At 38.5% G+C, this 70,608-nt stretch overlaps 8 protein-coding genes and 1 non-coding gene across 11 annotated transcripts; 2 read left to right on the forward strand and 7 right to left on the reverse strand.

The window, feature by feature from the left end:
- Positions 1-357: 357 nt before the first annotated feature.
- LOC131323484 (polyadenylate-binding protein-interacting protein 9-like) lies at positions 358-7,340 on the forward strand. Its single transcript, XM_058355302.1, has 10 exons — positions 358-1,169; positions 3,206-3,316; positions 3,419-3,466; positions 4,877-4,949; positions 5,045-5,157; positions 5,300-5,359; positions 5,601-5,648; positions 5,732-5,800; positions 6,885-6,946; positions 7,037-7,340. Exons 1-10 carry the CDS (start codon positions 855-857, stop codon positions 7,092-7,094), a joined length of 957 nt encoding a protein of 318 aa, XP_058211285.1. The 5' UTR covers positions 358-854; the 3' UTR covers positions 7,095-7,340.
- Positions 7,341-15,757: 8,417 nt separating this feature from the next.
- Positions 15,758-20,748, forward strand: LOC131323485 (interactor of constitutive active ROPs 4-like). Of its 3 annotated transcripts, XM_058355304.1 has the most exons (4): positions 16,139-16,287; positions 17,053-17,114; positions 18,652-18,729; positions 19,292-20,748. In XM_058355304.1, the coding sequence occupies exons 3-4, from the start codon at positions 18,716-18,718 to the stop codon at positions 20,406-20,408; spliced, it is 1,131 nt and encodes a 376-aa protein (XP_058211287.1). In that variant the 5' UTR covers positions 16,139-16,287; positions 17,053-17,114; positions 18,652-18,715; the 3' UTR covers positions 20,409-20,748. The 3 variants fall into 3 exon arrangements, with proteins under 3 accessions (XP_058211286.1, XP_058211287.1, XP_058211288.1); XM_058355303.1 differs by lacking the exon at positions 17,053-17,114 and having other exon boundaries at positions 15,758-16,287; XM_058355305.1 differs by lacking the exon at positions 16,139-16,287 and having other exon boundaries at positions 17,064-17,082.
- A 187-nt stretch (positions 20,749-20,935) lies between these two features.
- TRNAE-CUC (transfer RNA glutamic acid (anticodon CUC)) lies at positions 20,936-21,008 on the reverse strand. Its single transcript has one exon. It is a non-coding gene; the product is annotated as a tRNA-Glu (tRNA).
- A 1,842-nt stretch (positions 21,009-22,850) lies between these two features.
- Positions 22,851-26,116, reverse strand: LOC131323486 (gibberellin 2-beta-dioxygenase 1-like). Its single transcript, XM_058355306.1, has 3 exons — positions 25,565-26,116; positions 23,954-24,302; positions 22,851-23,286 (listed from the first exon to the last, which is right to left on the reverse strand). The coding sequence occupies exons 1-3, from the start codon at positions 25,963-25,965 to the stop codon at positions 23,038-23,040; spliced, it is 999 nt and encodes a 332-aa protein (XP_058211289.1). The 5' UTR covers positions 25,966-26,116; the 3' UTR covers positions 22,851-23,037.
- Positions 26,117-40,355: 14,239 nt separating this feature from the next.
- Positions 40,356-41,395, reverse strand: LOC131323487 (protein DMP3-like). Its single transcript, XM_058355307.1, has one exon. It carries the CDS (start codon positions 41,224-41,226, stop codon positions 40,588-40,590), a length of 639 nt encoding a protein of 212 aa, XP_058211290.1. The 5' UTR covers positions 41,227-41,395; the 3' UTR covers positions 40,356-40,587.
- A 5,071-nt stretch (positions 41,396-46,466) lies between these two features.
- On the reverse strand, positions 46,467-50,310 carry LOC131322821 (cationic amino acid transporter 8, vacuolar-like). Its single transcript, XM_058354325.1, has 2 exons — positions 49,701-50,310; positions 46,467-47,894 (listed from the first exon to the last, which is right to left on the reverse strand). The coding sequence occupies exons 1-2, from the start codon at positions 50,218-50,220 to the stop codon at positions 46,636-46,638; spliced, it is 1,779 nt and encodes a 592-aa protein (XP_058210308.1). The 5' UTR covers positions 50,221-50,310; the 3' UTR covers positions 46,467-46,635.
- Positions 50,311-51,853: 1,543 nt separating this feature from the next.
- Positions 51,854-54,358, reverse strand: LOC131322338 (2-oxoglutarate-dependent dioxygenase DAO-like). The gene is made up of 3 exons (XM_058353639.1): positions 53,893-54,358; positions 52,783-53,101; positions 51,854-52,241 (listed from the first exon to the last, which is right to left on the reverse strand). The coding sequence occupies exons 1-3, from the start codon at positions 54,225-54,227 to the stop codon at positions 51,990-51,992; spliced, it is 906 nt and encodes a 301-aa protein (XP_058209622.1). The 5' UTR covers positions 54,228-54,358; the 3' UTR covers positions 51,854-51,989.
- A 1,287-nt stretch (positions 54,359-55,645) lies between these two features.
- Positions 55,646-58,125, reverse strand: LOC131322652 (uncharacterized). The gene is made up of 2 exons (XM_058354049.1): positions 57,817-58,125; positions 55,646-56,698 (listed from the first exon to the last, which is right to left on the reverse strand). The coding sequence occupies exons 1-2, from the start codon at positions 58,047-58,049 to the stop codon at positions 56,266-56,268; spliced, it is 666 nt and encodes a 221-aa protein (XP_058210032.1). The 5' UTR covers positions 58,050-58,125; the 3' UTR covers positions 55,646-56,265.
- A 119-nt stretch (positions 58,126-58,244) lies between these two features.
- On the reverse strand, positions 58,245-62,057 carry LOC131322651 (pentatricopeptide repeat-containing protein At1g53600, mitochondrial). Its single transcript, XM_058354048.1, is given in 1 exon segment — positions 58,245-62,057. A coding segment is annotated over 1 exon segment (2,145 nt). The 5' UTR covers positions 61,948-62,057; the 3' UTR covers positions 58,245-59,802.
- Positions 62,058-70,608: the final 8,551 nt, after the last annotated feature.

The raw sequence follows: 70,608 nt of genomic DNA on the forward strand, positions 1-70,608 counted from the left end.
TTTAGCACATATTCAGAATATTTAAAATAATTCTGCGAGTTAATATAGTGTACATGAATAAACTTCTCCCGCTAAAGTCGCGATTGAGTCAATCAAAGCTATTCAGAATCCTGCTCGGGTGGTAAATAATTAAATACATAAATTTTTTTTTAAAACTCTGGATATATGTAATCCCATAACTACTCTATATATCAGTCCAAAGGGAAAGTAGGCTGGCCATTTCAGGATTTTCAGAGACAAGGCACATCAATGAAAATTTTACTAGAAATCAGTAAATGAGAGGATAAGGAGGAAATAAATAGGAAAAATATAAAGGGAAATAAATTTACAATCCCAACAAACCAACCCCAGCATAAGCAGTTATGAATGACATATCCTAATCCCCATTGTTACACAAAATACCAAAACCCATGCCAAAATCCTCTCTCTCTCTCTCCATACATTGACACAATCTTTCTCTCTCCAAAAATAAAACAAGAAGGGTAGTAGACAACGCCAAAGGCATAAGCCACCTGTTGTTCTCTCTCCATAAACCACCACCATCAGAAACCAAACAAGGATCAAAACTTTGAGCAAAAACCCTAATTCCCTTTCTCTTCCTCCGCATTTCTCACCTTTTTTCTCCAAATGGGTCTGTATCTATAGGCCTTAAATACACACATACACACACACAAAGAATCCCATCAGCACACATTCAAAGATTACCAAAATCTGATAAACCCCACCTCCTTTTTTCCCCTCTGTGCACAGCAAGCAAATTTGGTTTATAATCCCTTAAATCATTTCCAATTCTCTCTCTCTATATATTCATATATTTATATTTTACAGTTTTTTGTTGGGTGTGTTTTGATTCCATGGCTGCTGGTGTTGAGGGTTTGGGTGAGGCCGCAGTGGTTCAGTCACCGGAGACTGACACTGCTGCTAATGGTAATGCTGAATCGGTGGAAAATGTTGATGATAAGGAATCTGATTCGAAAAAATCAGAATTCAAAATGCAAGAAATCGCTGATATGTTATCTAAGCTGAAGCTGAATCCGATGGCGAAGGAATTCTTTCCTTCATCTTACTTGGTGATCAGTCCAAATCGCGATCAATTCGGGCCTGCTGATGGTTTCTCTCCGGTTAACAATCAGCTTTTTGGCGATGATGGGTACCCGAATAATCGCAGGGTATATGATTGAAATTACAGAATTTTACTTTTTAGATATAGGCTTTGATTAAACTTTGCATTTTGATTAATGGGTTTTCATTATCTTGTCCTTAGATGGCCTTTTGTGGGGAGTTTAGTGCTCATGGGTTTAATCTGTTGAATTCCCACTTCAGATTTTGAGTAAATTTTGGCTCTTATATGTTGGCTTTGGTTAAATTTTGCATTTTGATTAATGGGTTTTTGGTTATCTTTTCTTTTGGATGACATGTTGTGGGGAGTATAGTGCTCATGGCCATGGGTTTAATCTGTTAAATTCCCAATTAGGATTTTGAGCTAATTTAATCTGCTCGTGGATTTGATTGAATTCTGTGTTATGAATGATGTGTTTTCTGTATCTCACTATTTGAATGCAATTTTATGGATAGGTTAGTTGTTTTAATCTGTAAAATTCCAACTTCTACGTTTAGTTAATTTTTTGGTGGTTCTAATGGAAAAGTGGCTATACTGAATTATCGTGTATTCGTTGAGATTTCATGGGTAGTTTTATGTTTCAAAAACAACGTTTAATGTTTTCAACCCTGCGTATATTCATCTCTCCTAATCATTGTTAACTGATTTTCCGAATTGACATGTGTGAGTCTTAGAGAATAGATTTCAGATTTTGGTTTTCTGGAAATGTGTTTTTGATAAGTTTCTTTTGTCGGTTTTAAATGAATGCGATCTTTTTAACGGTTCAAGTTATCCGTAGTGGATGTAGTCACTCATCAATGTGATGCAAACAATGTTTCTGACGTGCCGCGTGTTCATAATCCATATCTGGATTTGTCATTTTCACATTTATCCAACTACCTTTTTTAGGGTCTATTTGATAGCCGTTACTTATTTGTTAATAACTGGCCCTGTACTTGTTAATAATTGCTCGGTTTTTAAAAGTTGGTTCCACAGAATAGGTTTTCTCTGTCTGGTTTTTTGTTCCAGTTTTATCCTTCCGGGCTTATTGCGCAATCTTGATCCACCTTAGTGAGTTAGTGTTATTTGCAATAAATTTCTTTTCTTTTCTTTTTTTGAATAGGGAAAAAAAAAAGGAAATCACTTTTCTTATGTCATGTTTTCCTAATGGTTTTTGAATAAATGCAGTTTATGGGATTTGGTTTGTCCTTGTGGGTCTTAACTTTGGGTTTAACCACTTTCCATCTACTAGTGCTCAACTTAGTTTCAAGAGGGGTCTGTGAATTTTGCTCATGTATTTTGTTGTAAATTGTTGGCTATTGTAGTTTCTTGATGTTTTCTTGAAAGCATAATCCGCCATTTGAGTATACGTATTTTTGCACTAATGGCTTGTTATGGTCAGTGCATGCTCTTTGAAACTGCTTTTCTCCGACTTGCTCTTTTTTGTTTTCTAGATGAATGGGTTTTATGACCTTCTCCGTTGTCATCTGGAAGATTTATGGTTGGACTTCATAATTTATTAGATTTTTCAGTCCTGTCTTGAATAGTTTGATATGTATTAGCTTTCATTACTCATGTTTGACTTATGAACGGACATGTCCTCTAATCTTCACCATTATATGTTCGTAGTGCTTTCTACATATATTCCCATTCATGTATACTGTTTTCTCACTAAGTTTTTAAACCATGAGGCTGCTGAATATAAGACGCACTGCTTTCTCTGTAATTTGACTTGTTGTATTGGATTTGGTTTTACTTTAATGGTGCGTTTGTTTGACTGGATGTGAGAGTGTGATGGGATTACACATCCAACGCGGATTTCATGTCTGGCGTTTGATTAAAATTTTTATGACCCGGTTTATACAATGGTTGGATATATATTTCCAAAAAGTATGAGTTTTTAATACCATGAGGAGTGTGGTATTAATAATCTCATCGCTATTAATCTGATGGGACTACATATCCCATTGGGTCATATACCCTTCACTTAATAGTCCCTTCAAACAAACAGGGCCTAAGAGAATTTAGTAAAGTTCTCATGACACCATTGACTTTTGTGAAAATGCTTAATGCTTACATTTTTGTGTGCGTCTTTGCATTTGGCAGAGAAGAAATAATTATAACCAGGGGAGGAGGAGGTTGAATGGTAGAGCTTTTAGGGCTCAAAGAGAAGAAAGTATCAGGCGAACGGTGTATGTTTCTGAACTTGATCATAACGTAAGTACCAGACAGAAATTAGTGTGCTTGTATCGTTAACATGCTGCTGATTCATTAATCTTTTATTTACAATAACAAAACTCTTGTACCATGTCCAACTAGGTCACCGAAGAACAGCTTGCTGACTTATTTAGTACTAAATGTGGACAAGTAAGTTTGCTCACTTCAATCACAGTGAATCCATTTGTAGAAACGTCTTGATAAATCATTACTTAATAAAAGGCCGTTAACAGTTAATGTTTTGGACAGGCGGTTTTAAAATTTTCATTAGACGTTATCGAAAGCAAAAGCCTAATCTAATCAAAGCACATTAATTATTTGCATACACCTCCTAGTTTCCATATGACACTTCATTGAATGCATTATCTTCCATAACCATCTTCATGCTCCCCCTCCATAGCAACACAGCTGGCAGATCCATAAATTTTCCCATCAGCACCACCACTGCTTTTTCCTTCTTGCCGATCCGTACCACCATCACCTTCCACCATGACAACCATTTCTGCCTTCTTTGGCAACTTGACCCAAATCACATTGCACCACAGTCACCGTCGCTGCCACGGTGCTGCCACCTCTTTTCTCTGTCAACTTGACCCGAATTACCCTGTCACCACTGCATCACCTCTTCCCTCCACCAACTCTTGCTTCGTAAGTTTTTTCTCAAAAAATATGAACCCATCACTCTATCTAATGTGTTTATGATTGAGAAAGACCCAAATCACATTCTCTTTTTAGCTTTGTAATTTTCATCAAATCTAAACCTATAAATGTAACTTCCTAGTTAGAAAACTTATTTAATTTGGTTTATGTGGATGAATCTTTTGTCACGTAGATGGCAATGGTTGCTAGCTGTGGTGTTTAATTTGTGAGTTTGAGTCTCTTTTGTTGCTTATTCATGGATTTGATCATTTCTTTTTGTGGCGAGCATCATGGCTGATGTTTTGTGGGCTGGGGTAAGTGTTAATGCTTCATATTAGAGCTTGTCCCACATTAAATTAGTTATTACCTCCCAAACTAGTGTATGAACCACGACAACCTATCTACCCATTACCAATTGGTTTTGAGTTGGATGCTTTAACATGGGTATCAGAGCTAGGCTTTGGAGGCTTTTGAATTAGACCCTCTTGATTGATTGTCTAGTTTTTTGTGCCTTAAGCACACCTTATTTCCAAATTATTGCCTCACAAACTAATGTATGAGCCTAGGCGGCCTCTCCACTTATTGCTTATTGGTTTTGAGTTGGATACTTTAGCACTTTATATTTTGATGATGATGAATGGACCTTAAATGTTGTGGCAGGGCAACTAGAGTGGTTTGTGGTGAATGGGTTGCCCAGATTGGGTTGATCAGTTTTTCTTTTGATTGTGATTTCAGTTATCCATTTGACTATGTAAATGATTTGGTTATTATATGCTTTCTTTTCATCTCCAAAACATTCTCCCTCCCTTTCTCCTTTTTCAAGAAAATGTATTTTGTAGACCTCAGCTGGAATAGGAGTTGGTTGATCCACTCAGGATGATCTTGTTTTAACTTTCTTTTTTGGGTATGTTTGCTTTGAAGGTTGTTGATTGCCGAATTTGTGGCGATCCACATTCACGTCTTCACTTTGCATTTGTCGAGTTTGCCGATGAGGGTAAGTTGGTTGTTTTTTTGCTGAAATGTACTCTTGGTAATATAGACGGTTTGATTTCCCACAGCTCACTGGTTATGTGGTATTGATGTGGACAGTAAGTGCAGGAGAAGCTCTTAACTTTGGTGGGACACTAATTGGTTTCTATCCAATTAAGGTCTTACCTTCAAAAACTGCTATCCTTCCTGTGAATCCAACATTTCTCCCCAGGGTATAAAAAACTCTAGCTATTTCTGCTGTCACTTTTCAGCACTTGCCCAACATGCTTTCTTCCAGCCGGGTTAAACTTCGTGTTTTTATATATATGCAAATGTTGATCCTTGTGATTTTGGATGATTTTCTGCTATATACAGTCTGAGGATGAACGGGAGATGTGTGCGAGGACGGTCTACTGTACAAACATTGATAAGGAGGTATAAACCCTTTCATCTTTCTCCAGTGATGGCTTTTGTGTTACCTGTTATGCTTTTCATGATTACATCTTCGGTTTTTTCAAATGACTTGTGTTGGTTGGGGCATGAAGGTCCTCTCGTCTTTAACGATTTTGATTAGGTAATCTCAAGGAGCTGACGCCCAAATTGGAAGTTGAAAATTGAATGAATTCATTTCCTATTTATAGAAATACATATTGTTATTTATTTGATTTTACTGCAGATCTCTCAAGCTGCTGTCAAGTTCTTTTTTGAATCATATTGTGGCGAGGTAGGATGGTGACCACTATTCAGAACTTTTCTTATTTTTCCAAAGTTCTCTTCTACAGTAGGTTAAGTTTTCCTCTCTTGTAGGTTTCTCGCCTGAGGCTTTTGGGGGATAATGTGCATTCGACTCGTATTGCTTTTGTTGAATTCACTATGGTGAGTTCAGTTTTCCGGTATCAAGTCGAGGGATAACTTATTGCCAAGATTCTGTTTCTTCAATTAATGCTTCATGGCAGAACAGTTATTCTAAATGGCATACTAAACATTTATATCAAATTCCAGAGTTTTTTGCTATGTTGTGTGCAAGCTGCATGTATGTACATATAAGACTTGCATGCATGTCCCAAGTGGATGAGCTTTCCTTTTTGCAGCCTATCAGAAAAGTTAAAAAGCTTCTATTTTGCTGCTTAGGTTTTTGGAATGTTTTAAATTTTTTTAGGTTCATATAAAAGGAAAATAGGGGGAGAAAATGGTTAATATGTATGGAATGTTGTGCTATCTTTCATAAGGGCACCCTTCTCTCATCTTCTTGTTCTCTTCAGCATAAAGTGTCTAATTATTAAACCATCCTTGTTGCATGGGTTTTATGTCGGCGACACTCGATGCGAGTGAGATTTTGGCTTTTAGGAATCAGTATTCCCATGCAATATGTCACTCTGGACAATGGATATCCCAGCATTCCTGTAGTATAAAACTGGGCTTGGATTTTTGTGTGGGGGCAAGCGTTTAGTGTGAAAAAAAGAGTGGATAAAACATGGAGGCTCAAAACACGTCCTGAACGGGCAACAAGATTGGCTAAGCATACCTACCAATGAACTAAAAAACATCTGATGACCCAAGCCCGAGAGGCTTAGGCCGAAGAAAGAAGCCATGAAATGATATTTTATTTTTCCTAATATGTAGGTCTTGTGACTCTTCTACTGCTGCAGTGAAGAATAAACATCGCTTCGGCCAAGTTTTGGGCTTTTGTACTCTTTGAGATTTGCATAATGCAGTTCTAAACCTAGGTACAATGCCACAAGTGATTCTAAGGGTGCAACCTAGAGTTTTCTTCTTATACTTTTTAGTTAATTTTCTGCACTTTAAGCCTCCGAACTCCTCCATTTCTTTCCTTCCTTAAGTACCCCATTGGTGAGCCATAACATTTCACTCTTCCACCATACAACAAAGGGTGTTTTAACATTGAATGCAGATCGAGTACCTTTCCTCTCCCAAATTGATTCATTTCCTTTATGTGCAGGCAGAGAGTGCCATTGCAGCACTGGATTGTAGCGGGAGGATATTGGGAACCCAACCTATCAGGTAAATCGTGGAACAGTAGTTGTATATGCCAATCTCTCGTCTCACTAAACCGAAAAACATTCTTCATGAAATATTTCATTTATTTTGTAGGGTGAGTCCTTCAAAGACCCCTGTGAGGCCGCGTGTTCCCCGCCCTGCACTTCCTTGACTAATTTCCGGAGCCTGAGACCCATCGGTGGAAGTCAGTGGATTCCCTGTTGAGAGAGAGAAAGAGAGTTGTGATGGATTGCCGAACCTTTCTTTCATTTCCAGCGTTTCTGTTGTTTCCATTTTCAACCGTAAGTTAAACAATATCGTGACTTGTTTCATTCAGGTTTTTTGGGGTATGGTCCTGTTAAACTGTTAAAACTTAATCTATCTTTTGCTTATGCCTGCAATCTATTAGCTTTAGACATGCATGGTATTCCCAGTTACTGTTTTGATGGATGGGCGAAAATTTTGGTTCCGTACTGTACTAATTCACACACCTTATAGAATGGTGTCACTCCTCCTCCTCCGGCTATTTTTGAATCTTGATTTGCTGGCAGGAATGACAATGAAGGGGGAAAGATTAGAAAGTATTTAGATAAACTGGCATAGCTTATCCCTTTAAGTTTTCTTTTCCCTCTATAAATCCAAGATCCAAACACAGCCTAGAAAGCAAGAACCATCTGTTGCCTGTTGACTTGCTATCTAGATTATTGCCTGTTCTTATTGTGAGATTCATATTTAGAGGTCCACCATATATACCTCTGGTAAATGATCGCCATGGGTTGCTCCGATGAGCAATGCTGCCTGACACAGATCTGCACACACGTTGGTGCACGTATCTGTGCCCGAACAACATTGGTGTCCATAGCCGTTTTCGCATTCTGATAAGGAAGTTTTATGTACGAGTCATATATTTGTGATTAATCTGATATTCCTATACAAGGAAGGTTTGACAAAAGGATATTCACTCAGAATCACTTTGTTGATTTCTTATCCCAAATTAACTTTGCTTGAACGAGTCATCTCCTATGGCTTGCCTAACCTTCCACCAATTTTTCCCCCAACAGTCTTGACCTATTCTGTTATTTATGCTTATATATATGAACGGTTTTGACTTTCTTTTTTTCCAACGTCAGGGATGTTTGAGTCAGCTTACACGCACTTCAACTAATTTCCTTCCCGGTCCAGTTTAAAACAGGCCGTCTCCGCAGGGACTAGAAAATTTATAAGAAATGAGTATTTTCTTGTAGTCTGGTCCCGAGAATCGAACCCTAGTAAATTATACGGGGAGCAAATTTACCAACCAACCAGGCTAGTTTTGACTTGGTTAAGCTTTTTTGTATTGAAGGATTCCCTTCATATGAGACTCTAGAATCATCACGATGGTCAGACTTCAGAATATAGGATTGGATTGTACTTTGGTCCAATATATCTATCCGCTAAATGAAGTACCGGCGCCGTACCGATTCTTCTTACAGTATTTTCTAATGTTTGACCTAACCCCATGGTGATGGTTTGGTTTGGAAAGAAAGTGAGAAAAAAAAAATATTCCCTCCGTCCCTAAATAAGTATTCGGCTGGCAAATTTAAGCCTTTAAAAAGATGCATTTGTTTCGTTAAAAAAATTAATTTTTTTTTTTGCAAATTAATAGATAATAATGAGTTCTATTTTAGATTGTAAAAAAAATTTGATTTTTTAACGGAAAACATGCATCTTTTGTAAAGACTAAATTTGCACGTCGGACACTTATTTAGGGACAGAGGAAGTAGCAAAATAATGTTTTGAGCACTGGCCGTCTCCGATGAGACTAGAAAATTTACAAAGAATTACTTTCTTGTAATTTGGTCGCAAGAATCGAATCCTAGTCAATTATATAGGGAGCAAATTCACTGATCGAGCTAGCTAGTTTTTATTATAATGTGGATTCTATAGCAATTTATGGTGAGGAGAGTCTCTAGAGCAATGCTCCAGGAGCGTTACATAATCTCGCGGATGAGAGGGATGGAGGAACATGGGAAAGGACTTTGCTTGACGTATCTGCATGTAAATTAAACCTAAAGCAGTCGCAGTTTTTCAAAAAAAAAAACATAAAAGAAACTGTTTTGATAGTTAAAAAGAAGAAAAAAAAAGGGTTAACCGAAAGGTTTTGAAATTAGTTTCTAAATTCTTAAATTTTTTTGACGGATTCATTTAGAAAATATCATAACAATATCTTCACACTTTCGAAAATCATTCAGATCAAATTTTTCCAAAACTTGGTCTTAAGTGAACTTGGTTTTTCACCACTATTGCTTTTTTGAACGTCAGAGAAAATTTTATTAATCTTTGAATAAGCATTATATAAAGACGTAAAACAAACAAAGATTTGCGACTTTTTGGAAAAAACATGATTATTATTTTACTACTACTCGTATTATTTATCAAAAGCCATGGAGAAATTGATTCCCAAACTTTTCGTGTCACGTGAAAATTCCAAGTCCCATTTCCGTACCTTCCCAGCACGTGCAATGCCACTTTTGGAAACGATTTTCTCAATTTGCGTGCTTTGACCCAATCAGAAACCCCTGTATTCTAGACTTCTGCCTTTTTCTATTAATTACAACGGTCAACTAATCATACCCGCCATTTCTTAACTCTCAACCCTACCGTACAAACCAACCCCTGTGGAAAAACTCCATCCACAAAAAAAAATTCTTGTCCTCCAAGCAAACAAAACCCACTATAAGAAGGCACCTCACAATCCCATTAAGCTCATCGCAAAATTCCTCAACAAGCCGAATCGAGTCGAACACAACTTAATTACTATAGAGTTCGATCCACGTCTCCGAGTCGACGCCACAGCCATCGCTTCGGAAAGGACTTGACAAGATCGATATTTCGATGTCTCGAAGGAATGCGGAGCCGGTGAAGATAACTTTCATAAACACCGAGTACGTGGAGACGGACGCCACCAGCTTCAAGTCCGTCGTCCAGAAGCTCACCGGAAAGGATTCGACGATAGCGGCCGAGCCGAAGCCGGGGAGGGTCGGGTCGAAGGTTGGGATGTCTCGTGGCGGTACGGGGGGAGTTGGCTCGGGTTTGTCGAGAGGGATGTCGTTCAAGGATTTTGACAGGTTGCTCACGGAGCTCCCGCCTCTGGACGAGCTCTATCGGCTTTGTTCGGAAGGAATTTAATCGTATACGTGTACATGTTTTTTTGCTTCTTATTGTTTGATTCCTTCCTTTTTTTGGATTCCTCTTGTATATATGAGAATTCCAGTACTACAGTTCATACCTATTTGAATATATACCATTCATACCATCTCTCTCTCTCTCTCTCTCTCTCTCTCTCTCTCTCTCTCTCTCTCTCTCTCTCTCTCTCTCTCTCTCTCTCTCTCTCTCTCTCTCTCTCTCTCTCTCTCTCTCTCTCTCCTAGTCTTTTGCAATAAAAGGCGTAGATTGCAAATTGCAATGCATGTTCTCTTAGGGGTGCAGACAACCTTCTGCAGTAGTGTAGCTCGGGGGTGTGGGGGCTCCAGACGGAGTCCACAGGCGAAAACGATATTTCAAAGATTTGTGGTGTAATTTCCACATAGGGCCCGACCTATTTTACGCTGCCGTTTGTATGTAATTAGGTTAACGTGTTTTTAAAGAAAAACAAAGAGAAGCGAGAGAAAACGCAAATATCAAAGAGATTGCGAGAAAACTTGTACTCTTGATTCGATTTCATAATAGTTGACTAGTAAGGCTCTCGTGGTTTTTCCTCATTTTAAGATTTTCCACGTATATCTTGTGTTCTTTCTTCTTTTTTCAATTACGCACTATTATATCTATTTGCTTGTGATTTCTATTATCATAATTTTCAAAATCTGTAGGGCGTTGTGAATTGAAGAAGGAGTTCAATTCCTAAAATATGTTCTTTAGATCTTAGGAAGATGGAACATAATGGGCTCGGCCCAGCGGAAGAGAGAATGGTTTTGGACTCTGGCCCGAAATAAAAACTAGAGACTAGATTGAAGCCCAAACATATTATCTCTATATCCTCTTTTGCTTTGTGAAAATAACAACTCCCATTCATTTCAAGATGAATAGCAATTAAATGGACTGCAATAAAATGTCTCATTCCTATTTTCATCAGAATAAATGGTCCCACAAAAATGGTGGAACCAAGAATTTTGTTTTCAACGTAAGGGATCACCATCCATCCAAACATATGTGGAACGGTCACCAAAAGAAATTACATTTTTACTGGGTTACCTAAAAGCTTGAGCTACAACTATTGTTATACAGCCGCCAGTTCGCCACCCACCTCCACAGCCACAACAACCATGTCGCATCTCCACAACCATGGCCACGTTGGCATTACCACTAGTACTATACTCCCACGTTACCATCCCCATGGAAGAGGAGATAGGCGGTGCGACAAGGCCCTGGCACTCCAAAACTTTTATTCTCCTTTTGTGTATATATAAGTCCATCATATATGTTTATTGGAAGGGAGGTAATAGTAAATTCATCTTACAAAATTGGAACAAATACGGTTCGGTTTTTGATCAATACGTATAGTTTATCCATCCTCCTTCTAGAAATATCTCTTTTTCATGACAGGTCGTCAAATAACGTACTAGTATAAATGGGTATTCTCTACTCCATTGTACTTTGCATTTTATTGACTCTCTCATTCTATTTGTCCAAACATGGCAACCCCATGAATTTGCTAGTACTACTAATTATTACTCCCTCCATCCCTCTTTAAACGTTCTGCTTTGTAACTCCAACTTATTAAAAAGACATTATTATTATACATTTCACATCAACTTTTTCCTCCACTTTCTCTATTTACCCATCATCATTACACTTTTACTCACTAATTTTTCAAAATGGAATCTACTTTTAGGGACAAAATAGACAATACACCAATTTTTACCCACTAACTTTACAAAATGGACACTTATTAAGGGACAATTCAAAATGGAATACTGGACTCTAAATATAGAACGGGGGAGTAACAAAGAATTCCTGACCTAATTCTTGGCGTTGTGAATTATTGCATATTATAACTGACTCATCCATCAATCCCCATCAAAACAAACATCCGGATTTGTTTTCTCACCAATCAGGGCATGTGAAGTAATAAAGGAAGGAAGGATGGTATGGAGGAAATTAAATAAAGGGGTGGTGATGTTGATATATAATTAAATCAGCTAGCTAGTTGGCTCGAGTAGTTGAATAGACATTAAAATCACATGCAATGTCTCTCCACATAAGAGAGAGAGAGAGAGCGCTCAGCTACTTCTTTGGATTCACATGTTCCCAATCTCCCATATAGCCGGAATGGGAGGCCAATGCTGCAGAGCATCTCCTTGTAAAGTGGGTGCAAAGCGATCAATCCGGCTATTTATTTCGGCCGTTCTTCCCAACAAACAATATAATGTTCATACAAAAACTTGTAATATATCCCATCTGGCAATGAGTGGGGAGGCCTCAAATGTTTGAGGTCTGTCACGTGTGGTCTATCATCGTATAGCTTTTTTACTGGTATGTCATCGTGGGACGTGGATTGTGAATTTTATAAAATGTGAGATGGAACGAGTCTCGCTCTGATACTATGTGGAAACCTTATAACCAACTCAAGGCCAATTGGCAATGAGTGAAGAGGTCCTATATGTTATAAGTGATCGCACATTCTACTCCCAAGTAATATGAGACTCTATTTCCTTAACGTAATGATGTTATTTTTTAGGACAAATCCTTTCCAATTTTAAGATGAGACTAGACGTTCATGTCGAGCCTTCGTTATGCTCGTTTTCGATCTAGCCCAATTTGACAACCTTAAATTTTTTTTTTTTCTCTAAAGAACCGGTTCACAACATAAACCACAATAATAATAAAGTTGATATCAATATCATTTCGGAACACATTTAGTTTGAAAAAAAGTAGATTAGAACACTGAATCGGAACTAATTTATCCATAAGTTATATGGGACCCCGCAAGTGAGCGGAGGGATTGGTTTTCCAGTGTTAATCAGTCGAGATGCACACGCGTAAGCTGGCCCGGACACCTAAATTATCAAAAAACGTGTTTTTCGTAAGATAAATGTGTTCTGAAATCATATTAATTTAGCTATTGCCGATCAAAATTAACACCACCACATGGGGTCAAGAACCTCAATATGGTCGCTCAGTTTCAAAAGGGACCGTAGGGGATGATTTTATTTTTATTTATTTTTTCTATATAGAGTTTTTTTCTTTTTGGCTCACTTTCTTCCTTGCTCGTTCAATTGAACTCAGTAACGGGGTCAGCCCGGTCTGCGGGAAATGATAAAGATAGATCTAGAAGGTCTATATTATGAGGGGGAAAATCTTGTTTACAGACCAGCTGTAAACAGATGTTTACGGAGTTCAATCTCAGTCATCCAAAAGTGTTTTAGACAGTCCGGATTATAAAAAAACTGTTCGAGCGAATAGTTTAACTATTCAAGCAAATAATTTTTTTAAAATCTGGACAATTGATTGCAGAAACAAACGGCTAAAAATGCACAACTCCATAAAATAGACTGTTTACAGCTGGTTCGAATATAAGTTTTTGTCATTAAGAGGGGCTTTCCCTCTTCTTTCTATATAGAGTTAGCTAGCTAATAATGAGTGAGTGGTTATGGATTTCAATTTCAATTTGGGGTAGGTTTGGACTTTGAATGGAACCATTCTTTATTTATGTTACTTGGGCATGATTGAATACCATCATTGTTTGTTTGTGTTCTTTGTGTATGATTGTATACTATTATTAATTTTGGAAAAATGAGAACATTGTAATCCAAAGTTGGTAGGTGGTCATTGCAGAAAGTCTACCCCATCGTTTCCTCCACCGTTCTCAATTTCACCGTCCAAAAGTGTTTGAATAGTTCAGATTTTAAAAGACAAGATTCTTAACTCTCCTAGGAAAATTTTTCTAAAATCTGAACCATTGGTTACCAAGACAGACGGGAAGATTGGGCGATGCGGTGAGAGAGCAATGAAACAAAACGGTGGGAGTAGCACTGCTGTTTTCATAACCATTGTGTGAGGGGATAATAATCCGATAATTATTGGCTCCGATATACTTAATTGCTTGGTGGGGTCTTTAGCATGATTGATTACTGCTAAAAAAAACTGTCAAAAAAAATTAGGATTTAAAATGATTGGTAAGCATGTGATTTGTGGCAGTATTAACATTACAAGCCAAAACTAAACTAGATAGAGAGAACAATTATGCAGAGTCAAAAGGTGCTGATAATTGTCATTTGTATTTCAGCAACACTATAATTGGAATAATTCGAACACCATTGTATTGACCCCTTTTTTGTTTTGTTTTGTTGTTTACCGGGTAGCTTGCCCGCACCTCGACTAGTTTTGGAGCCATTGAGTTAACGACTGGGCAAAGGTCTAGCGACCCCAAGGTTTGGAATGTTCGGCCTTCGTGGAATTCAAACTTGTGATGCAAATTCTTTAGCTGCTTGCTCGTGCTCACTTGGCCAAATCCGTTGGTTTCTACTGCTTGTGACCTTTAAGAAACCACTTGTCAATGTGCAATTGCGAAATGAGAGTGAGTTACGTCCGGATGAGCGCAAACCGTGAAGCTTCCGCCACCGCCATTTGTGGGCTCTATCGTGTATTTATTTAGATAATCTCAACCATTTATCTTGTCTAGAGCTCACTCTAGAGATCGCAAAATAGAGTATTCACACAAAAAATAAGCTTTATCGGACATTCATAGGTATATCAAAAATTGAATTTTGGTTTATAAAACGGACGGCTTGGATTCTGTCAATAGTTTTTAAGTTAAAATGTGCACGGCCTGGATTCTGTCAATAGTTTTTAAGTTAAAATGTGCACGACCATCCGTTTTATAAACCAAAATTCAATTTTTGATATACCTATGAATGTCCGATAAAGCTTATTTTTTGCGTGAATACTCTATTTTGCGAGCTCTACAAGATGAACAGTTCATATTACCGCAATGAACGTACGGTGAGGCCCACAATAAGAGGTGGAAAACCCATGGTTTCCGCCACTAACAGGAAATAATTTTTTCTCTTGTGGATGAGAGTGAAGTAAGAACTTCTCAGGGTTTAGATTCTCTCAATAATTGCTTGTATACTTACGTACCTACTTAAACTCAATCGCTTGAAATTGTAAGCCTTTCATTTTGGATCGCAATTCAATTTTTGCATTGCACGGCGCCGTTAGCGCTGTGCGACCTTGTTACGGGTCTCCACTCAATGATCGCAATTATTTACTTGTAGAGTCCGTCAAACTAATCGTTGGTGCCCATATTGAAGTTGATGGACAATTATAACGGCGATCAAATTACGTAGTATTTCATACAAAAGAAAAAATGCAACCGACAAAATCGAAATCATTGATCATGTCAATGAGGTGGCTACCGATGCTCGATCAACCCGCGTGTTCTGAAATGAATATTTTTCTTAAACAGACTCAACCAAAAGAATTTGAATCATCATGGCGAGACCGAACGGTGCAATCCAGTAGATAATTTTTTTTTTTTTCATTTTCTTGATCTGATTTCAGTAGATAGTCTAAAATCTGTTTCCTGGAAAAGAAAGAAAGAGATACCCTAGTGAAAGTGAGAATTCAATGAAGGCACGGGGCACCATTACCCTAGAGCAGAGAGAGATTGATAAAGCAGTGTTGGAAACAAGAAAGTGGTTTGAAAAGGTGCAGCAAAAAGACATTGGAAAATAAATAGCTGTAGAACAGGGTTGGTTGGGATATCCAATCAATCTGTATGTCTCTCCCTGTCTTTTTCGTGACCACCTCCAAATTACTTGCTTGTCCCCTTCCCTCTCAGATTCTCTCTCCCCAACATTTGCATTTACTTTTTTGTTTTTTTGCGACGGTCTGTTCAGGCCAACTTACGCGAGTCTCGACTAGTTTCCTCTATGGTTCAGTCAAAAGCAAACTATCTATGCTGAAATTAGAGAATTAACGAAAAATTGTTTTCTTGCGATTTGATCACAAGAATCGAATCCTAATCAATTTTGTGGAGAACTAATCCACCAATCAACCCAACTAACCTTAGGCTACATTTGCATATTCTCTCTCTGGGGACTTGGATTGCACTCTCTCCCACCACACAACGCCCTTTAATTCAAACTTAAAAACTTGAAAACACCATATCTCTCTCTCTCTCTCTCTCTCTCTCTCTCTCTCTCTCTCTCTCTCTCTCTCTCTTGTTGGAATTGCCTCGAATTGCCTCCAATTCTCTTGTCGCCAAGACCTGTCAATATATATAGACAGGTATAGGTACATGCATTCTGCTCTAGGATATTTCTCCATACATGGGAAAAAATTTCACATAGATCTTCTAGTTGAAGCTTATGCAGAATTTCACGGTGAGTTCCACTTCCTTGTTTGTTTGTTGCTTTACCCCCCTTCTTTTTTTTTTTTATGTTCTTTTCTTTTCAAGGTATGACATTATTATATATATTGATGTCTGCGAGAGCAATTGGTGTCAAAATGACTTTGACAACGCCATTTTTTGGATTGCTATAATGTCAAACTGCTTTTGTAGCATGTGGAGGTATTATGAAACAATCTTTGGATGAAACCCATCTCCTTTTTTTAAGCCAAATCAGTTGACCTGGATGATTTGGGAGAAAGCAATGCATGGACTTGGATTTTGCCAAAGAAATTATCTTTTGATGTTTCAACGTTCAGGGTGTCTGGGTTACCTTACGCGTAGCTCGACTATTCCCCTTCTCGGTTCGGTCAAAGCAGACCATCTACGCCGGGACTACAGAATTCACAAAGAGATTTCTCTCTAGTGGTCTGGCCCACAAGGTTGGTTCATTTTGGGTTTTAAAGGAGGTTTGAGTGGAGATAAATAGATAGAGAAAATGTATTGGGGACTGTGAGCAAGAATTTTAAAGCCCCAAACGAACAAGCTCACAGTGTTTGGGTTTACAGTTCATCCATGTTGCCAATCGGCAACCCCTTTGGGGTTCCCAAAAAAGTTGCTGAATTACGGCTTTGACACCTTAAAGGCAATCTTATGCTTCTATTGTTTTTTGTTGTCTGTTTGGTTGATGAGAAAAGAAAAGAGTAGTAGCTAAAGAAAATGGAATATTTCGTCTCTTGTGTTTTGCATGCCGATTCAGAGAGGAAGAGGTGCTTGGTTGTGCTGCGAAGTGAGATCTGATGTTTCTCCTCTGTCCACCAAGTATTTGTTGAAAGACTGGTTCAATTTGTTTGATTGTCTCTTTTAGTAGGGACTAGTAGAACTGGCTTTTTTTAGTCTTTTGTTTGTTTGCATTTTCTTTTATAAATCAGGTGTCCGGGCCAGAACTATTTATCCCGGGGACCCGGTTTGTTTGCATGCTTTGGGATCTTTCAGTTTCATGGTGCTTGTAGTTCTGCGTCTTCTGACCATTGATCCATCTTTTCCATGTGAATAGAAGTGACTCTCACTTGCCTAGTTTAACCTTTTTCTTTCACTTAGGTCTTTTGGGTTTGACCCCTCTTTGAAATCTAGTACTACAGTGAATGCTTTCGCATATGAGGGGTAGTACAATACATGAAACTCAAACCATGAAACCGTCCAGGAAAGGAAATGAATGGTCCAGATTCACAGTCACTAGCCTCACATCGGGATGAACATGTGGTCAAACAGTGTCACATCAGATGATAGTTAAACAAATGTAATGCACAAATGTGATCACCATAGTAGGATGTATAGTGAAGATATGCTTTTCTAATTTCAAATCCAATAACGACTTCTTTTTTCTGTTTTTCGAGGGATTTACAGTACAGATGTGCTTGCTGATGAAAGTGCTTTGTGACTTTTGATGGAAGCGCATGCACATAATGAGATTACAATATACGTAATGCATGTGGTTGCTAAAAAGTGGATTTGCAAATCTTTTTTGCAAGGACCAAGAAAGCATGCTCACCAGCATTAGGAAGTGCTTTCTTGGTCTTTTAAGCAGGGTGGTTACTGGATTATCCAAATATCATATACTCCTTTGACTAACCTCATTCCGAAAAAGTACTTTTTTGGCTGATCTATATACGATTATCTACTCGACGTGAGAACTCCGGGCATTGTGTTCCCTCTTGTATATATTATAGGCTCTATCTTTGAGTGCAAAATGGTAATGAGTAGCGTCTTTCTTGGTTTCTTTGATTGTCCTCGACTTGCTTGCTCAAACAAGAGAGATTCATTTCTACTGAATATATACTGTTAGTAACACTACTTCAATGGCATGTTTAGTATGGCTCTTTTGTTGAAGTTCTAGATTACCATTTTTGGACACCCCTAGAATTCAATGTGTTCCTCTGAACTTGATTGCGTCCTAGTGAATTCCTGTTTATTTTACAATTCTCTTTATTGTCTCAATTTTGTTCTGGATCCGGAAGCAACTCATGATCTTGTGCTAAGCAATAATGGATGCTAGAAATCTCATGCTCCATAAGCAGAGACAATTTGTGTATATCAGTTCTAATTGTATCGAATAATCAAAGTTTGGGTTGGGCTAGCATCTTTGCAATGTTTCTCTACCTTAGTAGTTAGTGGAGAGGCGTGCGTGGAAAAGTCAGTCGATGAACTTGACAGACCTAGTGATTCTAGATTGTTTATATCAATATCTGTGAATTTGGGTTGGCATACCACATGTTTTATTCCTATCAAGTTGTGTTCTGATAGTCTTTAATGTGATCGGTATTGTACGTCTCCCTCAATGACTTCTTTGGTTGTGCAGATCTCAGGCTTTGAGTAATTAGCCCTGTTTTTACCTCTTCAATTCATCACCTTAAGTTGATCAAATGCCAAGATCAAGGTTAGGGGTTTTTATCTGTCATACAATTGCAGCTCCTTTGTAAATTCCTTTTTTGTTTCATTGCTGTCGAGTCATATTGTTTTAGTGTTTCTCTGTTGCATCCCCACACAATAGTCTTGATGCTATATTGTTCTCTTGCTTTTTCACATTACCGAACCCTAAAGTATATAAAATTTTGCACTCGTATGTTTATATGTGAGGCTGGATCTTGTGCGTAATTACTTGAGGTGGTAATAATACCTTGAAGGAAAAGATCATTTCGGATCTTGCACATTTTGATCATTTAAAAGATGGTATGATGCATTATCGAAGCATTGTTTTTCATTTGGTGGCATTGTGAATGGCTAATGCCTCCCAAGAGTAATTTTGTGTACTTCGTCGGTCCTTGGGATGGAGTAGCCATATAAATTACCATATAGGTTCCAACTAAAATGGATAGATACATGCACGATAATTAGTTAAATGCACTTTGCATGTAATGGTTTTGTTTCAGAAGTTATAAATCATTCTTTCAATCAGTGCAACGATTTTTGGTGAAGATTTTATCTTTTATGTGGAATAGGGGTTCAGAAATGCCTCAAAAAGTGTCCCCCAGAGCCCCACTGCAACTCAAGACATCAAGCTCTCATTCTGATCCGCTGCATCATCGATCACCCACCGATAGGAGTCCCAAAGTAGGAGACCGTCGATCACCAAGAGGGGCTCAATCTGATCCCTTGAACCAAAAGAAACTGGGGACCCGCATCGCAGATCTAGAATCTCAACTTGGGCAAGCACAAGATGAGCTCAAGATTCTGAAGGATCAGTTAGCCTCTGCAGAGGCCGCAAAGAAAGAAGCTCAAGAACAACTGGAAAATAAATCCAACACACAAAATGCTCCAAAGCCAGACCAAGTGGAAGCTCAAGATAAACAATCCCCAAATGAGGTCAAAAAGTCCAACAAAAATTACAATGTTATCCAAAATGAGATTTCCGATGAAAATGAGCGCGAAACTGATGTTTTTGAAGTTCCAATGGAAAAGGCAAATGTGGAATTGAAGGTTGAGTTCAGCCCAACAATTGATGAAGAAAACCATGGAACAAAACCAACTAGTGTATCAACTGAATATGACGACTTGGCCATGAAGAATGATGAGATAAATTTAATGAAGGCAAATTTTGAAGAGAAAGCAAAGGAACTAGAGGTCTTTCGCCAAGAAAACGAGAGCCTAAAGGGTCAGCTCAAGGAAGCAGCTTTAGAGATATCAACCGGTCGAGCCAAGGAAGAGGAAATGAGTTCAAAGTTGAGCCAACTGAAGCAACAGCTAGAAGCAAGTAAGAGTATTGAAGTCTCTTTGAAGGAGAAGCTGGAAGCAGTGGAAGTAGCAAAAGAGGCATTGGAAAGTGAAATGAAGAAACTGAGAGTGCAAACCGAGCAGTGGAGGAAAGCAGCCGATGCTGCAGCCGCAGTGCTTTCTGGTGGTGTGGACATGAGCGGGATGAGAATGCCCGAGAGGTGTGGGTCCATGGATATTAAGCACTTCGGAAGTGTTTTTCAACCGTCGGGTGGTGGGTATGCCGGTTTCGTCGGTTCACCCAGTATGGGTGAGGATTCGGACGATGGGTTCGGAAGTGGAAAGAGGAAAGGGTCTGGAATTAGGATGTTTGGGGACCTATGGAAAAAGAAGGGCAATAAGTAAGGGAAAGAACCTGTGGTGGTGTTAATCTGGAAAATCTCTTTCATTGCTGTATTATCTTTTGTGCTGCCATTTTCTTGGCATTGTGTTTGTGTTTAATGTTCTACTACCATTTTGGCGGCTATTAAGCCAAGCAGGAGAACAATTAATTGTGCTGAATGCTCTCCAAAACTTAGGTATGATCTTCCTTTGTACCCAAGTCCGAGGTCTTGTGGGGTTATCCCGGGGCTGGCTCTGTGTGTAGCTTCATAGTGAGGTTTTGGAAACCACTTTGTATGATATATGCATCAGCATTAAGCAGTTCCTTGTTTTAGAACCGAATGTACTGGTTCTCGTTTTATCACATGGATCTTCTTGAAACCTCATTTTTTTTGCTTTTGCCGGAGAATCGATGGCGTTTTGATGGTGCCAGACTTGTGTCCTGGAATGGGTATTCTGATGAATTTGTAGTTCTATGTCCTGTTTTGCTTTCAAGAACTGGCTCTAAAACTGTTTCTGCAGAAGTAATAATCGGAGAAAAGTGCAAAAAGTTCCGTTGCCGGGACTTGAACCCGGGTCTCTCGGGTGAGAGCCGAGTATCCTAACCAACTAGACTACAACGGATTTTATGTCCAGCTTGTTCGTCTTTTCACTAAAATATAACAGAAACGAAAACGATAATGTCAAGAAGGTGCATTTGTTGCTCATTAATCTCCAATCGCCTCAATTGAGGAAACCCGTTGTTCATGTTTCTTGATACTTAAGGTCTGGGTTAACTTACGTGCACGTCGACTACTTCTGTTGGACAACCAATCTCATCATCCGCTAGCGGAAGGTCCAATTAAGTTCAGGTTTAAACCTTAAGCATACGAAACGAAATTAATTGAATTCTCTACCAACCTAATATGAGTAGATGAAAAAAGTTAATCAAAAAGAAAGATTTTGTTCGCAAACTTATTTGGTGGTGGCAGTCCAATGAAGAATCAGATCGATTGGCTTAGCAGCCTCACTTGCTTAGGGTGTTGGGTTTTTCTATCCGTGTGAGTTTACTTTTATGCATAGGACTGCAATTGAGGTGGTTCTTCTTTAGCTGGGAGATACATATTTCAGACTTTTTTCGGGCTGGTCCTATGTAGGTAGATAAAGTCCCAATAGGTCCTAGCAATCTAATCCAAGAAAAGTTCATACCCAATAGGTCCTATACGTAAATTTGGTTAAAAATATCCTTTGACCCATTAATTCCTCATCACACACGCGGGATTATTTTCCCTTTCAGCCGCATGTCAGGCGCGCACAGTCGTACATCACTTTATTCTCTCTCTATATATATATATTCAGTTTCTCTCTCTCCCTTTCCCTCTCCCTCTCCCTCTCACTTCTCTCTCTCCATTTTTATTTTTTTATCTAAAAATGTTTACTCCAAATCTCCAATAACTTTTGTGATACATATTCCATTTTTATAAAAATTTAGAGTATTTCAAATCTAGATCTATGTAAGAAGATTAATATTGAATACAACATTATTTAAAATTAAAATTATTTAAAATTAAAATTTTAATTTTTCAATGTGAATTTTTATTGTTGTGATTGAATTTGATTCTGATTTTTTTTCATGTTTCAACTATTAATTAGCTATGTACAAATGTTAATTGTCTATTCTAAGTATTGTTAATTTTTATTGATATGTTAAAATATTATTAATTAACTGTTAATTAACTTTTAATTAGCATTAAAACTGTTAATTAACGAAGTTATATATTTGTTAACAATATTTTAACAAAGAATTTATCTATTTGTTAATTAACATTGTATAATTAAAGTTATAGCATTTTAAAATTATAGTGCAAAAATAAAAAAATAGGAGCCTACACCAAAACAATTACTATTTTTTTTCATACATAATATCACATTCAATATTGCACTTGTTTAATAGATCTTGTTGAAGAGATTTCAAAAAATATATTTTTTCACATAAATTGAATATATAAAATAAAAGTTATACTGGTAAGAATTTTAGAAGTGAAAAACAAAAAAGGAAAGTGAGAGGAGGAGAGAGAGTGACGAGAAGAAGCACATGAGCAGGAAGGAGAGAGAGAGAGAGAGAGAAGTGAAAGGTAGAAAAGGACAGCACAATTGGAAAAGAGAGAGAATGGACAGTAATGTACTTGGAAAGGTTACACTTCTTTGCGGCTTTCTCGTCATTTGATTAAAGATGGATTTTACCGCTTGATGATTATCTTATGTATTTGTGTTTTCTATCAATGAAGCTCTTATCATTTTGATTTAAAAAAAAGAAAAGAAGAACAAATAGCACTAGCTGGGCACTAACCGGTTTGCCAATTTTCACTAACTAAAATAAGTACTTATTTTTTGAATTAAAGGTGATGTCTTGTGAGAGAATGACTTGTCTTGTAAAGCGATAAATAAATACTTAAAAAATAAAAACCTTAGTGGAACGGGGCCAACTGACAACAAGAACAACAATTACATTAATTGTGAAACAACCAAGAGACAAAACAAGAGAAAGAGGATACAAAATTTCCCAGCATTTGCGAGATTTGATCAACAATTTTGCAAACCGATGTTTGAAACTTGACAAACCATTTTTCCCAACAATGTGGTGACCCATTTTTTTTTTTTAAATTTAAATTTTTTATGAGGCTGAAATTCTCTCAAAAAGGCCTAGCCTATTATCAGCAAGCCTTGACTTATATGCAGATTTTTTGTACTCAAACCATGTGAACTCTTTGTACAAGCTCTCTTCTCCTTCCACTAGTGAAGGCAATGGAGCTATCTTCTCACTCAAGGGAGGCCCTCCAAAGTATATCATGGAAACCCTAGATTTCATGCTGTTTGCCACCACTCTGTGCCTCACACTCTTGAATCTCCCATTGGTCATTACCTGTAAAAACACCAACACAAGGTCTGAATTAGTACAACATTTGAGAATTGAGAAAGGTAACCAACTCCCATAGAATTGTTTGTAAAAAAAAAAAGGGACCATATTTGCTTGTTTTTTTTCGTAACTCTATTGATTCCAATGGACCGGCTAATCCGGTCATCCACTAGCAAGAGGCCAAATGAAAGCTGGAGCGAAACCTCGTATAAAGGGACCCAATACAAGAATTGATCGCACGTAGATTAGTCGATGAGCGTTGAACCATATTATTTCGAAATAGTTTGAGAATAGGTTTTCTTCTGGTGAATTTTTTTCAATTGCCAATACAATCTTCAAATAAAAAAAGAAAAAAGAAAAGCTAAAACCATGTAAGAGGGTGATTAAACAAAAAGAAATGTTAGGCAATGTTGTTCATGCAAATAGTGAAACTTGGACTAAACTACTGATAAGTGTTAACTATGGCTAACATGGAATCCTCTTCATTGGAGAATGGGTAGAGTTGAAACATTAGAAAAATCTACACACATATGCAGTATATCCCTGAGCTAAGGCAGAAAAACGGCGGACTTAAACCCCATAGGCGCCTCTCCTTTTTTTTCCCATGAGAATATTTTTTTAGGCCCCGAGAATTTCAGAGCCGGCACTAACTATATATATAAACATGTTTTACCTGCAAAGAATCACCAACATTGATGAAGAAGGAATTCTGGTCAGGTGGGACAGAAATCCACTTCCCATCTCTCAGTGAGATTTGAAGCCCTGAAGTGTTGTTAGACGTCATCACAGAAATGATCTGAGGGTCAGTGTGTTCTCCAAATCCAATCAAATCCCTGCCGTTCATTTCTTGGAGTTTAGGACATGGAGGGTAATGATTGAGCCTAAAAACAGAGTCACTTTGTTTATCCATCACGAGCTTACTAAACACATCCCTTGGTTTAATCTTCAACCCATCAGCCAATAACTCAAGAATTTCACAGGCCATCTTCTTCACAGCTGAGACATAATCATTCACAGCACAACTGCAGAAACAAAATCTTCAATGAAAATACAATCAATATAAGTGAGCAGCAACCTTGGTATCAGTTTTCTCGGGGGTTTTTTTTTTTTTCACCACATGTTTTCAGACTTTGAGCCGGAAACCGAATGGTCACGTACCACCAGTTAAGTATTCGGGAGATTCATGATTCGATCTGATGAACTAGCATCGACACCTGTTATAGTAATCTAACTCGTTAACAACGAACGCTACTTATGGCAAAGAGAAAAATCAATTTTGTATTTGTTTTCCAAAAAGACTAAAATAACCCACTCTGTTTCCAAATTGATTTCGATATGGATAGTACTTTCTACTAATTAACAGAATAGGAAAAAAAAAAAAAATCATTGCCACAATGATTTTACGACATTAATGACAGGTGATATAACCATCCAACTATAAGCTAGAGACTATATAGCCATAGATAACCCCACAATGTGAATGTGGCAGTCTGGCAGATTGGTTTTTAATAGCAAAAGAATCCATGTTTTCTTATGGAGTTACACGTTTTTTTTTTTTTTTGGTAAGGCAGGGTGGCACGGACCAACTTACGCGCACCTCGTACTAATCCATATAGCTTCTCCCAGGCAGAGGTAAATGGGGGGTGGGGGTGGCACATGCCACCACTGTTTTCTGAAAATCGAAGATTTTTTTTACTAATGGAAGTCGATTTGGTACTTATAGATACTCGAACAACTTGGATTTTTATGCAAACAATCAAAGAATAGCAATTGATATAATAAAGTATTTGAATCATGGTATTAATATCTCACTGGCTTTTTAATGGCCACGAGATAGTTGAACCAAAGTCTTTGTTCTTTAAAAATAAAAAATAGAATTCGAGGAAAGCCTGATTTTATGGTATACTTTTTTTTTTGTATTTTTACAAAAAATATGCAATGATTTTTAGTGAAGTTCCATCGAAAAATGTCTCACCCTTTGCCAAATCCTGACCTTACGCTTAAGTGAGGTGGTCCCAGAATTTATGACAAAGAAAATCAAACCTCAGACATTAGGTAGTAGGAACCAACTCCGGAGTCCTCCGGTCAAGATCACCGGGCCAACCTTTCACCTTATTATTGTTGATTTGTATTTCTAACTAAGGTAGTTTAAAAAACTCAAAAAAAGTTATGATAGTTCTGTGAAAACTCGGTTGTTTCGAAGCAAATTTCCTCTCCAGACGGGAAAAGAAAAGAAAAACACGATCCGATAGGGTACACTCTGTTTCGAATTTCGATTACTTACAGGAACATTTCCGGGTTTTTTCCAAACATTGATGAAAATCTCTGAGAATTGAATTCCTTGTTGATTGTCAACAGCAGAAATTCAACCCAACCCACATCGCCATTTGGTCCGATTCTCTTGTTTCCATAGCCAAGTGGGTCAGGAGGCCCTGTTTTCTCTTTCTCAAAAGAAGGCAAGGAGAAGAACTTGATTGCTTCTGATTCCAGTTCGGTGATGAACTCCGTCGGAACGCCGTGATTGATCACCTTGAAGAAACCAAACTCCTCGCAGGCCGCAACGAGGCGGGCTTTCGGGTCGGGTTTCGACAGGTCTATTATGGGAATTTCGGAGGAGAATGTGGTGGGTTTGGAGTTCTTGATGAGAGAGACGTGTTCGATTGCTGGCTGGGACAAAACCACCATTGTTGGTGGAAAAGTGAAGGGTTTTTTGGGTTTTTGCAGAAGAATGGGAATTGCAGAGATGGGCTTTTTTTGGTAATTGATTGGAATGAATGGAAAAAGATTGATGTTTGCGTTTGGGAATGTATTAATTTGAGGAGGATGGAAAAGGGCATGCTTGGCTATTTATAGGAGAATGGGAGGAGGGTTTCAAAAAGTGCTCTGAGCCCATCCCCACTGATAGGGTGCAAACCAGCCGAATGGAGCGTTATAGTGTTCGTCATTTGCACGCACAAACTGAGCGTTGTAGTGTTCGAGCTCGGCTCATTTTTAAAAAAAGTCCAAAACTCCAATTCAAGCTCAACTCGTTTGCAAACGAGCCTATCTGAGCTTGGTTAGTTTACTTAAAGAGCCTGTGTATTTAAGCTGAGTTTTAGAGTGTTGAGATTGACTCGTTTACACGAGCCTAAAACTTTGAGCTCAAGTTCGGCTAGATTGCTAAACGAGTTGACTTGAGCTGAGCCTCGAGTTGCTCGCGAGTAATCTGGGTCACTTGCAACCCTACCTATGGACCTACCTCACATTGCTACCAAATGGAAAATGATTTGAAATGTTGTGTTTAATTTGGTATTTGAAAAGTTTTTTGAAAAATAGTAGGGGTAATAAGCAGGGAGAGATAAAGAGAGAAATGTTAGAAGTATGGAAAATTTAAGGGGAATTTTTTGAAAAATACTTTTTGAAAAGGGAAGAGAACACAGCATTGGACACAAATATTTGAATATCTGATTGCATAGTAGATTTTATACCTACATGTTTGCGTATTGTTCAATAGAAAAAATAGGAAATTTATCAGTAAGTCTACTTGTACAGAAAAATCGTACAGATTTGTTGTGGGGTCCACTACGGGTCCCAAACAAATGATCCGAGCCATTCATTAAATGTAAAACAGTTTTCCAAAGGCCCTTGCGAAAAATCAGTTCAATCCGATACTTATAAATGCTCAATCCAATCATATAATGTTTCATTATCCAGGGATCTAAATCAAAAGTTTGAATATCTGATTGTATGGTAGATTTTATTTAATGAACGACTCGAATCATTTGTGTGGGACCCATAGTGAGCCTCACAACAAATCTGTACGATTTTGTTGTACTAATAGACTTAGCAATAATTTAGGAACGCAAGTACTTATTCAGTGCCCACACTCTTTCTTCACCTCATATTTACGCAGCCCCCACCACAAAAACACACAGAAACACAATTTCGTCATAATTTTTTTGCAAAATAAAACATTTTAAGTATGATTTTAAAAATAGATTTGTAGTTTATTTAGAAGTAACGGGATTATTTTGGTCAGATCAATCTGATTTATTTTGTGAATACACATAACACACTTGCCGTAGATGAATGAGTCAACTCATTAAAATGGAGCCCATAGTGATCCCCCATTGGAAAGTGTTCACGTTCGTTTAAATTAGTTAATCGGCACAAAAATATAAATATAAATATAAGTATAAAGGAGAAAGAATCATTCTGTTCAAAAAAGGAGAAAGAATCATGAATATTTAATTTGTTTATTTTCTAGTACCAAATATTAGTGTCTAAATGCACTTGATCACAAAATAAATAACTTCTAAGTACTAAGTAACCATCATGCCCTACATTGAAAATTTGACAATTTCTTACCAATTAAAGGGACTCCATACAAAAAATCATCTTTCAAATTAAGTTTAATTTTTTTCTAGGCACTAAATGAAATTAAACTTACTTTTAATTTCACGTGGTTCTAAAAAAGGGGGAAAAAAAGTCTTTCATACAGTTCATCCCGTTTTAGTGGAAATTAAATTTGGAGGGGGAAGGAGAAGGGGAGCAATCTCTGTCACTTATTTCAAAGCACATACAAAAAAAAAGGAGCAATTTGTCACATCCACTTTAGCAATTCGATTTTAACACATAAGAAAAACATATATCTTGCATTGAATTTTGCTTATTCGTACAAATTTAATTAAATAAAATCGTGATAGGGATTTAGGAGAGAGAAATAATTGAAGGTCAACTTTGACTTTGCATATTATATAAGAAAATGTAGTGACGATGTATTCTATAATCCCATTAAATTTATGGTTTTCAAAGAATCCCTAGGTAGCCCCTTGATCGTACGAACACATAAATTAAACACACATATCACTATTGTTATATATCTTGATGCAACGCTAAACGTTTAGTCAAATGCAATTAATAGAATGACATTTTTTGTTATCTTAGTGTTCACTCTGTGCACAGGACGGCAAAATCCCGGCAAAATTTATTTTCAAGGAGGCAAGAGAATGATCGTGGTCGGAGTGTAGGCGTCAGTTGTTGAGGTCATGGGAGTAGTGCTAATTTCGTTTTTTTCGCCGCTATTCGCAGCCCTCTATTTTCTCCTATAACTCGTTAAAAATTTTCAATTATACTCGACAGTTAGTTACCGAAATTGAAATATATTTTCAGCATCCAATTACCGAAATATAATATTTTTTTCAACAGCTATTTACCGAAAATGCATGTTCGGCAGTTGTTTACTGAAAGTTGAACATATTTTCGACATGTAGTTACCGAAATATAATCTTGTTTTCAACAGTAATTTACCGAAATGTCATTTATGATTTTCAACAACCATTTACCGAAATGTAGTGGGTTATGAGAGAAAATAAAGGGTTGCGAATACCGGCACCCTTTTTTTTTCTTCTACTTTTTAATCTCTATAATTGATTAAATTATATCTCAATCGTGGACAAATATAACACCCTGTTCTTAATCTCAACCCTTCAACTTATATATATTCTCAGATACCGTCCTATTTTATTATTAGTCTTTGTCAAGGTTTTTGTGCCCCAAGTTTATGAAGAAGGCTTCAGTTTAATTACAAGGTTTTCATGTGAATATTAGTATAGACTCCAAGGTAAATAATTTTCCAAAATAAGATAAAAACAAATCTGATTTGAGGGAGTAGATCGATGCGGTCAGGTCACATTTTGGGTGTAAATGAGTCGACCCGAGTTTTATAATTCTTGAGCTCGGCGCTTGGCTTGTAAACTCGTTTAAAATCGAGCCAAGCCCTGAACAAACCGAATTGCATTCTATTTAGAGTGTTGAAACTTGACTTGTTTGCTACACGAGTCTAAATCCGAGCTCGAACTCGAAAACGACCTGAGCCTCAAACTGCTCCAAACAAGTAGCAACTCGATTGCCCTCACCGAGTCACCCTATAGGTTTCATGTAAGTAGTAATACTTCTGATCCAGAGAGAGAGAGAGAGAGAGAGAGTACGTTCCATGTAATAATAGTCTTGTGAAGTAGTAATGCTTGAGAGAGAGAGAGAGAGAGAGAGAGAGTAATGACACTATTATATCATCAAGTGACAACCTGCTTATTTCAAAATACAAACCGTAGAAGGATGTGATTTTGACATTTCACTTTTAGCCTGTGGCACTCTACTTTTTGTTTTGCAATCTCACGTGATCAAGACACAAAATGGAGTGCCAGTAGCTAAAATTGGAGTGTCAAAATCAATTTCCATCACATGTCGTATGAAATTAAATGAACTGCTAACGATATTGGTTCTTTACCTATCTATCTAATAAAACACAAAGGTGTTTAAGAATATTCCTTCTCAACGGTTCAGATTTCTTTCTGATACAAATTTTATCTAATCATGCAAACAAATCTAACGGTTCAGATTTCTTCACCTTTCACATACAAACCAATGGCAGTTTAGTAAATAAATGGGATTTGAGGGCTAAGATTGAAACAAATCCAAGGTCAACATTGATTTGGGTTCAAAATTTGAAATAGAGAATTAATTTTGAGCTCCCATCCCCACACCCCACACGTTTCTCTCCTCCTCTTTCTCTCTCCAGATTATCTCTCTCCCCCCATTTGCTCTCTCTCTACCAACCCAGTCTCCGATGACCTTCAACGAAGCAACCCAGTCATTGTCTTCAACAACCCTCCGAGTAAATTTGACTCTACACATCACAACCCAGTCACCCAAATCACCCCTCCTATTTGTGCAAGGCCTTTTAAAGCCGTGAGGGCGGGTCAAAGTGCATAGAAACTTCACAGTTAAGCGTGCTCATCCTGTGGTAGTCCAGGGATGAGTGACCTATTGGGAAGTCTATGGGCTTTGGGCGTCCAAAGTGGACAATATTGTACAAAGATGGAGCGGGTCGTTATTACAAATGGTATCAGAGCCCCTGCCCTAGGCAAAGTTGTGGGTAGAATGCGCTCTGCTGCCACAGACCCCAGGGGAGGTTGCTGGGCCTGTGCAACGCGGACGTTGCATCCCTAATAGGGGGGTAGATTGTGACACCCCGCTTTCTGATAATTCTCTTTCGTGCCACTAAGAAGAGGATCACATACTATACACTAATGAATCGATTTAGTATTTGAACCACTAGCTAGCAAGTGTCGTAAGCCAATTTCAATCGGAGTGCGTAGTGCTGTAGACACGGACAAACACTAGTTATATAAGAGACAAAGAGTAGCGGTGGAAATGCGGCGTTATTCACGTAAACATGCATTTATTATTCCCAACAGTCTGTTTTCAAGAATACTAGTTTTATATTTTGGTTTGTTGATACATATATACATCATGAATTTTAACATAACCAATCAATATGAGCCGATACTTTTATCTTGATGAATATTAAAAGGACGATCTAAGACATGATTTTCGCTATAATTAATCTTATCGATGAGTTCTAAAATATGAACGATTTCGATTATTAAAATGAGCCTATTACGGGCCCTAAAATGCACCTACGGTACGGTGCAGTCTTAAGTGGACTGCGGAAAAGCCATTTCCAAAATATGACGTTTATATTGATCTTACCTTGAACATCCAGCACAATAATATAGTATATGACTAGATCGAAATATGATTTTGACACTATTAAAATTAGTTTTTGTCAAACAAACGCTAAAATAAAATGGTACTTACTATATATTGTGAGGCAAAGAATAAATTTGACAATGTAAATCAATTTGGCTCTAACCCTTATAGGCTATACCAACAACTGATGGCCACCCTTTCAATTTTTTAACAACTCCCTTTCCACTTTGAAAAACAATTGTAATACACATATATACACCCACGGGACGGCTTTTGGCATAGGTAGAGGGGTTCAACCGAACTCTCTAGGTCCAAGAGATGCACTAACATTTTATATTTATTCACAAGTAGCTCTGTGTATGGGTTGAAAACGAGTCAAGTTTTGAAGTGTTTGAGCTTTGACTCATTCAAAAGTAGTCTAGCTTCAGCTTTGCTCGAGCCCAAATTATCTAGCTCTAGCTCGGCTCGTTTAGCAGCGAGATGACCAAGCTTGATTTGTTTGCTTCAGAGTACTTCTACAATAAAAACTAGCCGAGTAACAATTATTTCAATCTCGCGCTTCGAACCGCTCGCAAACAAGTCGGCTCATTTGCTGGCCTAATATCTGTAGCGGTAGGACATGCAATATAGGAGTGCAATTTTGTTCACACTCCTTAAAAGATGGTAAACATTACACTCCCTCTGATTGGTTGAAATAATGTAGGTCACACCCAAGCAATACATTTTTTGGTAAACATGACATTACTTCATGGTAGAATCCACACCATTTCAACTAATAGGAAGAAAGATAATGTTCACCCTCTTAAGTGGAGAGTGCATACCATATAGGAGTGCCAATCAGTTGTATGTTTGTGTGTTCATAGCACTTTTCTTTTAGATTGTGTATATCTTCTTCTTTTTCTGATGATCGGTGTGTCTCAGTCAGCTTATATGCATCTCATTTAGTCCCTTCTTCGGTCCAATCAAACACAGGCTATACACGCTGGGACTAGGGAATCCTCAAGAATTTATTTTTTTTGCGATCTAACCCAAAAAATCGAACGAGGTCAACTATGTGGAGAGTAAATCCACCAACCATATGGAGTAACCTTTGGGCTTCTAAATTATGTATTTCAGGGACCAGGGGGAGTGTTTTACGTGTGGTGCACAGTGTAGTGCACCATTCAAGCCATCCGTTCGGCGATCCAATGGTCCAGATTTCATCTCAACAATAAACGACTCGGTTGCTACACGGTGCTGAGATAAGATCTGGGCCGTTAGATCGCCGAACGGACAACTCGAATGATGCACATCACTATTTGCACAACACCATCCCCCGATTAGCAGTCAAACTATTACTCCATCCGTCCGAATTTAATATTCCCTTTTGAGAGTTTGTGTCACTTTTCAATTGATTATATCTTGTAATTTATAATATCTTATATGATTTTAAAAATATTGTATTATAGAATTAATCAAAACTTATTAAACAAGATTCATATTGGATATAAAATTTATTACTACCAATTTAAATATGTAACATTTTTTTTAATCCAGTTAGAATAAAACGATAGATTATTACTCACTCCGTCCCATTTTGTTGCGCCTATTTTGACTTTCACATAATTTAAGGAAAGATCATAATTACATTGATTTTGTGTTAATTTTACAATTTTACCCCTTATAACTTATGACTTTTTGTTAACTTTCTTGTCATGTCATTAATTTGCTCCACTTTTCTTTCAAATCAAGTTCAAAGTTTGAATTTGGAAGGAAGAAATGAGGGGTAAATTGGTAATATGGACATCCAAAACTGAATTTTTTTAAAATAAACACATCATTTTGGAACATACCGAAAAGGAATATGTAAATTGAAACAGAGGGAATAGTAGGTGTGACATTAGGACTGGGGGAAAGTGTTGCGCAGCCTCGTGCTACCAAAACGACGACGCTCCGGTCTCGTTTTGACGATCGAAAATGTTCATTTCGTAGAGCTCGTTGAGTAGAATAGGTGTACCAAAAATCAGCTCGATTGGATATCATTAAATGCCTCATCCCGAACATGATTATCTTAAAATTTTTAAGTGTTTCCAAAAAATAGTGAATTTTATCTACTGTTTTGGATCCATTCGTTTCAAAATAATAATGTTCGGATGATGCATTTAATGATATCCAATCGAGCTGAGTTTCGGTACACTTGTTCTACTCGACGAGCTCTATGAAATAAACAATTTCGAATATCAAAGCGAAATCGGGGCAGCAGTGATTTGCCATGCACAGCGTGCTGCGCAGTACCATCTCTCAATCCGTGACATTGATACGGTGGAGAGGGAGAGGGAGAGGGAGAGATACTACTACCAAAATTGTTGGGTTTAAAGATTCCCTATACTCGGGGACACTGTACAACAGTACAGTACAATGATGGCGATATCGATGACGACGGGGAATCCTTGGGTTTCTCGAGAAGAGCAACTGAACACGTGTTGAAAGGCGGCCCTCCCGCCCCAATAGTCCCATGTCGACGCGTCCACCGTTAACAGAAACGAGGTTCGTTATCATCCGCCACGTGCCCTCATGCAATTCGCAGCTGTTTTTTTTTATAATACTATTTGTTTACTCCCTTCATCGGTCAACGTAACAAACTCCCCACGGGCCACATTATTGCTGGCGTGGGCGGTACAACAGCGGTTACGGGTCCCGCCTCCCCTCGATTGGTAGAGAATATCTCACGAGAGCCAGGTTGGCGCGTCCCTTTCCCGTCAGTCAGTCGCATAATTTGCGTTGCGACTGACCGACGGAAAAGGGCGCGTCCCTTTCCCGTCAGTCGCATAATTTGCGTTGCGTTGCGTTCGCACAGGTGAGAACGTAAATGGGAAGGTGTCTTTAAATGCGTTTTCAATCGTTCGGATTAAAAACAGATCACACGATAAGTCGTTGATCTGGATAGACAAAAGAAAAAAAACAAAGAAAGACAGTCGGTAGTATCATGGTTTTTCCCTCCTACCGCTGCACAAGGGTGTGGAATCCACGGGAGGATTGAAATGGAGAAGACGAGTTGTGATGGCTAGGATTAAGAAAAAGAGGGATGAGAGCATGTACTGTGTAAGATTAATAAGGCTTATTTAACCAAGGCAACGAACAACTCTTTAGACCAATGGATGTTGATTAGAGTGAAAGTTTAATTAAGAACAAAAAAAACTAGATTAGATTTCAAAAGTTTTGTGGATGTGTGTGCGTGGTATTTTTCAATACAAGTACAGCATGTATGTAGCGGGAATTGGGCTGACCCGAGGAGACTTGACATAGTGGTCAATTCAACCTGGCAGTGATACATCCTCCCCAACAACAGGTGTCATGCATTGTGGGTCGGCTCGGGTTGGGTCGATTTTTCGAATCTTTCACACACATCCCAAGAAGCAAAAACTTGTGCCTTGTTTGTTTCCCTTTTCGGAAAAAAAAAAATTTCCAGCTCAAAAAATACACTCAAACTTTCAATTACTATTTTTCCCTCATTCTCCCTGTCTCCAAAGACTCCTTTCATTATTTTCATTTCTTTCTTCACTCATTAACTCTACTTTCAATCATTACTCTCATAAAAAAATTTCTCAAAAATTTATCCAAACACAGCATTGATGAGTCAAACAAACGAGCGGTTCGAATCACTCTTTGAATCCCAGATGCAAAAATGTTATTTGCACAACCGTTGTGTTGGTTGTGTGCGTAATTCTGACCGTCCAGATGTATTTGGACGGTCTAGATTTTATAAAAACTCTTCTAGGGAAAAGTTTAACTTTTATGGGAAAGAGTTTGAGCGAATCATTACTATTTATTACAGCAATGGATGATTAGAGATTGATTGTGTGTTGTATTTTATACTACCGTTGTGTTTGTAGCATTAGCAGGTCACGTTATGCCCCAATCACAAAAACCCACAATCGATCCCTACAAGACATTTTTGTTTTTAATTTTTAGTGGATAGGATAGTAAGGTTGCGTTCTTATGAACTTAATTTAAATTTGAGAATTTTGTCTTTATTTAAATTTTTTTTGAATTTGTTAGTTTTGTGCCAAATTTTTGTGGATTATTGATTCGTATTTATTTCTCAAAATACTTGGGTAAAAGTAAAAAAATACTTTTTCGATTCATCTCGTCGAGACGAATCAATAATCCACAAACAAAACTAACAAATGCAAAAAAAATCAAATAAAGACAAAATTTTTAGATTTAAGTTAAGTTCAGAAGAGCATCCACATCTCTATCAACAAATTAACTTTTGGCCTAAAGTAGAGAGCTAAACCCATCAAAATGGACGTGGGGCTTTGCTGTGCCTCATGGCACAGTACCCTCTACCCACACCCAAAAACGGTACCGTTTTAGAGGAAAAAAAATTTTAACCTTCCTATTTGCAATCCTACGGAATAGAAACGTGATTATAAGAGTCTTAGAGATAAAATTTAATTATGTCTCTTTAGAATAATATGATCAGAATAATAAGATCTTCACACTGGTTCAAACGAATTGAAAATTGGAGCAGATAATTTTTTTAACTATATTTTTAATATATAAACAACCTACAAAAATTAAGTGCTCTAATTTTTAATCCGTTTGAACAAGTGCGAATATCTTATTATTCTGAACATATTATTCTAAAAAAACATAATTAACTTTTATTTTTAAGGCTCTAATAATCATGTTTCTGCTCCACAAAATCATAAATAAAGAACAGATACTTAATTATAAGAGTTTTAGAGACAAAAGTTAATTATGATCCTTTAGAATAATATGTTTAGAATAATAAGACATTCTCATTTGTTCAAACGGATTAAAAATTGGAGTACTTAATTTTTGTAGACTGTTTATATATTAAAAATATAGTTAAAAATTATCTGCTCCAATTTTCAATCCGTTTGAATCAGTGTAAAGATCTTATTATTCTGATCATATTATTCTAAAGAGACATAATTAAATTTTATCTTTAAAGCTTTTATAATCACATTTTTGTTCTATAAGATTGCAAATAGGAAAGCTAATTTTTTTTTTCTCCAAAACGGTACCATTTTTTGATGTGGGTAGGGAGTGCTATGCCAGGAGGCACAGCAGAGCCCCCGCATCCCACCATAACCCCCTTTATCAGCCTCTCCTTTGCTTGCCATCAAAGTAACATCGCTACAATTGCTCTTTTTCTTCCACGATGAACTATTCACGAGTCAAACATTTATTTAATGTTTTCATTTTAAACTTTGAGCTGCCACACCTCCAAAGATAGGGCCGGCTTGGTACCGGCAAGAAAAGCTTAAATTTTTTTTTATTGTTGCCGGGCCCATTGCGGGATCCTACAAAGATGATTTAAACTGCAAATCATTTTTTAAATATTTTTCTATGAATTCCTGAAAAAAATTTAGGTCAAACAGATATTGGTAAGGATTGTTTTAGCATTTGTAGGGCACCCTACGAATTCTAAAGTAACCTTTACCATTATAGGATTGAACTTTTTTTTTCTTTCTAGAACTCATAAAATAGCATTTTAAGAATGACTTGCAGTTTAAATAATCTTTGTTGGACCCATAATGGATCCCGCAAAAATCATCAATTTGTTGCTCATTTGCTGTGCCCCAAACAAGGCTCTTAGCAAAAAAAATAATAATATTTAAGAAAATAGTGAGAGTAAGTAATATTTTTAATGAAAAAGTTTTAATATAGAGAGTCTGATGCAATAAATATTTTAAAAATAAATAGCTAAAGTAATAAAATAAATTTTTGAAGTACTTCTTGATATAAAATTTAAAGAACTTGATGCGGACGTTCTAAGAACGCAACCTAAGGACTAAGGAGTTGGCGAGTTCGAAGGTAAAAGTGTTTGACTGATATGATATTTTGAACGTGATACTGCATCCCACCAAAACTTACAGGAATGAGAACAATATTCGAATCACACAAAAATGAGTATGGTCAGTAGTCCCATCGAAATGTCTCCCAGTCTGAAACCATTAGCACTTTACTTTAGTACTCCTATCTTCAAGGGATAGACTTGTCTTATCCAACTCACAACGAAGTGCAATGTGTGACTATTTTTCTTTTTAAGGCGTCCCCGCCACGGCGCCACGCGTCAAGTTATGGACTACTTCTTGTAGTCTATAAACGTCAAGTTGTTTTCGCTAAATTATAAATAGAAGAAAATGTGTTAGATGTTTTAGTTTAAAATGAACAATTTCACAAGTGCTAATAAGTTATAGTGCAAATTTTTTAGCGAAAACGGGGAGTGAGCTTGTAATGGGACTACACCCTCCTGTTGTGGTAATTTTCGGGTAAAAAAAAAATTATCGTAGTTGTTCGCAATATAAATCTCATCAAGACAATGAATCATATGAAAAATAGTATCGATTGGGAACTCGGTAAATATAATTTTGTCATGCATTTATCTCATAAAACCATATGTTGACACACCAGATTGAAAACTTTTTTTATCTCAGGAAAGTACATGCCGAAATCATATCTACCCAACTCCGATCACTGTGAAATTTTGATATTTTTTCTGAATGGTGATTTTTATTTATTTATTAATCCTTGAAAAATATTACAAAGATTAAAAGGATAATGGATGATGACAACTTCTTTTTTTAAAGTAAAGCTAGAACTATCTTATGCCTACCCTAGACCCAAAACCCTAGGTTAGCAAGAAACCAACCCATGAAAACACCCATTGGGGCAAAACCCCATAACACCCATTCTATGAATTTTCAATATGACCAATGTTGTCGACAAGATATAAGAATAAACGACTCTGATCATTTTTTTTTAGACTCGGGAAGAACCTACAAATAGTCCAACCTGAGGCGCAGTACCCTGAGGACTATCTTGTGCTAGAATGATAAGTTTTTCTTTTTTTGATAAGCCTAGAATGATAAGTTCAGTATCTCCTTTTCGCAGTTGTCTATTTCTTTTGGAATGGAATCATCAAATGATTTAAAATGGATAGATAAAAATAAAAAAATAAAATCTTTTTTTCTTATGTGATGGATAAAAAACACTAGTCATATCCCATTGCTCTCTTTCCACCTTGTCCTGAGTTCTGCTAAAAGATTTTTCCCAGTAGAAGATAAGAACTCTGTCCCATCGTCCCACCCATTAAAGTCATTTTAAGCTATCGAAGTGATTCTCTTTTGGGATCCTCATGCTATTTGAGTGACTGTTGTTTGAGGAATTTCTTGACCCTACTACTATCAATCAATGTTAAAAGTTATGTTATCCAGAGATCAATCAAAATCTTGTGACAACTGATGAACCGATTTCTGGTGTGCCCGGTCAAGACTTGGGAGAGAAAACTAAGACACCGACACCCCTCCGATGTAGACCCTTGTACGTTTAGGGGTCTCAAAGTTTTTGGGCACGATTTTCAATAAATTTTCTCTTTCTATTTCGCTCCAATGATTACTCTCAAAACCCAAAAGGAACAGGGTGTCAATTGATTTGTAATGAAAAGTAAAATAAAGCTCAAGCGATTAGGGTACAAGAGTTTGCGTACCTATCGCCATCGTTTGGGAGTGATTATAAATAATCCCATTAGGAGTGGATCCTTAGATCCAAGGATGCTGATAGAGATGGCACCCGTGGGTTCCAATAGCAACTTTCCTAGAATAGACCACAAGGTAGTCCAGTCCGAAAGGACAGGAAAGAATGTGAATCCCTCTTGCAACCCAACCCAAATTGTGGTTATTGACTTGGGGGCAGGATATTGAGTTGGGTCAGTGAAACAGTTCAAAACTTCAAATCATTTCTGAAAAATTACCAATATCACATTCCCTGAGTGCGCATTCATGCTTTGTAAAATTTATAGTTACGGATCAAACACAAAAATATGGCTTTTGCTAGATTTGTGTAACACCCGATGCTCTAATAAACGCGTTCAATTTTCAAACAAGCCCTTATACAGTTGCCATTGGCAGATTACCAATCGTATCAGTTTCTAGTTCCGGTTTCTTATCGGTTTTTGGTTGATTACACAGTACCTTTGCAAAGTTGAATCCGAACAAAACTGTAGCTCTAGATCGGCCACGCTAGAAATGAAAAAACAGTGAAATGCGATAGTATGCCCCAATGGATGGATATTAGATTCATCTTACATTTCGAAGGATTCGAGCCGCCAAACATTGAGACACACAAAACCTTTCATAACCAACAAAACTGAGGAAACTCTCAAAAACTCAATCAGATCAAATATCTTTCCTTTTGACACTCCATGGTTCATTCTTATCTCTGAGCACAAAACCAATGGTTTAGAGATGATAATCCTTGGAAAAATCGACAGCAATAACAATCAGATAGGATATTCAGAGTTTGCCAAGTGAACTATGAAGCACATGGATGAACTATAATGATAGCATATTTAAATTAACAAGATTGTTCAAATCTTAGCAAGCTACTGGTTTCGAGGGATTTAAGAATAAAAAAAGCAGTCATATGCAGATTTAGGTAGGGGTGTACGTTTGGGCTGGGCTCGGTTCTTTTCGATTGGGCTTAGCCCATTTATTGAGCTGGCTTTTCTGATTTGGACTTCTAGTCCTGTTGTTTTGGGAAAATGACGGCCCAGGATGTGTTTTGATAATTAATACCCGCCAAGGACATGTTGAGAACATTTGTTAATACTGAAAATGTCCTTGGAGGGTATTAATTATCAAACACGTCCTTGGCCGTCATTTTCCCTGTTGTTTTTCATGCGCTGATTTTGTACTGATCTGGATATTTTAGACTCATATAGGGTGTTTGGGCTTCGGCCTTTTTTGATGGTCTTTGTCCCAATGGGTGTTCTTTGATTGGCTTCTTGCCAGTCATAGGTTTGGGTCTCGGATTGGACAGAATTGTTCTTTAAATATGAAGTTGTTTTTTTTTACTCCTATTAATCTTGTAACAATTTCTAGATTAATGAAATTTTTTTTGTCGTTCAAAAAAAGTTAAATAGGTGTGGAAATAGTGGGTCAGTATAACTTACCCAAGAGCAAGAACTAATGTATCCAACATATGACCATGACCAAAAAGCCCAAAAGTTCAGGTGTAAACTATCTATGAATTCGGCCCAACCCAAGGCATAGAGAAATTATATCAACAAAACAACATACCCTGAAAACATCATTCAAGCTTATTTATATAACCTTTATCTAGAATCTTGATCGAGTTTTAATCTCCCGAAACCCATTGGTCAAGAAAAAAACAGTAACCTTCTTTTCTGCTGCGAGATGGTACAGGACGCGGAACGACCGGTATTAGGCCGGAAACGAACGGAATCACCGGAAATGCCCAATACCGGTTTTTCAATGCATGGATATCATGGTTTTCGTCAATACCGTGTAATTTCTTTGATGCATGGATACTGTGTTTTTCGCCCTTCAATTTTTTATTATTGAACTTTGTATCCCAATATATTTTTCATTTTATCTCCTAAAGTTTTGCTCTATTTTCCTTATTAAGAAATTAACAAAAAAAAATGTTGCTAGATGATATACATTAGCAGGGAGAACAATCCACCTGCGCTAGCACGGAAATTCAAGAAATTATTGTGCTTCAAGAAATTAACAATTGAGACGCTCTTATTTGTGCTTCATTATTTTTCATCTTCCGAGAATCTAACAAGTATTGGAATCACAATTACAGTATCATAATTACTAATTCTCTTTAAAGAATTCCATGTTAGAAGGCAAAAAAAAAAAAAACCAGCATTTCTTTTACATTATTTACTCCCGAGGAATCAAAAAAATCCACATACAAATTAAAAAATAAAAATAAAAATCCAACCAAGGCCTTTTATGTGGTGCTTGTAACAGGGTAACCAATCCCATGCCTCCTCGTCGGAAAAACCATGAACAAGAAGCTGCTAATCAACCCGACGGCCAACGGCGCTGCATTCAAAACCTCCTGAACCTCCCGACTCGGCGTCGGGTAGAAGCAACTCAGCACGCTCTTATCCCTCATCGCCACCGCCGCAAACACCAGCACGGACGCCGCCCCGTGTACCCAGTCGATCAACGTCGCCCTGTACTTTTTCAAATCCGAATCCGGACCCGGCTCGGCCCGGGAATCGAACAGCCACAGCCCGTTGAAGGTGGCGAAGCCGTAGTAGACCTGGCCGTCGGTTGGGGAGCGGAAGCTGTCGGTAAAGGAGGCGAGGAAGCAGGAGAGGGCGAGGAGGCAGAGGAGGGCGGCGGTCATGGGGCGGGTGGCGGAGTCGCACGCGCCGCCGCTGGTGAAGGTCGGGGTGAGGAGTTGGAGGGCGAGGAGGGTGCCTGTCGGGAGGAGGTTGGCCAGGTTGGCGGTGCCGGTGAGGGTTTGGGTGAGTGTTCGTTGGGATAGGGACGGCGGAGGTTGGTGGGGCGTGGGGGATTCCGGTGGGTTGGCAGGGATTGATGTTTGCTTTGTGATGGTTGGCCTTGATCTGAGAGACATTTTAATTTTGTTGGGGTTTCGAGAAATGTATTGACCGGAAAGATTAAAAGGGGGGAAACGGCAGTGGCGCCGGGCGGAGCTATGCCGTGCGCAGAGGAGATGGTGGTGAAATTGTGAATTGGTTTGGGTTTTGATTTGATGGTGGTGGTGATGGAGGAGGGGGAGTATTTAAAGGAGTTAAAATGTGAGGATTTTGGGAAGGAGAAAGTAGAAATTGGGGTTTGTCGTCTCCAAGGGTAGTTTGAATTTTCATGGGGTGTTTCTCTGTAAAAACGTGTGCTCTTGGGTTTGTTTGACTGGTTCTATTCCAGGTTTGTGTGCTGGAGCTGGATATCTCTCTTCCGAGAGAGAAACTTATTTACAGAGGCGCAGCACAATCTCATTTCTCTATCTCGACGATTAACGGATGAGACATGTTTTTAAATTTTGACCGGTAAAAATTGATTTTCAATTCGAATCGTTCAAAACACTTTTAAACACATAACATTGGGCGAAATCTCTGTACAAAAACGTTTTTCACTTTTTTTCATCTCATCCACTTGTAGATAATAAATTCTTTCCACGTGAGGTAGAAAATCCGCCTTTTCCACCACCGTCATTTGTGGATCCCACCGTGCGTTCATTGTAGTAATCTAAACCGTTTACTATCTTGTAAAACTCACAGAGTAACATATCTTTGACATAAATTGGTTTTTGTCAGACATAGATATGTATATCAAAACTTAAATTTTGGTTTTTGAAATGGACTGTCATGGACAGTTTAACTTTACAGAATCAGACTGTCCATTTTACAAACTAAAATTTAATTTTTGACATATCTATTGATGTCCGATGTAGCTAATTTTTGGAGTGATTATACTATTTGACGGGTCCTACAAAATGAACGATTTAGATTGCTTCAATGAACGCGCGGTGAAACCCACAAATGGCAGTGGTGGAAAAAGTGGATATTGATCTTATTTCGTGTATTGGTTTTAGGATATGATCGCCATTCACCGTCAACGTTTTTGGTTGGAAAACACATATCTTTTCTTGGTCCACAAGCCGATTGATGTTTGAGTTGATCCTAAAAGAGGAAAAATGCAAAAGAGTAGGTAACTTATAACATCTTCCCAGACTTTCGCGTTCAATTTAGGGAAATTTAGGGACAATCATGATTCGTGTCGCATCATTTTGAGATCGGGTAAAAACACGTTTCAATTTGAATGTCTCATGTATCTTGATACTTACTAGAGCCACAGAAATTGAGCCGTGCTCGTGCTGTTTGGTTCTTTTAGCAACCCTACTTAGACGGCACATCTCTGTTAAATTTAGGTAATTAATTTCATCGTCCACTAACAAAGTCTTTGTACTTTCAAAGAAGTTGTTACAAAGTCTTGTACTTTCAAAGAAGTTGTTAGCTCCTGAAAGATATTCAAATTTTCAAGTTGTTAACACCCATTGGGCCAGACCCAGACACCTATGGATCTCAAACCCAAATATAAACATAAGATGTTGCTAAATTTGATTATTATAATATGAACACTTTATTTTTTTTTTTGCCACAACGATAACAGATAGTATTATAAAAACCAATAATGAACGTTAAGCGGAAGACCCGTCCCAACAAAGAGGATCGAGTAACCACAACGGCGGGGATGCAGTCCAAAGACAAGACCCCGAACCATTCACACCTTTTCCAGCCAACACATGAGCAACCTTGTTACTAACCCTACATTACTAACGTTAGCAATCTTTTGGTTTTGATTATTACATTGTGGATGCTCTAAGTCCGTTGTGGTGCAGAAATGAGTTCTATCTGGAATTAAAAAGTAATACTACTATAATCGAATATTTTGTTTGACTTTAGAGCAACAACATTAGCATAGGTAAAGAGAAGATTTTGGTAAAATAGCTATGCAAACCTTGAAAAACCATGCTACACCAGAGTAGCAAAACCCCAAGGTAAAATACATTTGGTGTTTTTGTTCGGCAAAAATACCGAACAACTGTAGCTATGTATAAATAAATAAATATTATTCTTCCTCTCTCTTCTCCCTACCACTCCCTCATTCTCTCTCTACCCTCTTTCTGTCTCTCTTTTATTATATTTTACAAGGATAAAGACGTATAATAGAAAGGATTGACGTGGAATTGAAAGAGATTTCAGTAGTTAAAATAAAAAAAGTGAATTATTGGATAGATAAAATAAATTTTACTGATGTACATGCTCGTATTGAGTAGGTCATATATGGAAAAGATCACATCGATTAAACATCGATCGGTACTTAAACAGATAGAACACCTTTTTTGTCTCGAGACAATATAAGAGACTACTGCAAGAAAAATGTGTTTCGCTCATGGCTCCATCTCTATATCTAATCAGTGGGTTTATGCAGAAAGTCTAAGGGTACAGAAAAAATGGTACAGATTTTGTACATAGATTTTTTGTGGGGTTCACTACGGGTCTCACACAAATAATCCGAGTCGTTCATTAAATGTAAAACATTTTTTCAATGGTTTCTGTAAAAAATCAGCTCAATCCAATATCTATAGGTGCTTGATCTAATTATCTAACTTTTCATTACCCGGAAATCTGAATGACAATTTAGATGATTGGATCGAGCACTTATATATATTAGATTGAGCTAATTTTCTATGGGGACGCTTAAAAAAATATTTTACATTTAATGAACGGCTCGGATCATTTGTGTGGAACCCGTAGTGGGCCCCACCATAAAATCTGTGCACACATTTCTGTACCAGTAGCAGGGCTCGGGTTTATGGCACATGCATTTAAGGATGTGCGCGGGTCGGTTTCAGAGGAATTTTTTTATAAATACAACAGTGATACAACGTCATCCTGTTGGTGTAGTGCAACGAACCAATCATTTTTCGACCATGAATGATTCGGGTCCGCGCAGCGGTGATGTGGTGGTTAGTGGGATCCATGTAACTACCCACCACATGTGCATAGTGGTGTCAACATAAACACGTAGTGTTCTGTTATTGGGTTGTGATACCACATCAGCACGATGACTTGGTATCACTGTTGTAACCAAAATTTACTCGCTTCAGAGGGTTGGGGAAAATTTTGGGCAAAGTCCAGTTTATCCATTGTGATTTGGGTCATGTGTGGATATACCCCATATGGTTTAGAAGTGTGCATATAACGCATGTGGTTTGTGAAATGTGCTGACACACCTCCTGTTTAGGGCTGCTCAAAAAATCCGGTGAACCGTGAAACCGGTCCGGATCGAATCGATCCGTACCTTTGGATTTTGTCCGTGGATTAATGGTCCGGACACGGATTGAAAAATTAGAAAACCGTGATTCGCGGTTTGGTCCACGAATTTTCATTACAAAACCGTTGATTAACCGAACCGGACCGTGAGATATTTATTTTATATAAATAATATATATATATATATATATATATGTGTATTTATATAATAAATTGTTAGTAATGTTAACACTTTTTTCCACTAATTTTAGTATTTTATCTTAATAATGAGATATAGTGTAGATGTACATAAAATATAGGGAGTAAATCGTAGTTTTTTCTTATAAATTACGGGTAACCCTATTTGAGTTTCAGTAGTTCGTTTCCTTTCTGTCGTTTCTTTTCCGGTTCTTTTATGTTATGTAATGTACTATAATGATACAATCCTACTAGTGTTTTAGATTCTTTTGAATTTGATTTCTAAAGTAAGCCTTTGATAGTTTACTTTATGTAACAAATACTTTCTGGTGGTGTTAAACTTAATTCTGAATGTAACCGTCTTCCCTTTTATTGTGGCATATATACTTGAGCTTTATTTTTGCTAAATCCGTGGACAAAATCGTAACCGATCCGCGAGTCACGGATCGGATTAGAATTGGACCGTAGGACTTTTAGTCCAAATACGGATTTCATTTTGTAAAAACTGTGACTAGCGGTTTGGTCTTCGGATTTCTAGAAATCCGAACTGAACCGGACCACGAGCAGCCCTACTCCTGTTGTAATGTTTTCCATCTATATTAACATATATAGCATTAAAAGTCCGATATGCCCTCATCTTCTCCCCTGATTCTTCTTATTCCTTGAATCTAACCAATCCATCCCATGTACTAAAAATTGGATCTGAACCGTTGATATTGTAGAGTTTGACACCTGCAACCATCCCGCACAGCTTCAAAACCAACGGATCGGTGTTAAGTTTTTCAGCGAATTAGACCCATGGAATAAGGTGGGTTGGGCAAGTAGTAAATTCTAAAAGAAGAGAGAGAATTTAAGATAAGATAACAAGAAAATGAGAGCATATATACTACTATAAGATTAACAAGGCTCATTTAACCAAGGCAACGAACAACTCTTTAGACCATTGGATGTTAGAGAGAGAGTTTAAGAACAAAAACTAGATTAAGATTTCAAAAGTTTACTGGATGGGTGCGTGGTATTTTTCACTACAAGTATGTAGTGGGTTGGGTGGACCTGGGGAGACTTAACCAGTGGTCAATTCAACCCGGCACCGATACATTCTCCCCAACCACTGGTGTCATGCATTGTGGGTCGGCTCGGGTTGGGACGATTTTGCGAATCTTTCACACACCCCCCAAGATGCAAAAACTTGACAAGTCAAACAAATTAACGGTTCGAATCACTCTTTGAATCTAAGATGTGATCATTGTGTTTCATAGCAGGTCATGTTGTGCCTCAATCACACAAACCCACAATCCCCGCAAGACACTTCTTTTTTTTTTTTTTAGCGGATAGAATAGTAAGGAGTTTGGCGAGTTCGAAGATAAAGGTGTTGACTGGTATGATCTTAAAGATAATCTATGAATTCGGCCAACCCAAGGCATAGAGAAGTTATATCACCCGGGGATGCTGCCAAGCACCTCCGGTGCCGACTGTGGAGCGGTCTGCAATCGATGGCTCGGATCTTTTTCCACTCGGATTAGATCCAAGCCGTCCATGTCGAGATGAGCAGTTCGGCACCGCTGCCAAGCACAGGGCGCTTGGCAGCATCTCCCATTTACCCTTCTCTAGCGAGAGTCTGAAGAAGTTCATGCACAATAAGAGCATTAATCCTCAAAATGGCAGAAATGAATGCACATATTGGAGTGGTCCATCTTTGCTTCTGAAGAAGAGGCCTTGAACGCTGAACTCTAAAACAGGAGTTTAAGCTATGAATGACATTGCACAAACTTAAGCTGTCTAAACTGAGAAACAAGAATTGGATATTTACTACCCAGACTTCTTAGTGAAGCAATACACAATCAGAAAATTGATGTACATTGTATTAATTACGAGATGGCAAAAATCGGATAGGAACAGGGTAGGAATATACATTTTCTTTTGAATGCACAGTAAATCTAGTAGTATGTTGGTTGTTTTTCGTCTCCATCACATGCAATGTCAACTACAATCGAAGAATGAGAGTAATACTAGGATGCTGTCACTTGATTGTCATTTCCTTTTCCATCTCCAAGTTTCGATTCTTGTCGATCCTGATAAGCAAGATCATAAGTAGCATGGAGACCAACAAACAGATAGTAAAGAAGCATCACGGCACTGCATATGAAGAACCTGAAAAATGCCACCCGACCCAGTGATCCGATAAGAAACAGATTCATCCCAATGGACAAAGACGGCAACCACGGAACAAGCGGAACCCCCCATACCTTTGGAACTCTCTGCTTAGGAAGCAGCATCATGCCCAAAGTACCCACAAACCAAAACAGACCCGCGACCGTGTACCCAATCCATCCTCTACTATTTGAATTCCAAAGAGCTGTTACTCCAATTGACGAGCCAATAATAACAAACAAACACGCGATAAATTTCCCCAGTTCATTCTTTGGAGTGACATCCTTCACATAATATCGCCTCACAAGCAATGCAACAGCCATAAGCATGAAAATGAAGAGCGTACTAAACGAAAGAACGCTCGACAACACATCCAAGCTAGAGAAAAAGGCAACAACACAACTAATTAACGTTACCAACAGAGTCGCATTGATGGGGGTCCCCGTTTTGGGATGAACGAGAGCGAACCAGGGCGGAATCATATGAGCCCTTGCGATTTGAGTTGTGTATCGTGCTTGTCCCATTGACCCAACTAGCAAACTTGTAGTCATTCCCTTCAGAGCACAAATGCTCACCACATACTTAGCCCAGTTCATACCAATTCTATCAAATGCAACCGAATAGGCTGCATTTACATCTATCTCCGTATATTTCACCATCATGGTTAGTGCCAATGCCATCAAGAAATACACCACAGTTATCACAGACATTGAACCCACTAACCCAATTGGTATATCTCTAGATGGGTTCTTGGTTTCTTCTGCCATGGTTGCAACCATGTCGAAACCGGTGTAAGACCAGTACACAACTGCTGCAGCTTCAAAAACCCCTTCAGCCCCATATGGGAAAAATGGGGTCAAATTTGAGCTCTTTGAATGAACAAATCCCATTACTATTATAAAAACTATAACCGATGCACTTATTATAGAGCTAATCCAATTCAAACACGATGTTCTCTTTGTACCAGTCATAGCTATGGTATTAGTGATCACTAAAATTCCAACAGCCGTAGGGTCTAAGAGATTGAAACCTGGAGCAAATTTATTGATTCGAATCCGAAGAAAGTCGGTGTTGTCGGGTTTGATTATACTGGCGAAGTATGACGACCAAGACCGACCTGTTGGAAATATTCTTTAGAATTTCTGTAAACTTAAATAATCGGAGACAACAACACAACACAACACGACTAATATGCAACCAGACTTGAATTAAAAACTAAGAGTGCAGGAGAAAACTCATGGATCGAGATACTCGTAAAGCGTTCTACCTAGAGAAGAAACGTCCCCTCTTGCACTGAGTTGAATGATGCTCCATTCCCAAGATACGACGATCCTTCGAAAAGTTTGTGTGCAGCAAAAGAATTCCCATAAACCAAGAACTGCCCGTATGCTCAAAATAATACTCAAAGAAATTTCTCAAACAAACTCAAAGCATATGAACAAAACATCAGATGGCAATTTCACCCGAAACCAACAGGTACCCAAACAGATCCAACCCGATCGGGTTGATTATTTAAAAAATTTGCCACCCATGGGGTGGTTTTGGTTTTATAATCATAATACCCTACTAGTTTCGGTTTTGGTTTGGTATAAGCAAGTATCTGGACCGAACCCGAACAAAAACCAAACCCGAAACTGATACCGATACCTATCCATATAAATATTACTAACAGGACACACATACATACAAACATAAACATATAACTTTCACTTTTAAGTTTTTTAGTGACTCTTCATTTCCTCTCCTCTCATTCCTCTCAAACTCCTCAAAAATTTCAAGAGTCTTCCATAGAAACTTGAAAATCATTTATTGATTGCTAGCCTGTACACATACACCACAGAAGCATGCACCATGGTCTCCTTAAAGTCTCAAACCCCAAAAAGTTAGATGATTAACGGTAAAATCTCGTGACATTTAAAATTTTAAATTCAGCATATACTTTTTTTTCTTTCATTAATGGTTCGACGGTTTCATGTGGTTTGGGTAAAAACTGAACTCCGTAAGGTTTGGTTATGGGGCACTAAAAACCATACCCGTCGGGTATCGGTTTGGAGTTGGGTATGAGATAAGTACTTTGAGTTTGGGCATGGTAACCACAAAACCCAGGCCAAACTGACCCGCCGCCATTCCTAATCCTCCCCCGAAACACATGTATACAACAATATACTCCCTATATAACAATTAAATGCATTTAAATCAACAATGGAGCATGATTTAATTGGGTGCAGGAGTTCCAAATGAATTTGTAACTCTGCCAGCATCATCATGTTCATGATTGATTTCCATCGGTCAATCAGTCAATGTGACTACACCGCAAAAGTATACCATGACAATTCGTAAATATAAATGCGATAAAATCAACTAAGTAAGAGCACCGCTTAATTAACTCATAACCAAATTCTGAGTAAAAGTCCTCTAAACTTACTATAGTCTTTGACTCAAATTCAAACCAGATAAAGTTTTACTTAAATTTATAACCTTTACTCATTTTACCCTTCATAATTCACAACTATGCAAGTACTTCAACTTTTTCTTAGATTAGAGTTTGTCCAATTTAGTTATTCATACCAAATGATACTTTTACTTAAACCCAACATTGGCTTGGTGGTCAAGGCATGTGACATAGGGATTTGCTCCCTCCAGAGATTTCAGGTTTGAAACCTCAAAAGTGCTATCAACTCCTTTGGAGCCGATCCAAATGGAGCAATTGCTCCGACTTTAATTGGACTCTTTACAAGTGGGCGGTGGGATTGGTCCCAAGATTAGTCCATAGTCGATGTCAGCGTAAGTTGACCTCGACACTTTGAGTTAGAAAAAAAATGATATTTTTACTAAAATTTGAGTGAGGGCCGGAGATGGAGATCCTCTAAATGCGGTGAAATCAAATAAACAATGAAATTCAAATCACAAAACATCCACCAACCCAGTCCGGCGGCGCCGACGACGGCCTCGAGGAGGATATTCCCGGCGGCGACAAAAGCGAGGAAGTCGCCGAGCTCGACGCGGAGGTAGGAGAAGGACCCGCCGGCGGCGGGGATCTCGACGGCGAATTCGGCGTAGCAGAAGACGGAGAGGAGAGCGGAGAGGCCGGAGACGGCGTAGGAGAGGGAGACGGCGGGGCCGGCGTGGTCGTGGGCTTCCTGGCCGGTGATGACGAAGATGCCGGAGCCGACGACGGAGCCGAAGGCGAGCCAGATGAGGTCCCACCAGGTGAGGCAGCGGTGCATGGGGTTCTCGCTGTGGGCTTTGAGGGTGGTGAGCTCGGTGGAGTCGGTGGAGCGGGCGGCGAGGCGGTTGCGAAGGCGGGGGAGGGTCTGGGAGAGGGCGAGTTTGTAGGAGGAGAGGGTTTGGAAGGATTGGGAAGGGAAGAAGTCTTGTTTTGTGAATCTGTTGAAGTAGGATCGGGATGCTGGTGGGATTGGGAGGTAGGGCGGTTCTTCCATGGCGGCGGCGGCGGAGCGGGCTGGTGAGAGGAAGAAAAAATTTTCGATCCGACGATGACTAAAAATTGTGTTTCTTGTTGGACGAGTCCATATGCATTTTATGTCTGGATTGATACACATTTATTTGTGTTTGTAATTTTGAATAGATTTTTTATGCAAAATAGAAGAAAATGGAAAAATCGTGGGTAAATTTGGACTTTCTTACATTTAAAATATTTTTTTAATTTTTTACACTATAAAACACGAAATATCAAAAAAAATATTTTACGTCTAAACAAACATAGCTTAAGTGTGATGCAACAAAAAAAATTTCCTTTTACATAAAGATTTTCTTGGCACTCATCATCATACTTTGACTGTGATCTTTATTGAGATGATCAAATCAATGCAAAAAAAAAAAAAACATATGAAAACATTGTTTAAGGTTGTACACGATATAGATTCGCTTTCATTTGGGTACCCTTAAAATAATCTAATGACAGCCCATTGACTCATGAGAAGAACTCATTGATCTGTCAAAACTGTGTCACACCAAATTATTATAAAACTGATGTAACACATCACCATTCATTATTGATTTCCCCTCCGGACCTGAGATAATTTTAGTGTATGTTTTTTTAAAATGTCAAACTTTCAAGATGTCAGCAATTATTGAAAGATATTTTACGTATCTACAAGACAATAGGAAGAGATATATTGTAGACATGTAGACAGGCCTGAGCACAGGTGGGACAAGATGGCCCCGCCTTTGCCCTCCAAATTGAGAACCTACTAAAGATGGTAGTATTTTTGGTTAAAACGACAGTATTTTGTTTGGTTCTATGAGAAGTTCAGGGACAGCCCTTTGGGTTGTGGAGTAAGGTGTGGGTCTTGGGGTTTTCCTCCAAAATTCCTAGTTTTCATCTGGAGGGTGGTGCATGGAATTTTGGCAGTGAAAGATGTGCTGCCGCGAAGAGCTATTGACTTCAAGTTAGAATGCCCGCTGTGTGGAAATGCTCCGGAGACAGTAGAACATACAGTATGTTTTTTCGTTAATCTTTCAGAGAAAGATTATGGAGAGCATCTTGTTTAGGTTAGGGTTTTGAGGTTGGCTGGCCCGTGATGGTAGGGGAGTGGTTAGCAGGATGGTTGAAGGCGGCACCTAGTAAGACCCATACCGATGGTGGGAAAGAATGTAGTATTGATGATGCTTTGGCTGAGATTCACTTGCTCAAGGCTGAGCTTTAACCCAGAAAAGAAGAGAACCGAGCTTGCTGAAGTTTCTTTGTTAGCGGGTCGGAGTAAGCAGGCAGCAAGTGAATTGTCCCCTCAGTTTCAAAAGCTAGGAGTGGAAGACAGAATGTTAAATCATTGTATTTTTGTATCAGATGGAGCGTGGGATGCTGAATCCTTTCTTGCTGCTGCTGCTGCTTGGGCTAAGGTGGATGAGCAAGGGAGAAGTGAAGTGCAACAGGCGGTGTCTTTGTCGGCAACTTCGGCAGCCATGGTGGAAGTGAGGGCAAGATTGCTCATTCTCAAGTGGGCTATTGCTAATGGTGTAGCAGAAATCTGCATCAAGACAGATAGCGTTGTGTTTGTTCGGGGCATAAAGAATCCGACTAGGGCGGATGTTCTTCTCCAACACTAGTACTTATGATATACAACTGTGTCAATTTTCCCTTGGTGGAAGATTGATGAGTTAAAAACTAAACCAATGACAATTTGGAAGCACATTCCTGCAAATTTACAACCAATGATCAACAAGAGGCCTTTCACCAAGTCAATTACATTTAGTGTTTGGAAGGGCTTAACAGGGAAAGAGCTTCTCCAGCTCTCATACCAGTGGAAAGCCTAAGCTTTCTGTATTCTTCAAAAACGACAGGATCATAAAGCCTGGGGTGTTCGGTGTCCACCAGCTTCGGCGGGGCTTCCACCGCTGCCTCCTTTGGCCCTAACATGAATAAAGCAATGGACAGCCGTGTCGTTGCTTCTTTGCACTGTACTCTGTGCTTCACATTGTAAAATCTTCCATTGCTCCATACCTTCAATACATCACAATTAACAATGGCTATGCTAAACACTGGGAAATGGACCAAGTACAAAGAAAGCTAAATTAGAAACTGAATTTCCTACATATTTTTTACACTTATACAACTATTTATGTGCTTCTCATGTTGTTTAATAGGCATTCGACATGAAAAATAGAAGTTATCCACTGCTCATTGGGTTCTTGGCACTACACAATCGAAAGTTGAAAATGTGTGGAAAAGGTCACGCCACCAAGATTTGTACATAACTTTTGTGTAGAGTGACATTGTACTCAGAAGTTAACCTGAAAAAAATGCCTAAAAAAGTGAGATGAATGGTGTAGATTCGTAGTTGTTATGACTTGGATCGCACCCTGAGTGAATCCGGTCTATGGATTCCACTTTGAGTATTTTCCAAGTTAGAAATTCAGGGAATGCAGCAGTGCTTCCCATTTTCTAGACGCGTAGAATTTTAAATTAAAGCACACATCATTACGGCTAGTAATTCAAAAAAAACCACAGATTAGTGAGAAGGGAAGAGAAAATTGAAACCAACCGTAGCAATGTCTCCAAGATTGACGAGCAGGGCGCCCGGCATGGGATCAACCGATACAAACTCACCGGACTTCTTGTCCATCACTTCAAGACCACCCACGTTCTCATCGTCTTGCAATATGGTAAGAAATCCAGAATCTGTGTGGATTTGGACCCCGGATGACCCAACAGATGCGGGAGTGAAACTGTATTTGTTTATCCTAAATTGGCAGGTCCACCCCTTGAACAGATCCTTGCCCAAGCCCATGCTTTCAGCTATTTTGCTCCCAAGCTCCATAGCTAGGTCATGTACAGCTTGAGAATACCTCAATATCGTGTCCCTATATGCGTAACATGATAATCAATAATAAAGCGATGAACTTTATCACAGGATGTATTTCACCATTTTTTGCTTTACCTTCTGTGTTTCCATACAACAAATGTGGAATGTACATGTAGGACCTACCAAGTTTTCAAAAAAAAAAAAACTAGGAATTGCCCGTGCCAAAAGATCCTTCGTTCTAAAACTTTCTCGTCTCTCTGTCTCAATAAACTCTCAGTCGACGGCGTCCCTAGCAAGGGACTAGTGGCTGCAATCGGTTCTGCAACTTTTCGAGAGGTTATCTGGAATCACCCTACGGATACGTATGAAAAATGCTACCTTGTCCTACGGGTTTAATTTTTTCTTCTCAATTTACTTCTCCCTACTGATTTATTTGCACTTTTACCTCGCATGTACATATTGTCGTTCTTTCTCCTCTCTCAGATTTTTCTATCTTCGTGATTTCATTGTTCAGTCCTTAATTGGTCATCTCCAGTATTCATCAGCTCTTATATCTCTCTATCCGCTTTCTCCTACGGGTTTATGGTTACATCGGAAATCTTACTCCCTTGAACCTTTTGGATATCGTCGTTAAACCCTCTTTTGCGCGCCATCATTCATAAGACTATATCTGTACTACCTTGAATCGTAGAGATGGGGGTAATGTTACCACCCCCCTTGAACCTTCTTAAATTTGTTCGTTAAACCCTCTTTTACTGCCATCATCCATAAGACTATATCAATACGAGAGAGAGAGAGAGAGAGAGAGAGAGAGAGAGAGAGAGAGAGAGAGAGAGAGAGAGAGAAGACCTTTCCGGAGGAGAGGCATCGAGCTGAGAACAAAATTCAAGAACAGCTTCAGTGGAGCCGACGTCATAAAGCCCCAATCCCTCGTACAGAGGATTAATCTTGGTGGGCGCCACGTACCCGCTGCCGGCGATGACATCGGTGTTCCGCCGCTTGATCTCCGGCGGGAGGTCGAGGAGGGACCTCACGACGGTCTTCATCTCCGACATCAGGGTCGCGGGAATCGGGTGATTGATGATGCGAAAACAACCCCATTGCTCACACGCAAGAATCAGTTCGTCTGATTGCGATGGGATATTCTGTAGATCGATTACTGGTGTGCAACTGGTACTTCCCATTTTCTCTCTCTGTTTTTAACCTTTCTTGGCTAGGAGGAGTTTTCCTGTGACTGATAGTCTTCTGTGTGGAATTGGGGTCCCGCCTTTTTCTTTTTTTATTTTTCCGAAGGTGAGGGATGTTCAGGCCAACTTAAACGCGCCTCGTCTATTTTTCTCCCCAGTCCCAGTCAAAAAAACCTAAAGGAATCCACAAGAAATTTTTTCCTTATGTACCTACCAAGAGGTTCCCTTACAAATAGTGAATTTGGCTTTAAAAGTTAGAACCGTGCGCAGGATTGGAACAGAGTTGCAGGATCCTCCCTTCGAACTAAGGCATGACCATAGGATCTCACAGTGTCGGAATGAGTTGATGACGAGATGCGGTATCCAATTGTATTGATAGGGTATCCAATTGTATTGATAGGGATCGCTATGTCACTTGTCTTTTTTCTTTTCGGCGTACTGCAAAGAGAACGGTAAGTCACAAATTAGAACAGACTGACAAACCTTGTTATATCGTGACAACTCTCTTCAACCAGATCAACAAAGGCGACAAATAGGGGGCCATCAATTAAAGAGTAGCGAGACTGGCCATTGTCGATCATATTTCCCTTTATCAAGAAATCGAAGAAGCCAGACAAGAGTTTTGTCGGGCCTTTCAATAAATTTTTCTCTTGTACTGGTACCTAACTCGGCTTTAGAACAAGGGTCAGCCTAAAAAGAAGCCGAAAGAGACGCTGGTCTCCCCCTCCATCATTCCATATGGAAATATAGTAAAGTAAAGTGGCTCATCTCTTTTGCCTTTCTTTTACTAACCACTTTTGGATTTTGATTTCGGGATTGTTTAATCACATGTGGACCATCGATCTCCCACTTACAGTTCACATGAAAGTGTTTGTTTGATAAGAAATGGGAGCACATTTTCACCAAATCTCACTTAAATAATGAAATTTGGTGAGAAAGGGAAAGGAGTTAATCAAGAATATAAGTATTTTTTTTCTCCATTTCTTGTCAAATTACTCAATTTAAATCATGAATCGATCTCGAGTAATTTGAATTTTTTACATATCTAGGTTGAACGAGCTAAGCAGTAGGTTATTTGAGCTTGGTTCGAAAGAATTTTTTTCCTAGCAGAAGTCAGTGGTGTTAGAATAGTTAGATTAGTACATTGGATAAGTTGAACTCATGATCTTATTTCTTCTGGAACTTAAGTACACACTTGATGGTGTTGGCCAAAGGCCTTTTGGCAGGTTAGTTCGAAAGCTTAAGAAGCTTCAAAAAGATGCCAAGGTTCGTTTCTTTATGTAATAAACTAATCTCAAATGAGCTTTTAACAAGCGGACACGAACTCAAACTCCAGCTGTTTGGTCCGTTCAGCAACTCTAATCGAAGGATTTTAAATACTTACTATAAAAAAACGTTTTCAAAACCCCTAACTACCAAATCCATTTTGCAATATAAGAATAGAATATTCATATCAAATTCTATGCTTTTCGAATGAAATACATATGCTCTAATAGCCAAGTCAGCCATCAATTTACATTCATTACAGTAGCAAAACCAAATCAAAATGGTGACTCTTAGGGCAAGTTTACCGGTCGTTTGTTAAAAAAACTCTTGAACAGTACACATTTTTCATTTTACATACTCATATTTCTTTTAACACTACACCAACACTATTTATTTAACATATTCTCTATTAAAATATTATTACTTTTAGAGAAAGGGAGTGAGTGAGAGAATATGAATAGTGTTCTGAGTGAAAAAAGAGAAGAAAGAAACTAATTTTTTAATGGGTAGCTGATGAACAGATCTTCGGTAGAAATAGCTCACCACTGTTCACAAATGGGAAATACATGTCCTTTCCCCGAAGCAGCTGCAAGTGGGTTTTTTATACTTTTCTTAGGTAAAATAGCAAAATAGGTATTATAAATGTTCTGGTGTACTTGCTCTTATTGACCTCCACATGAGTTCTCTTTATCCTTTCTCAAGAAGAGATTATTAATTAATCTAAGACTCTTACTAGTACTCTCCTCAGCATTCAAAGTCTCCCATCTCCTCACATTGCATTACCATCCTCCATATCAAACACAAACCAAATCTCATTCACCCTGTTCTCAAACTCAAATGGTGAATTATACTGCGCAACAATGTACTCGGTGACCGTCTCAGATTTGTGGCTTTTGTCAATGGCGGCCGACCAAACAGTGCCTGAAAGACTACTGCGCAAAGCGGCAGCTTCCTCTCCGACATCAGAATCTTCGACAAATCCACTGAACTGTCTCACTGCTGCATATGTTGATTCCCACCTTTGGACGTGGAGGCCTTTTGCAGGAGGGGGGTCGGCTTGGTTCTCTTTTGGGACAAAGAAGCTTACAACGAATGAGGATGAACAAAAGGGTCCGTCGCTTGGTGAGACTTGGGTAATCACTGGAGCTGTCATCTCGATTGTCTGTTTGTAGTTGTTTTTCCCTTGAATGTAGTCGAATAGCCTGTTGAACAGAACGAAGTCAGATGAAAGTAACTAGCACTACAGCAAAAGCAAAAGTAAGTACTATTTTCTCATAAACATGGGAGGGTGATCTGGTGGCTAGCGCGGATGGCAAGTGTGAACCGGTTCTGGCATTGTGGGTCAAATTCAAGTCTTGGAATCAGCCTTCCGACCTCAAAAACAGGTTTAAAGCTTCTTAGATAACCTTCAATTTGCAATAGAGATGACTAGAATTAGTAGCTGAAGACAGTCAACTTATAACCGCATCAGCACCAATGAATACAATAGGGGTGTGCACGGGTCGGACGGGTCGGTTTTGATCCGAAACTCAAACCCAACCCGACCATGTAGGGTAGAACATTTTAGGACCCGCAAACCGAACCGCACATGTGGTAAGAACCGTCCGGGAGCCTGATTCTTTATTTCGAGTCGGGTCGGGCTCGACCCCACAGGTAAGGAACGCACCAACCCGAACCCCAAACCGAAATATGATTTTTCACAGAAACTAAACCCGTACCCATCCGAACCACATGTTCGACCCCCGCCCGAGACCCTTCGGGTCGGGTCGGGTCCACGGGTTTTTTACACACCCCTCTCACTATACAGTACAAGTTATAGCATCAGTTAATTATACAGATAGCCGTACATTCCCCTTATACCATGTCATTTCTTGTGAATCCAATTTGAAACCGAGGCGGATTATTTGCAGGCACTTTTAATATTTCTTACAAACCGGTAACCTAAGTTGGTAATTGTAGTATTGGGCAACTCCAACTAATTGTGGTGTCTATATGACAGTAAAACACTTGCTGTAACCGTAGACGTAGCCCACTGTGGGTGAATCGTTTGGTATTCTTGAGTGATTGTGCTTTAGTTTCACGATTTGATGCATCTGTATCTTCTAAATTCAAGGCTAGGGTACCGAAAATTCCTAAGTTAACATTCCCAACGATCGGTGTGTCCTGTAGTCAAACAGTTTGGTATGAAATCCTAGCTACCAATTAGCAAATTGATTTTAAATAGTAGCATGGAAACCTAGCCACAGTAATTGAGCTAGTTGGGTTTCTATGATATGTAGTAACAGACAAACAGTGTATATATAAGTGGTGGAATTCTTACTGCAAGAAACCAGTTCTGGTGGCTTCAACAAGAGAGATGTCTTCAATAGGAGAAGTTGACGCCCATGCCGTTGAGTTATACCGGCGAATTTCATACCCATTCCCAACATGAACCACATCATAGCTAGGGCACTCAATGCGGCTGCACGACGGAGGCGGAGAGATGCCCAGGTTTGAGTTTGACAGGAGACTCAAGAGACATGACAGCTTGAAGAGATTGAGAGAAGCCGCCATGTTTATGCTGAATTTGGTCGAGAACAATGTAGAACTGATGAGAACTGAGAGATATGGTAAAAGCCTTGGCCATTAATACAGAAGATTGGGTGCCTAACGGCCACACATTTATGGGGAGACTTGTCCATTGGGCAACTGTGAATTTTTTCAATGGGTTGTATGAGTACACGTGGAGGGAATGTTATCAGAATCTCAAAGGGTATATGATGAGGAATGGTCTTGGCAGTTTGTGCATAACTAGCCATTATTCAATGGGTCATGGGTGCCAAAGCCCAAAGGTACAGGACAACAATACAAACACAAGTTTTTGGCTTTGAACGCGCAATCATTCTACAACCACATCCATTTTTATAGAATTATGCTTGAATGTGTACAGAAAGCTAATTGTGTGGTCCGGGCCTGCAAGTTATCCAAGGCTCGCTGCTCACATACACTTGATTTTATGTGACAAAAATTATCCGCCCTTGCCCTTGGTGAGCTCAATTTTCACTATTTTTTGTTTTTTGAGTTCAACAATTACGAATGTTCGGGCCAGCTTACGCGCACCTCGACTATTCCTCTCCCAGGTCCGATCAAAGGTAGCTTACATTGCCAAACCCCTAAACCAAAACAAACTGAGCCTCGTGTCTCAATCAATTAGGGTCGGCTACATGAATCTTATTTTCCTTTGAGCTTTGTCTAGGGCTACATGTTCACTTAGATTAGGGTTTCTTTGATTATTGGGGGAAAAATGGAAGAGAAAGGAAAATAATAAGATGGTAAATGGAAAATAATTAAGGAAAATGTGGAAAATATAATAGAAATTGTACTGGCTAAATAATTGGAATGAGCCAAGTAAAGTGGGTATTCTAGAATTTAAGTCACTTCGGTAAAACCTAGAATGGGACTTGAGCTTGACTAAAGCTCTTAAGTTACAAGAGGGGAATACTATTCATGAGCTTAACCAAACTTACCGAGTAGCTTTTCATATCTACCTGAAACTCCAATATTCTGTTCTTATTGCATTACTGAGAAATTTTGGATCCGTGGCTCTAGGACATAAAAGGGACAAAGGTTAGCTTTTGTTGATTTCCAAAAATGTTAGCAACTTTTACACCATCTTCTTCTTACAACCTGAAGTCTCTGATTTTATCCTCTAATCTAACTGTGATCTAATGGTTTTAGAATTTAACCAATTGAAATCCACATTCTTCTCCTAATCTTCAATGTGAAGACTAAAAGAAGAATGAATGATCCAAAGTATATAAAGTTCGATCTCAATCAACAATGAGACAAGTCACACGAATAACATTAGAAGCGGGGTTTACCTGACTATACATCACGCAATCCTCCACGGGTAGAGGCCTACTTCCTTTATTCCTCTGCCTTTTAGAATTTACCCACCTAATAGTCCCATATGGAAGAGAAGACACAGCCGCCATAGAATCCTCTGAACATAAAGTTCAACATAACATGATCAAACTTCCCTGCTGAGTAAGTAAGTAAGTAGACTAAAAAGAACAGGAATTTATGTGTGCTTTGAAGTTGCCAACAGACCAAACCATCTTACTCCATGACAATGTTTACATCCTTTCACTTCATTTTTTCGTGTACCCGAAAGTTTCTGAATCTTTGATAAAGTCGCAGATTCAACAGAAATTAAAACTCGGCCAAAACTCCACGAGCAGACTCCCATTAGTTCGATAATGGCACAGGAGGAGTTCAACACTTTCTTTGCATTCTGGCTGTGTGAAGCAAGGAATTCTCATTCTCTTTAGCAATCCAGTAGTTTCATCACATCCACAATTGTCCATAATGTCCTTTCAATCCCTTGGAAGCTTATATGGGATTGATCCCCTGCCAAAAACAAATTAGCCGTCTTTCAAATCCAACTGCAACCTGGACTCTTTCTGATCCCTTTTGATTTCTTGGTTATTCTTACTTGCTCCCCATCCTTGCCTTTTCCTGCAGCAGAACATATGTCAGATAACACCACATAAGGCGTTGCATTATTGGGCTCCAGTTCAAAAAGTTTTTGAGCGGCAAGATTCGCCAAATCAAGGCGTATATGGGTCCTGCTTGCACCAAGAAGAGCACCCCAAATCCCAGAATGCGGCTCAAATGGGACTGAATTAATCAAGTTCATTGCTTCATCCAGAAAACCAGATCTCCCTAGGAGATCAACCATGCAAGCATAGTGATCAGGCCCTGGCTCGATGTTGTACGCAGTTCTCATGGATTTGAAATAGTACCATCCTTCTTCCACTAGTCCCGCATGGGTACAAGCTGAGAGCATCCCGAGAAAGGTAACTTGATTAGGTTCTTGGCCTTCATCTTTCATTTTCTTAAATAGCCTAATTGCTTCATTTCCATACCCATTTTGGGCAAATGCAGTTATCATTGAGTTGAAAGAAATAGTATTGGGTGCCCTGATGGATTCGAAGATTCCATAGGCATCGAGTATATTTCCACATTTTGAGTACATGGAGACCAGTGAATTTTGAATGGATAAATCAAATTCCATATCCATTTTCAGGACATGAGCATGGATTTGCAAGCCTTGGTTTAATGCTGCCAAACCAGCTGAAGCACTCAGCACACTACTAAACGTAAGAGGATTTGGCCTGACTGCCTTGTGAAGCATTTGGATGAACCAACAGATGGCCTCCTCATATTCTCCATTATTCACAAACCCTGAAATAACAGCAGTCCAAGCAACATCATCTTTCTCTGGCATCTGATTAAACAACTCAATGCATTTTTGTGTCAAGCCTTTGCTAGAGAATCCTGTAATCATGGTTGTCCAAGAAACCACATCTTTCTCCGGCATCTTCAGAAAAATTCTATAAGCCTCTTCAGTATCTTGAGCTTGAACATAACCATGAAGTAGACAATTCGAAGAAACAATATCCTTTTTGTTCATCCAGTTAAATACGTTACTAGCTTCATCTAGACAGCCAAACATAGAATACATGGTAATAACAGAATTTCCCAAGAAGACATCACGTTCAAATCCCATACACAAAGCCAAACCATGTACTTGGCATCCTTCTTCATATCTAACACAATATCCACAGGCTTCAACTATTATGGTTAGTGTAGTAGGATTTGTTTTTACACTATCTTCCCGTCTCATCTCCAAAAAGAATTCAAACCCATCTCGAAAACCCCCCGTCCTCAAATACCCATTTATCATTGCGGTCCAAGTAACCACATTTCTCTCTGTCATCCTATCAAACAAATCCCTAGCCTCCCCAATCCTTCCATGCTTGCAGTACCCATCAACCATTGAGCTCCAAGAAACCACATCTTTCTCCACCATACCCTCAAAAACCCGAATGGCTTCCTTCAATTCACCCGTCTTCAAGTACCCGGCAATCAAAGCATTCGAACATACCGGATCCCGCCAAATCACAGGCGTCTCCGCATACAACTCCTCCGCCTTCTCCATCACACCTGCCAGCCCAAAACCCGTGATCATCGCAGCATAAGAAACCGCATTTCGCTCGGGCATCTGCCTGAATAACTCACTAGCTTCACCAGTCCCACGAATATTACGAACGTAAGCCGTTATCATCGCATTCCAAGACGCAATATTTCGTTCAGGCATTTTGTCGAACACTTCCCGGGCTTCCTCAATTTGCCCATTATCTGCGTAAGCAGTGAGCATTGCCGTCCAAGATACGACACTTTTGGTGGGCATACGACTGAAAACAGACACGGCCTCTTTGAGATTTCCGCTTCGACCATATTTCGTTATCTGGGTGTTGCAGTAAACGAGATATTTGCTGGTTTTAGGACTGAGTTTTGAGAGGATTTGAGTGGTGGGCGTTGAGTAACGACGAATGCAATATGGATTAGTCACTTGTGATAGTTGTTTATAGCCATGCGTATAAGTTCGTTTAGACAGCAATAGCATGATTAACAGCGCTTTAATTTGATCATGTCTTTGGGATATATACTACTCCGTATTAGACTAGCTGATGCCCATCGGCTAAAGGTACGTCAAAACGTAATATAATCTTAAATAGACTTCCTGCTCTGCCATACAGTTCTACACGATGAATGCGTTAGTTATCATTTTGAGATGTTTTCGTATTGGATCAGAAAAGACAACATTTAAATAGAGATACATTACTTAATTTTTTTAAAAAAACGATCTAGTAGTAGAATATTTCACGTATCTTTTTAAAAAATTGATTTAATGGCTACAACTTGATATGAAAATATGATTGAACAACCGTGAATGTTACTTTGTTTGTATGCATAGACAATATTGTGAAACATTCCCTCTATCCCAAAATCTTGTTTTTCTTGGAATGCGTGTCATTTTTTAATTAATTATATTTTACAATCTATAATCTTTTAAGTGATTTTAAAATTTTCGTATAAAAGATCTCATTGACATCTATCAAACAAGATCTATATTTGATATAAAAAATATTATAAATTAGAAGATATAGACAATTTTTTTAGACTTCCAAAAAAGGGAAGAGGACCAAGAATTTGGGACGAACAAAGTATATATTATAATATACAAGATAAACTTCTCATGCTATCAATTCTTAAGGGTAAGTTTATGCAGAGTTTTGTCCCGATGTTAACTGGTGGTGAGATTAGTCCTTTTAAAATTAGTCCATACCCACGATAATTGCAAAAGAAATGAAGAGATGGACAGTCCGGATTTTAATTACAATCTCACCCGTCTGTCTCAATAATCATGATCCAGATTTTAAAAAAAATTTGGACAATCCGGATTCACATCTGTAAAACTTATTTACAGAATCTCTTCTTTTTTTTAGCTTTCAAGTTCGGGACTCTTTCTTGGAGTTACGAAAATAAGTAAAGAAAATGTTAGGATACATGAAAATGTCTAGAAAAGAGAAATGGATGATTCAAATACACATTCCTGGACATGGATGGCATTTGTGTATCTGAACCAATCATTTTCCTTTCCTGAACATTTTTATAGAAAGTTTTCCAGTAGCATAACAATCCTCATAAACCATGGTAGACACCTTTTTATCTGTGATAATTTTTTTTACCAATCAAAAAATGCAAATATTATATATAAGAGAACAACATAATAAAAATGGACTCTACCGGTCCGAAAATATAAGAAACAACAAACTAAAGCAACAAAACAAAAAAACAAAAAGCCGCATGGAACCAAACGCCGGAGCCAGACCCATCAATCACACTCGTGAAAGTGGGTGGAGAGACCAAGGGGAGGGGCAAGGTATGGGAAGAGCAACTTTCGAGATGACCTGCCACACTAACTTGAGCTCGTGCCGCAGTAGACTGAAGGGATGAACTCACCGTAGACGCCGCCTCCGCCGAACTGCTCATGGCCCAGATTCAGTTCCATAGATTTGACATCTAAGTCCAAAAATAATGGGGAAATGGGAGATCTACCCTCCCTAAGGAGAGAGTCTCAACCATGGAGGAGGGAGTGTACAAGGAGGAGAGAAGAACATGGGAGAAAAGAGATGGGGAAAGCCGATTGGGGAAGGGGAAAATCGAAAAGGGGGACAGCTGAGAAAAAAAGGAAAGAAAAAAAAAAGAGAGCTCTCTCTAGAGAGAAAAGCTCTCAGCATCCTTCCTACGCTCTGGTGCCCATTCAGTATAGGATAGTTATTAGGCTCCATTTCAGAAACCTTTTTAAAAAATAAACTGTTTATTTTACATTTTCAAATTCAAAAATAATATAAATGAAAAATAATTTTTCATTTTTTTTTGCATCGTATAAAAGATCTCATCGAGACCTTTCAAACAAGATTCATATTACATATTTTTAAATTTCAATAAATTCATAATTTTTTAGTTTGAAATTGTTTTTTTAAAAAATAAGGACTTTTTTAAAGTTCCATAACTTCCCTTTATAAGAAAAGAAAACAGTACATCAGAAAGGCTATACAAGCCAAGTTTGCATGCCACTGTATTTGGGACTCTGTTTTCTAAGATGGGCTAATCTAAGGCGAAGATCATAGATTCTGGTCAATCCAATCATTTCAGATTGGTTTTATGGTCACACAGTTATTAAGACCAAAATGATCCTGACCAAAGATAGAGAAGAAGCCTTTGTCCTACTGAAGTTCGGTGTGAATAGCATCACCAACTATAAAAATTCAAAACCTCTCTCCCTTTATGCATAACATAGCTTACTCAGCCAAAAAAAAAATTAGCTATGAAATTTTGACAACCCAAAATCATCCTCATCCCCTCCGACCAATTGACCGTAAGACGATAAAAAATTTCATAACACCGGAAAGACGGAAATCATAGAGTTTTACCGAGTGGGCACGAGAAATGATGTTGTACGTCCGAATCTGACGAATGCCAAACATTCCAAATCTTTGGATCATTGAAGGGTTTTTTGGGTCGTTAACTTTATGGTTCCGAGATTAGTAGAACCGCACGTAAATCAGCCGAAAATCTGATTATTAAAAAAGAATACCAGAAATCAACCGACCCGCACGATAAGGAAGGGGAAAAGTAGCATATTGAGTCGCGGAATCAATGAAACAAACAATTAATTCTTTAATAAAGCGATGGCTAAGTGCGTTGTTAGGCAAATATAATAGTCTTTCTAGATCTATAAACACTGATTATTATACTTATTAATGAAACACTTACTAATGAAGGGGTGGCTATCCAATATAGGCAATATAAGTGCCTCACTGCCTTGTCCTGAAATCAGTATGATTATTGATTAGCTTTTGCCTAACTTATCAATAAGATAAGGAGATGCTTTCCAATTGGTGGGTCAAAATTAGGGAAAAAATTTCAGTGTCAGGTGGGTTACGTGGGTATCACGTGGTGCCTGTTAGGCGCATCCTAGTCATTCATTGCGTTTTTGGACGGCTCAGATTTGAAGAGAGAAAAATGACAGAGAAAGTGTTGGGGTGAGAGGAGAGAGAGGGTTTCAATCCGAGCCGTCCAAAAGTGTATTGAACGGCCTGGATGTGCCGAGCGGTACCACGTGGGATATACCCACCCGGCACTGAAATATTTCTCCAAAATTAGGGATTGGAGTTGGTACTTGGTGCATTGAGGGGGACCTTAGTCACATGGGAGGGTTCATTCACCACTTAATCATAGAAAGAATATAGAAATGACTTCTTCTTTTTTCTAGATCAATTTACGCGCACCTCATCTGAACTCCTTTCTAGTTCGGTCAAAGGTAGATATCATTCACGCCAGGACTAAAGAATATGCAAAAAACTACTTTCTTGCAGTCTGATCTCAGAAATCGAATCCTGATCAATCGCGTGGAGAGCAAACCCGCCAACCAATGAGATTAGATGACTTTCTTTGTGATCTAAAACCCCACACGCCCACTCAACACGTTTGGTGCCACCATGTGCCCAAATCTCAAAGTTGGATGGCCAGAAATATAGGGAACACGAACCCCCATTATTCACTTATGTCCCACTTGTCTATGAATTATTAATTTCATTAATTTAGCTTTGTTTGGTTTCTCTTCAACTTTAGAACCATGTGTTTGGGAAAACATTTTTAGCATTTTTTTGGGTGATAACTTGGGGTTTTCATGTAATAGGTCTCTTACTTGTCTCTATGTCAAGAAACAATTTTTCTAAAAAATATTGACAAAATTTGATACAAGTTTATTAAACACTAAATAAGCAGAATTTTTTTAGCCTATTTTGAATTGTTATCATTTTATTGATCTTTATTAATCACTATAAGTTAAAAAAGGACATTAAATGCAAAAAAAAAAGTCTAACAAAAAGTTTAAAAGTTAAAAACATCCAAATCACACGGATATAGATAACAAAAATACTGAAATCCCAAAGAGTTGACCTGTTGGTGAAATTGAAACTTTAGAGTTTGTTCCCGCTTAAGATCTCAAGTTGTTATATTGCTTTGCCAATTAACAACTCTTTAGGTCATGTGATCACCCTCAAATTTAAGCATACTCTGGGAGGAGTTGCAAAAATTGCGTGCAAACTTCCCGAGACACCATGCATTACCAAGGAAAAACAACACCAAAGTGCGGAAGTTCAAGAAATATTTTGGGAAGTATCAAATACAGTTTTAAGGCAGTTGACATCGGGATTGGTCTCCTAGAAACAGTTGAGGTGCCTGTAAACTGGTTTGGATATCCCCTCCTAAAGTACGTCATCTAATTTTAGTACACTACATGCCTCCTAAAATTTAAAATTTGTGACAGTGGATTCTCCACCTAAGTTTTAATGCCGTTTGATTTGATCTACCATTATCTTGATCAAGATATTGTCTGTCTTTGTGCTATTGTGTCCAACGACTCCAGGCTTTTCTATGGGTCATATACTCATCAGAATTTTTGCTTACCTGGAGAGCATCTTTCTTGGACCCTGGGTGCTGCAAAGCAGCTTCCTCTAAACCACCCTGCAGGACGCATTTGAACTGTCCATCTGCAGGATGCATTCGAATTGTCCATCTCGGTAATGGTCCGGATTGAAAACAAACTCTTCTCTAGAAGAGTTGGGGAAGAGTCTACTTTTCCCTGAAAGCATTCGTTTTTAATCGGACCACTGAAAACACTTTTGGACAATCCGAATGCGCCCTGCAATGCTCTACAAGGAGTTACTTTGCAGCAATCCCGGATCCCTGTTTCGTGGGACAAGTGGACATTTATCAACACTTGATCATTTCTTTCATCAAGAATATTATTGCCCCTTGCCAAATGTACATGCACAAACACACACCAAATTTTTATTTATCTTCTTTCTATATTCTTAGCATGTGCACATGATTGGTGGGTGTGCATGTACCCCATTAAGAAATTACCTATTTAAAGGCCTCATTCAATTGAGTTATAGTCATTGTGCTAAGCCCTCAGCTTTGAATTGCCTCAAATCCTTTCCCATTCTAATTTCTTTGTTCCTTCCATTTCCCCTAACTTCCTCCATATTATGGCTGTTTCACTACCTGAACATTGGGCATGCGTCAATGGTAATGATCATGATTTTGATCAATTTGAAGTCCAAGAAATCGACGGCGCCCTTCTCATGTCCTTACTCGAAGAACCAAATGCGGAGGACTGCGACAACGGCCAATTAACAAGTGTAATCAAATCTCTAGAGGCGGAAATTGATCCGAACCTGATCAACGGTGATGATTTGTCCATGGAACTCGGGTGGGGTACTGACTTGGAGGGTTTTCAACCATTCGATGCTGCACAGGTGTACGGTTTGGATTTTTGCTCGATCACGCATGATCTTGAGGACTTTAATTGGATGGAGGTGGAGATGATCCCTCCCTCCTCTCCAAGTAATGAGATGAACAATTGGTACATGGATCCCTGTGGGGATGAATTGGATGGTATTATTGGATTTGGTGATTTTTCAAATATGTATTATGGGGTTCCTTTGGAGGAGCTTACTTATGGTTCTCTGTGGCAAGAAACACATAATGCAGTGATGTAGGGCTAAGATCCTGCCACCTGTATGTGTGGAAAAGAATGTCATATAATAGTGTAAATCCTTAAAGTTGAAGCATTTTGATAAATTGTAAGTTAGCAGCCCTAAAAGTTTTGGCTGGCATTATTTCTTAGCCAATGTTTGGATCAAGGATTTGTGATCATGAATATGTTGGTGAAATATCAAGGGAAAATCTCTAATTCTTTTTACATAAATCGCTCTACAAATGTATGATCCAAACATGCTCTTGGAAGACTGTTTAATGTATCGAACACTTTATGCCACACAAAACAAGAGAGATGTAGCTGCAAAATGTTATTAGGATCAAATTGGATATTTTTTATTTCATGGGTAGCTCCAATCCTTTCCGCCCGTGCCTCCATTAATTCGGAATTATATGGATCCTGTTATTCTTGTGCTTATTAAGTACATACAAAATTATGTCAAACTAGGTGTTCTCATGGTATATATATATGAATGAAAATAACCTTCCCTTTGGTTTGATTTTAACTTGTTTGTAGAAAAGGATCCAACCTTCTATCAATTCTAAAAAGAACTGCGCAGAACCCTAAAGGGCTTTTCCCTCTTCAGTTTTGAAGTAATTTTCTAAAACTACCATGGGTTACTTAACATTTTCATGTTACACTAGCTTCATTGACCACCGTTGTATACTTCCATGGAAGAGGTCAAGAGGTCAATCCTTGCGATATGAATTGATCACTTGTACTAGTTGTTTATAGCCGTGAATATAAGTTCGTTTAGATAGCAATAGAATGATTAAAAGTAGAGGTGAAAATCTCAATTCATATTTTTCAATTCGCCCACTTATAATCCAACTCAATCCGTCCCTATTGTATAATGGGTTGAACCCATATTAACCCATATATACATGGGTTTAGATCGGTTCAATATGGATTAGAATTAAAAGACTCAACTGCTGCTTGTACATTTATCCCAAACTGCTGCTGCCAAAGACAATTTTTTTTTTTTACGCTTGTGTGATCACTCTCTCAGTTGACCGATCGTGATTGACCTTTCTGCCAAAGACGAGTGCTATTATTATAGTGGAAATTTTCTTCTTTAAAAGACTGAGAGTAATGAATTGCAGGTTAAATTGAACGATCGTGCTAATCCTTTTCATTTGGTTTATTTTTTTTAAACCAGAAAGAAATATATCATATCATATATAAATGTAAAAAGGACACTATCGGTCCAAAGTAAAAAAAAAACAACAAAACAAAATACAGTTGGTATCTCTGTTATACTTTGTGCCGAGAACCACAATGCCGGAGCCGGACCCATCGAGAAAATGGAGTCCACACCTTTACTAGTCAAACCTTTACAAATCACACACGTAGAGTGGAGTGCAGTTGGAATCTTTGTCATACTTTATGCACATGACCAGGGTTCGATTCCCGTAAACATTCATCTCCCTTCCCAAGAGGCAAACCTTTACAACCACACAGGCACACACACTTTGAAAGACAAAAAAAAAAGGGAGCTGATAATGCCAAAACCACTTTTGTTCCTGCCAAAACCCTTTTTGTTTCTGTCAAAACTCATTCATTGCATGACTTTATTGCCCTTCACTACACCACTTACTTTCAAAAATGCCCCTTCAAATCTAGGGGATGATTTTTGTTTACGTCTCTTCTCAAATTACCTCTAGTTTTGCTCGTGAATTGCATTTTTGCTTGATGTTTAATTTTTGTTTGCTTCTTTTCTAAAATTAGCTCTAGAATTTACTCATGAATCCTTGCATTTTTGCTTGAAACGTAGAACTAGAAAACACATTGCACTTATGGGATTTTAAGGGGTATTTTTGTAAAGGAAATGATGTAGTGAAGGGCAATTAAGTCATGCAATGAATGAGTTTTGGCAGGAACAAAAAAGGTTTTGGCAGGAACAAAAAGGGTTTTGGCATTATCAATTCCCAAAAATATTCGCATTTGTTAATTATGTGTCAATCTTTTATAACTTTTTTATTCGTCTCGTTGAGAAAAATAGAAAAGGTATGATAATTTTTTGAATAAAGACAAAATTAAGTTAAAATTTCTATCTTTTTGGCTTATTTTTGTTTTTATTCAAAAAAAATTGAGTTTTAATTAGAAGGAAGGGGAAAAAGGGGAAGGGGGAGTGGGGAGAAGAGAGGGAAAAAAAGAAAGAAGAGAGAGGGGGGTTGGGTCGGGCAGGTTTGGGTTTGACTTGACCCATATTCGACCTTACCCGTTTTAACCCGTCTACCATTTGACCCATATTCGACATGCTTATATTTGACCCGCAACCCGTTTCAACCCGTCCAAATCTACTCAGATCCGCTCATTTGCCACCTCTAATTAAAAGTGTGATGCGACATACTTTCAAATCAAATTATATGTAAAGGCTTTCCTAGTGATTGAGGAGCTTAGTATAAAATGTGATGTATGCTCATTCCAAAGTCTCGACATTCGAAATTTCTTAGGTATTATTCCCTCCGTTTCAAATTGTTTGTCCGGTCCGCAAAACGATAACTTAAAAATAATATAATTTTTTCAAGAAAAAATTCAAACTCTTTTCACAAATTAAAAATACTCATTGATATCTAGTAAGTTGTTGAAAAACTTTTGATTTTTTCTTGCAAAAATTGTATTATTTTTAACACTCCGTTTTGCAGACTGGACAAATATTTTGGGACGGAGGGAGTATCAATTTTTGTTGCTCTGGCTTTAATTAGGACCCCCACAAGTGGGCGGTAAGATTGGTCTCCCAAGACTAGTTAAGGAGTGTGCATAAGTTGGTCCGGATGCCTATGTGATTATAAAAAAATGTCTCAATTAATTGAGTCCTCATCCCCTCCGACCAAATGGCGATAAAAATAGAAAAAAACCCAATCATAATCCTGGAAACCGCCAGACCCTCAAGATAAGGAAAAAAATAAATTCTTTATAAAGGGGTGGCTAAGTGCGTTGTTAGGCAAATATTGTGTCACTGGATCGATGAACATTCTTGATTATTTAATGTGATGCTTAAATAAGGAGAGGATTAACGATTCGGGTAACTCATCAATAAGATAAGGAGATGCTGTCTAATTTGTTATTTTTTCGGTAAAAGGGTGGGTGCCGGGCGGTGGCGTGGCGACCAACGTAGTTGATCCGTTCTGAATGCGACAAGATTAA

Source organism: Rhododendron vialii, chromosome 4a, assembly GCF_030253575.1.
Source record: "Rhododendron vialii isolate Sample 1 chromosome 4a, ASM3025357v1".
NCBI lineage: Eukaryota > Viridiplantae > Streptophyta > Magnoliopsida > Ericales > Ericaceae > Rhododendron > Rhododendron vialii.

Excerpts from the sequence above, each read along its gene's own strand:
- LOC131323484 (XM_058355302.1), top strand. The coding sequence starts at position 855 with ATGGCTGCTGGTGTTGAGGGTTTGGGTGAGGCCGCAGTGGTTCAGTCA. Across the intron at positions 1,170-3,205 it reads GGTACCCGAATAATCGCAGG|AGAAGAAATAATTATAACCA; the intron begins GTATATGATTGA and ends TGCATTTGGCAG. Across the intron at positions 5,158-5,299 it reads ATCCAACATTTCTCCCCAGG|TCTGAGGATGAACGGGAGAT; the intron begins GTATAAAAAACT and ends TGCTATATACAG.
- LOC131323486 (XM_058355306.1), bottom strand. The coding sequence starts at position 25,965 with ATGGTGGTTTTGTCCCAGCCAGCAATCGAACACGTCTCTCTCATCAAG. Across the intron at positions 24,303-25,564 it reads AAAAACCCGGAAATGTTCCT|TTGTGCTGTGAATGATTATG; the intron begins GTAAGTAATCGA and ends TTGTTTCTGCAG. Across the intron at positions 23,287-23,953 it reads ATGTTGGTGATTCTTTGCAG|GTAATGACCAATGGGAGATT; the intron begins GTAAAACATGTT and ends GTGTTTTTACAG.
- LOC131323487 (XM_058355307.1), bottom strand. The coding sequence starts at position 41,226 with ATGTCTCTCAGATCAAGGCCAACCATCACAAAGCAAACATCAATCCCT.
- LOC131322821 (XM_058354325.1), bottom strand. The coding sequence starts at position 50,220 with ATGGAAGAACCGCCCTACCTCCCAATCCCACCAGCATCCCGATCCTAC. Across the intron at positions 47,895-49,700 it reads CGTCGGCGCCGCCGGACTGG|GTCGGTCTTGGTCGTCATAC; the intron begins GTTGGTGGATGT and ends TATTTCCAACAG.
- LOC131322338 (XM_058353639.1), bottom strand. The coding sequence starts at position 54,227 with ATGGGAAGTACCAGTTGCACACCAGTAATCGATCTACAGAATATCCCA. Across the intron at positions 53,102-53,892 it reads GATGCCTCTCCTCCGGAAAG|GGACACGATATTGAGGTATT; the intron begins GTCTTCTCTCTC and ends TTACGCATATAG. Across the intron at positions 52,242-52,782 it reads ATCTTGGAGACATTGCTACG|GTATGGAGCAATGGAAGATT; the intron begins GTTGGTTTCAAT and ends GATGTATTGAAG.
- LOC131322652 (XM_058354049.1), bottom strand. The coding sequence starts at position 58,049 with ATGGCGGCTTCTCTCAATCTCTTCAAGCTGTCATGTCTCTTGAGTCTC. Across the intron at positions 56,699-57,816 it reads ACCAGAACTGGTTTCTTGCA|GCTATTCGACTACATTCAAG; the intron begins GTAAGAATTCCA and ends TCTGTTCAACAG.